The sequence below is a fragment of the Microplitis mediator genome, chromosome 9 (assembly GCF_029852145.1).
Source record: "Microplitis mediator isolate UGA2020A chromosome 9, iyMicMedi2.1, whole genome shotgun sequence".
NCBI classification, from domain to species: Eukaryota; Metazoa; Arthropoda; class Insecta; order Hymenoptera; family Braconidae; genus Microplitis; species Microplitis mediator.
The window spans coordinates 18517882-18589970 of record NC_079977.1 but is presented as its reverse complement, the minus strand read 5'-3'; the positions used below and the strand labels follow the sequence as shown (position 1 = coordinate 18589970).

General features: G+C 33.6%; 5 protein-coding genes across 6 annotated transcripts; all 5 read left to right on the top strand.

Annotated features, from left to right (window-relative positions):
• The first annotated feature begins 28511 nt into the window (after positions 1-28511).
• LOC130674226 (uncharacterized) lies at positions 28512-30652 on the top strand. Its single transcript, XM_057479495.1, has 5 exons — positions 28512-28537; positions 28597-28658; positions 29359-29634; positions 30126-30283; positions 30356-30652. Exons 1-5 carry the CDS (start codon positions 28512-28514, stop codon positions 30563-30565), a joined length of 732 nt encoding a protein of 243 aa, XP_057335478.1. The 3' UTR covers positions 30566-30652.
• A 2760-nt stretch (positions 30653-33412) lies between these two features.
• Positions 33413-40233, top strand: LOC130674528 (uncharacterized). The gene is made up of 5 exons (XM_057479880.1): positions 33413-33674; positions 35554-35617; positions 35691-35983; positions 36081-36232; positions 39884-40233. Exons 1-5 carry the CDS (start codon positions 33515-33517, stop codon positions 40097-40099), a joined length of 885 nt encoding a protein of 294 aa, XP_057335863.1. The 5' UTR covers positions 33413-33514; the 3' UTR covers positions 40100-40233.
• Positions 40234-41748: 1515 nt separating this feature from the next.
• On the top strand, positions 41749-46466 carry LOC130674526 (uncharacterized). Its single transcript, XM_057479878.1, has 5 exons — positions 41749-41986; positions 43828-43891; positions 43965-44257; positions 44355-44506; positions 46156-46466. Exons 1-5 carry the CDS (start codon positions 41827-41829, stop codon positions 46318-46320), a joined length of 834 nt encoding a protein of 277 aa, XP_057335861.1. The 5' UTR covers positions 41749-41826; the 3' UTR covers positions 46321-46466.
• Positions 46467-49307: 2841 nt separating this feature from the next.
• LOC130674376 (uncharacterized) lies at positions 49308-61365 on the top strand. The gene is made up of 5 exons (XM_057479691.1): positions 49308-49556; positions 52656-52719; positions 52789-53087; positions 54917-55068; positions 61038-61365. Exons 1-5 carry the CDS (start codon positions 49394-49396, stop codon positions 61251-61253), a joined length of 894 nt encoding a protein of 297 aa, XP_057335674.1. The 5' UTR covers positions 49308-49393; the 3' UTR covers positions 61254-61365.
• A 2797-nt stretch (positions 61366-64162) lies between these two features.
• On the top strand, positions 64163-68939 carry LOC130674782 (uncharacterized). Of its 2 annotated transcripts, XM_057480197.1 has the most exons (3): positions 64163-64817; positions 65958-66109; positions 68615-68939. In XM_057480197.1, the coding sequence occupies exons 1-3, from the start codon at positions 64544-64546 to the stop codon at positions 68924-68926; spliced, it is 738 nt and encodes a 245-aa protein (XP_057336180.1). In that variant the 5' UTR covers positions 64163-64543; the 3' UTR covers positions 68927-68939. The 2 variants fall into 2 exon arrangements, 1 of the variants encoding a protein (XP_057336180.1); XR_008991126.1 differs by lacking the exon at positions 65958-66109.
• The last annotated feature ends 3150 nt before the right edge of the window (positions 68940-72089 follow it).

Below are 72089 nucleotides of genomic sequence, written 5' to 3'. Positions count from 1 at the left end.
AATGAATAACAATAAATTATTGATTCAAATGATATCCAAGAACGCCACAGATGTTACCAGACGTTTAATTGTTTTTGTTCATAATAAAAAAAAAGTGACATTCAAGTTCTTATTGTAAATATTAAATTTTTTTTTTTTTGTGTATAAAAGGTATGGGAATAAGTATCACAGCATTTATTAGTCGTTAATAACTACAGTGATAACGGAGAGTCTGTGAACGTTACAAACTAAGAATGAGAGTATTATTTATTTTCTTGGCTGTACTTGCCATAGGTAAGTTAACTTATAATTACACGGACAAAATTTTATGGTAAAAGTTACCATCAAGTTATAGTACAATACGGGGTCACACACTTACACGCACACCTGCTCATATGCGCACACTCACCCGCACACCTGCACACATGCAGACACTTACCCGCACACATGCAGACACTTACCCGCACACATGCGCATCCATGTGCACACTTACCCCTACACACGCGCATCCATGCGCACACTTACCCGCACACAAGCGCACACCTACCCACACACACACGCACTCATGCGCATACTTACCCGCACACATGCGCACACCTGCACACATGCGCACACTTACCCGCACCCATGCACACACGCACGCACAAATGCGCATACTTACCCGCATACATGCGCACACCTGCACACACACACATGCACACATGCGCACACTTACCCGCACCCATGAGCACTCTTACCCGCACACATGCACACACGCACGCACAAATGCGCACACTCGCCCGTGAACATGCACACACACACATGCACACAGGTGCACACACACCCGCATGACCACATGTACACACACGCGCACACATACCCACGCACGTACACATGCACACATACGCGCGAGCACACACATATTTTTAGTTAAGAATTTTTACAACTTTGAATGGTAAGTGTTACCATCTTCTATTGTAACAACTATAATTTTTAATAATTACAATCAGCATCTTCGATAGTAACCGTTACCATCATCAATTGTAACTTTTATCATTTTCAATTGTAATACTGATCATTATAGCCACTGAAAAATGTAACTACCATTTTAGATGGTTAAAATTACAATTTTTGTATAGTAGATACAATAATCAATTTCTCTCCGTGTAGTTAACGTTAATTTATAATTCAAAAATAAAAAAAAAAATAATCAAATTTATTTACTTATTATTTGTTCCTTATTTTTGTAGCCGTTTCAATGGTTAATGCCCAAGGCGCTGCTGCAGGAAGTGCTGGGGGTCAAGCGTATGCGGGTGAGATTGCAGCAGGCGAAGATGCCCTTCCACCGGATTATTAATTATTTTTATAAAAATCATATACAATAATTGGTCGATTATTGACAATTTAAAAAACTCTCGTATTGACTTGTAGCGATTTGAAAAAAAATCATAATAATATTAATTCATTTTTCGGAATATAAAACAATAATGAAAATTCTACACAGTATTTATTGATCTCTGATTTAAAATTTTCGTTTTAAAAATTATACGGGAAGTATTGTTCACGATGACGAAAAAAAATAATTTGTAAACCGCCTGACCTTTCAGACCAGCCCTGGAACTTCTCGCTGTTTTCGAGCTCAAGGATCTCGAAAACATTATTGTCAATACACTTTTGTGCTCTTCAAGCTCAGCGATGGTAATGTCACACGCGCGCTAATCATAATTTATATCACGTTACTTATTTCAAAATGACAGATTTTTATACTTCCTTTTGGTTTTAGGAAGCTTCTCAAAGTTAAAAAAGTTTACATAGAAAAAAAAAAAGGATTCATTGACACAAAAAAATCTTTACTCGCCTAAAGAAAATTTTTACTTACCCCAAGAAATTTTTTGCATTGTAAATTGAAAACATAAATTTAGTTAGAACTAGAAAAATTTCTTGGTGCAAGGAATTATTTCTCGATCACAAAAATATTTTCTCGCCCCAAGACAATTTATGTATTAAATTGATAATGCATAAAATTTCTTGGTGTTTATTAAATTATTGTTGCGGCGAGAAATCCTTTTTTTATGCGTATTTTATAAATTTAGTAGTGATATTTAGGCAGTCACGTATAGTGACTGCAGGTTGCTCGTAATGAAAAATTTTAATTTTTTAAGTAGTGAACCTGATTAATAATTTGGCGGTAACAGAACCGACACATGGATACATGTAGTTTTTACAATGGTGCTTCATATTGTATTTATTACTTTTTACTTATTAACTTCCCGCTATGAAAATTTCAAATTTAAAAAAAAAGATAGATCGATAGATCAATTTATTTATGCCAAAGCCAATTGGCAAGTAAAATATACATGTTATTTGACAACTTGAGTATGTACTAAACTTACAGTAATAATTATAATATATCACTATGCTAGCCAACAGCAACACGGAAAAAAATTAATCGTGAATGCAACATGATGCAGTCTTGGTAAATAAACATGATGAAATCATGTTGCATTCACATGATTTGTCATGTTTTGGCTACATGATAATCATGTTGCGGTAACATGAGAAAATAATGTGGCATTCACATGATAATCATGTTTCGTCTACATGATAATCATGTTGCGGTAACATGAGAAAATCATGTGAATGCAACATGATTTGTCATGTTTCGGCTACATGACAATATGTGGCAGCAACATGATTATCATGTAGCCGAAACATGACAGATCATGTGAATGCAACATGATTTTCTCATGTTACCGCAACATGATTATCATGTAGACGAAACATGATTATCATGTGAATGCCACATTATTTTCTCATGTTACCGCAACATGATTATCATGTAGCCGAAACATGACAAATCATGTGAATGCAACATGATTTTCTCATGTTACCGCAACATGATTATCATGTAGCCGAAACATGACAAATCATGTGAATGCAACATGATTTCATCATGTTTATTTACCAAGACTGCATCATGTTGCAGTCACGATTAATTTTTTTCCGTGAACGGGTTGAATACAATTTTTCGTCGTAAAATTTCCTCATATTCGACAATATCATGAATGTAACTTTTAATGATATGATGGCATCAATATAGTGAATGACTTCACTCTGCAATATAGTTGTTCGTTATACTCACTGATCGTGATCGTTTAATATTCACGGAGAACAACAATTTTTAAAATTCTATCCTAAATCTTATAATATTCTCATTTTCAAAGTTTTTAACCTGCTTGTAGTGTCCCTGGTAAAAGAAACATATTTCAGAGTTATTATATTCCCAACTTTGAAGCATTTATAAGTGCTGTTACCATTCTGTTATTCAACAGAAATTATTTTCTGCGAAAACTATGGTGCTGTTTTTCGGTTTCGATTTATGGGTTTTCTTTCTATTTTTTTGGGCGCCCTCGCTTAAGCGGCTGCCCTTTGCATCTTGGCGTATGGTGGCTGTGGAGATAGCTAACGTTACGGTAAGTTAGGTTGCATTTATTACATACAACCCTACCTGCCTTTTCTTTAAACCACACGTGTTCTTTAATTTTCCACCTATCGAAAGTTTTCTGGCAGAGACAGCACTGATAACGGGCTCTACAACCAACTTGCTCATTGGTTTTATTCCATTGAATGTTTTTATATTCTTCTTGCTTGTCGACAGCATACCAGGCACCGGCATATAGGAACTCGGGTCTCAATAAATTGGGTACACTGAGCGAAGTATCGTCTTCATCCTCCGATTCCTCTTGTATTTACTCACTGTAAAAAATCACGGGGGTAAGTCCAAGTGGTGTAGGTGTTAAAATTATCGGTGTTAAATTTACCCCCGACAGCGGTGTGAAAATAACGCTGCTACTGGTGTAAATATTCTATACTGTATATTGGATAAATATATGGCCCGCATGGAAAAGCTATATATTGTTAAAAGTATATAAAAAAATATATGGTGAATATGGGATAAATATATAGCGGCAAAAATATCTATATTGTAAAATATATGTTTTTGACATATATTCGATTATATATTTATCATAATATATTTACTTGTATATAATGTTTTGTATTTTTCTATATATATCATCTCATATAATGCTCAATATATTCTTATCATATATGGATAGTATATATATAATTTATAAGTATAATATAATAAACTTGATATATATATCCATATATTTTGACTCATATAATTAGTGGTATATGGACGCTATATAATTGATTATATATAAAAGAATTTATATGATTAAATATATGGTTCGCGGTGTATTGGAATTATATTTTTCCAGTATATTAAAACTTATATCTTTCGCAATATATTGAAATTTTATTTTTTCAATATACTTTTTCAAATTCTACACAATTCCACAAAAAAGAGTCAAATTTATTATTTTTTCTCCTTCTTTTCATTGACCTTATTATTACTGGCAATAACCTAAGAAAAGTAAAAAAAGTGCCATATATTTTACAATATATTGAAAACCATTTATTTGCAATATATTGGAAAACATATATAAAAAATATAAAAAATACTATATATTAATTAATATACTACTTTCAATATAATATATCAATATAAAAAAAATGTATTAAAATATATATGTAAAACATACATAAAAAGTCATAGATTGATAAATACATTGATAATATATTCTAGCAATATATTTTTTTTCAATATATTATCATATATTAATACGGCAAAAATATAAATATTATTTTATGTATTGTACAATATATCACATTATAATATTCATATATTCTATCATATATATTTTCACATATAAAGTTTTTGCATGCGGGGGACCTTCAAAATAATCACAACTATTGAGTCCGTGGTCTTGGCAGAGTGGAACCAGGTTTCAACTGATATCCAGAAGGATGCGGGTTCGAGCCCCGGTAATGGCAAATAATTTTTCATCGATAAAAAAATTCATAAACGTCAATTAATCAAACTGAGGAATAAGTGCATTACACTTATGACACTAAAAATACCGAGAACACTAAACGAACTAAAGACACCAAAGCATGAGTGCGCGAAAATACTAGACCATTAGTTTTTTAATAGCGTTTTCTTATAGCGTTCATTAGAATTTGTTCGTAAGGGAAACGAATAAACTTAAGGATTCTGTCCCCCCCCCTTTCATCAACCGAATATATGAATCTAAATCAAGAAGCCCAAGCTCTCGACATGTTTACTTGAAATTACTCACCCTATTTGAAATTCCTTTGAATGAGCTCTAATTAAATATCAACTTATTTACACAAGCAAGCAAAGATTAGAGTCAGTAAAGTAAAACAATTCCTTGAAATCGCGGTGGTAAATGCCATCAGTTGAACTTATCCTCACTAATTCACCCTAACCCTTAACTTATAAGAGAGCACACAATCAAAAGCACCAACAGATGACCTGTTAAATAAAGTGGCTAGACATTTATCGTAGGTGTTAGTGCCGAATATCTGACAAAGCCAGTAAGATTAAGTCCCAAGGGTCTTTTATCGGCAGTCGCCTCTAACTTTATACTAAACTTACTGAGGTCAGACCTCCTAAAATGATCACGCGATATATTTTCTCGGCACGCAATACCTCCGCTACACTATCATACTTACCAACTCAATCACTTATAATTAACTGCCGGCTAGCTACTGACTACTGGTTAATTTTTTTTTATTTTTCATACTCTTAATGATTAAACATTCATATCTTTATTAAAAAAAATTAACCCTCCTTGAATGCTGATAAAATGAGAGATTGTCTTAATTACGATATTTATAAACTCATTAGCAAGTTTTAAATTTATCAGAAGTAAATATATATATATATATTATACTCGAATATATATATATATATATATATATATATTCGAGTGATTCAAAAGTAAACAAATTTTTTTTTTTTCTTCCAAACAGGTTCAAAAGTTTCGTTAAGATAAAAAAAGACGCCCGTTAAAATTAGGGCTCTTAATATTAATATTAACATGGTCCGCATTGCACTTTTCTATTTCCCATAAGAATAACATGGGAAAAATTTTTTTTATGTCTTCTGATTTTTATACGTAGCTAACGATGCGTCATAAGAATAATTGGCAGGCATTTTTTTGTAGGGAATTGAATGCTCTACAAAAAAAGATTCTTCTCATTTTTGGCGGGATCTATTTGTTCGAAAGTTATTTGAGGTTGAAGTCGAATTCATATTAAATTTTGAGTTTTTCTTACTTTTCCGGCGAAACTATCAGACCTATTACAAAATATTATGGGACCTTTTTTATAGACAATTTTATTCCCTAGAAGTTATTTTCAATAAAGTTTTTTCGAATTCCGCATTGTTTTCTAGTTATTTTTATTTTAATGGCATGCTCATAAAAAAAATAGTCTTCTGATCGATTTTAAGAGCTTGACATTAAAATGAAAATAACTAGAAAACAATGCGGAATCCGAAAAAACTTTATTCGGTATAACTTCTAGGGAGTAAAATTGTTTATAAAAAAGGTCTCATAATATTTTGTAATAGGTCTGATAGTTTCGCTGGAAAAGTAAGAAAAACTCAAAATTTAATATGAATTCGACTTCAACCTCAAATAACTTTTGAACAAATAGATTCCTCAAAAAATGATAAGAATCTTTTTTTGTAGAGCATTCAATTTCTTACAAAAATATGCCTGCCAATTATTCCTATGACGCATCGTTAGCTACTTATAAAAATCATAAGACATAAAAAAAATTTTTCCCATGTTATTCTTATGGGAAATAGAAAAGTGCAATGCGGACAATGTTAATATTAATATTAAGAGCTCTAATTTTCACAGGCGTCTTTTTTTATCTTAACAAAACTTTTGAACCTGTTTGGAAGAAAAAAAAAATTTGTTTGTTTTTTGAATCACCCTAATATATATGTATATTACGGGTGTGCAAATAATTCAAACATACGAAATGTTCGGGATTCATCGGAAAATTCACATTTTCGAGTGATTGAAAAGTATTTGAATTATTCGGAAATTGCCTAAATATTTAGATCACAGTGAGTTTTAAATTTATTTAAAAATTCGAATGATTAGTGACTCTTAGACTTATTCGTGACCTCTAATTATTTATGACTCAGAATATCTAACAATTCGAAGTACTTATAATTTTTCGACTAAATCGTGATTATTCGGATCTTTCGTGAACTTTCGAAATAATCGTGATTACTCCCGTTATTTGAAAGTTCAGAGTATTCGAAATTCCATTCGTGATTTTGTGGAATAATTTGTGACTTTCCGGAATTCCAAAAATTCCAAGCATCCGTGACTTTTCGAATGAGTCGTGATTCTTCGCGTTGTTTGAATGTTCAGAGGATTCGTGATTTTCCGGAGTATTCGAAATTCGACTCGTGATTTTTTGGGAAAAATTCGTAATTTATCAGTCTTCGAAAAAATTAAAGTATTCGTAACTTTTTCAATGAGTTGTGACTACTTCCGTTGTTTTATAATTCTGGGTATCCTTAACGTTCCGAAGTATTTGAAATTCGATTCATGATTTTTTAAATGATTCGTGACTATTCGAAGTTTACAGATTTCCAAGCATTCGTGACTTTTTATATGATTAATTGATCCTCGTCTTGTTTGAAATTTTTTAGCGTTAATGACTTTACGAAGTAATCGAAATTCTATTCGTGACGTCTCGAATAATTCGTGACTCTTCGAAGTTTTTGAGTTTCCAAGCATTCGTGACTTTTTAAATGATCAATTGATCGTCGTCTTGTTGGAAAATTTTGAGAATTTATGACTTAACGGAGTATTCGAAATTTAATTCGTGACGTTTCGAATAATTCGTGATTATTCGAAGTTTTTGAGTTTCCAAGCATTCGTGACTTTTTAAATGATTAATTGATCCTCGCCTTTTCTGAAAATTTTGAGCATTGATGATTTTACGGAGTATTCGAAATTCGATTCGTGACTTTTCGAATAATTCGTGACTCTTCGAAGTTTTTGAGTTTCCAAGAATTCGTGACTTTTTAAATGATCAATTGATCGTCGTCTTGTTGGAAAATTTTGAGAATTTATGATTTAACGGAGTATTCGAAATTTAATTCGTGACGTTTCGAATAATTCGTGACTATTCGAAGTTTTTGAGATTCCAAGCATTCGTGACTTTTTAAATGATTAATTGCTCCTCGCCTTATTTAAAAATTTTGAGCATTGATAATTGTACGAAGTATTCGAAATCCGATCCGTGACATTTTGAATAATTCGTGACTCTTCGAAGTTTTCGAATTTCCAAGCATTCGTGACTTTTTAAATGATCAATTGATCGTCGTCTTGTTGGAAAATTTTGAGAATTTATGATTTAACGGAGTATTCGAAATTTAATTCGTGACGTTTCGAATAATTCGTGACTATTCGAAGTTTTTGAGATTCCAAGCATTCGTGACTTTTTAAATGATTAATTGCTCCTCGCCTTATTTAAAAATTTTGAGCATTGATAATTGTACGAAGTATTCGAAATTCGATTCGTGACATTTCGAATAATTAGTGACTCTTCGAAGTTTTCGAATTTCCAAGCATTCGCGACTTTTTAAATGATAAATGGGTCTTCTATATTTTGACTTCGTCTCGTTTGAAAATCTTGAGCATTGATGATTTTACGAAGTACTCGAAATTCGATTCGTGATGTTTCGAATAATTCGTGATTTTTCAGAGTTTTTTGAAAGAATCATTTATACCTCATTCCCCAATATGTAACTCACTATAACTATTACATTTATGTAAAAATTGATTATCACTTTTTTTGTAAGTTTTGAAATTTCCCACAAAAAGTATTCATATATATTTTGACCTCAATCAATAGGTAACCTGCTAGAATAAATAGAAAAAAAATCTGTAGATCCTTCAAATACACATCTTTTACTGGAAAATTTGATCAATTATGAAATAATTAATAATGTACATCAAAGCTGCCTCATATTTGTAATTTATTTAAAACTTGCCCTTGTAATTAATAAAAACAAAAAATCCAGGTCACTGTTCTGTTCATGTGATAAAAAAATAAATTACAAATAGAAAACAATTTCTCAACTAAAAGAAAAAAAAAATATTCACACTATTGTATACATTGTATTGAATATATTTGTCACAGTACGGTCATTAAAATGACAAATAAAATAAAATTAATAAAAGAAAAAAATATATTCCAAAGAAATGACGGTCAACTGTTGTATGAATAAGAAAGATGTGCGTTCATGAATCATAGTCTCAACTTTTTTAAAAACTTAACGCTTTCAATAGACGCGGAATGTATATATGTATATGTATATAAATGTGAATGAATATACATGTATAAAATGACAAGTCGTGAGGTCTTTTAACTCTAGAGCTATTACTCTGCCCCAGATATTGTGTCCCATGCGGTCTTTTTATTCTTGACACTAAATTTAATGAGCACCAATATAAAAGCTTAATTTTTATTTTTTTTTTATCGTTTGAGTCTTTTAAAAAATATTTATTTTACTTTTCAATGCATTCAAATATTCGTTTATTTATTTTAGACATAAATATTCTAAATAATTAAAATTTTTTTTTTTACTGAGTTGTCAATTTTTCTAAACTGATCAAATTTTATTATTATTATATTATGGGGAGGGTCAGGCAAGTAGGCCCCCTCCAAAAATTTGATCAAAAAAATTGTTTTTTTTTCTAATTACCATAAATTCAATAAATTTGCTCATCTTTACCTCGACCCATAATACCGGGGGCAAAACGGACCAGCCGAAAATTCTGAAAAAATGATTTTTTTTTCATATATTTATCGTCAAATTATAAAAAATTCAATATACTTATTCATTTTTCGGCTAGTGCTGTATGCCTGGGGGAAATTTGGCCACCAAAAATATTTGAAAATAATAATTTTTTTTTTAATTGATAAATTTTTCAATTCGATCAATTTCTACAGTATTTAGAAATATACTCATCGGTATAATATTCTTCTACACCTGCACAGGAATCATGAGACCTTTTCTTACAATTTTTCTATTAAATCCCTGATTCTTTAGACTCCGAATAAAGTTAATTGCAATAAACGCAGTTACAATCATCAGTTTTAACTTTTGAACAATGCGAAAGCGCAGGTGTGCTTTATGGACGGTTTTTTTTATTCGACTATGTTACTCACATAAAAATCTTTCTACACTATTTTTATTTCACCATGATAGGTAAAATTGTATACTAGCATATAGAGAATTTATTCAGGAACAATTTGAACCCAAAATTAATTCGATTTATTATTTTATTCGTTTAAAATAAATTAGTTTAACTCAAGAAACCAGTGCTGTCAATTGTTACGTATGAAACTTTGTAAACACGATTACTCTCGATGGACACCGTTAATCGGCCTAACTTTTTTAACTTTCCGCTAAGAAAATCGATGATTTTCGAAAAATTGGGAAGTTATTGTTTTCACCCCGATTTTCGAAAGTCGAGTTTTCATCAGATGTCGACGTTTTGAGGTCCTAGGAAGCTATTCTGACTATTTTCAGAATGATGTCCAAGTGTATGTATGTATGTATGCATGTGTGTGTGTGTGTGTGTGTGTGTGTGTGTGTGTGTGTGTGTGTGTGTGTGTGTGTGTGTGTGTAAACTCTTTGTAACTTTTCAACTAATCAATCGATTTGGATGGTTGAGGTGGCAATCGAAAGAGCTTGTTGGCCCTCAACTTTCCTGAAAATTTCAGATCGTTTGATCAAGCAGACTTGAAAATATTGGAGAATTACGAAAAAAAAAATTTTATTTTTTAGTTTTTTAGTGATTTCTCAGAAACGACATATCCGATCAATTTCAAAATTTTAACAGCTCTAGAATTCAAGAAAACGCGCCGATTGCCACCTCAAACGTCAAAATCGGTTGATTAGTTCAAAAGATATCGGCGCTGAAAAGTTAAAAAATAACATTTTATGTTATTTTTTCCAGATAAATCAAAATATAATGTGCTAAAATGTGTCTGAAATCATACCAACTCTTTCTCTTTATAGTCTCTTCCGATCATCAGATAATGTCATATAACTTGTTTCTTAGTTTTAAACATATTGTCAGAAAAAAAATTGAAAAACCCAGTCTTTAATGTTTTTCTCGGATATTCCATATATTATTGCTCTGCCCTAAGTCAAAACTCATTCGAATCTTGATTTTGATCACTGACATTGATTCCTGCCTCAATACATTCATTTCATAGAACATATAATCGAGAATAAAAATTTAAAAGCCGCTTCTTCATTAATGATTTCGATTCTTAACTTGTCAAACTTTAGCAAAATACGTAATTGGTAGAGCTTGAAAAGCTTATAAAAAATAATTCCAGATAACTGCATTTTCGAGCTCGAAGAGCTCGATAATATATTCACACTAATATTTTCAAGCTCCTTGAGCTCGAAAACAGCGGGAAGTTTTGGGGCTGGCCCGCAAAGTCAACCAACGCCCAGATTTTTTTTTATGTTTTAAACTTTATTTTATTTTTGGTAAATACAGATGTTTTCTCCTTTATTTTGGCGGCAATTTTGAATTCAAATTCAACTGTATTGCAATAGTTATGAAAAAATCATTACAATCAATTGTTTTTTAGTAAGAATGAGGGAATGATTTACTACACCTTGAAAATTTTTTTTTAATAATTTGAAAGTAAATATAGTTGTCAAGAAAAAAAAATACATTCTTAGCGTTGAAAAAATTTTATAAAAGCAAAAAAAAAATTTTTTGAAGGGGGGTCATTATGACCCAGAAAATTTTTTATTTTTCAAGTTTTGGCAAAATTTCTATGAATTTGTTCGCAATAGGTCAAAAGTAAACTGATTTGAAGGTTGAAAGCCAAAAAAAGTAATAACCGACTTAGGAGGGCTTTCCTGCCCCACCCTTCCCTAATATTATTATAATTATTGTTTTTTTTTTTTTTTTTTTTTGGAATTTCTGAAATCGATAAAGAATCTTCAGTCTGTCATGATTAATTTTCGAATTAATTGTAAAAAGCCATACAAATTAACAACTCTGCCAGAATTTGAGTACGTAGCCAGCTTATGTGTTGTCAGTCATGTGGTTTATTATATAGAATTTATTTTTAGTTTGTAATTGAAGCTCAAATTCTATCATCATTATTAGGAAAACTCTGTGGTAGCAAAGAGGATTTTGTCAAAGGTCGAATTACTGTTTGATATAATACTTGATGTAATACTCCGAGGAGTAGAAAAACAAATTTACTATGATATGATTTCAAAGCCGATTATATATATATATAAAAGGTTTTTGTATTCATTTATTTTGTACAAAAGACAACTCGTGATATCTTGAGTGAAAACAGTCATACACAAATAAAAAAAATCGGTCTGTCAGTTGACCCTGCGGGCCAGCCCCAAAACTTCCCGCTGTTTTCGAGCTCGCTGAGCTCGAAAACATTATTGTGAATATATTTTCGAGCTCTTCGAGCTCGCAAATACTTTTGTATGCCATTGTTTTGTAAAAAACCATTTTTTAGCATTTCTTTCTTCCACGATATCTCGCGAACGAATCAACCGATTTTGATGGTTGAGGTGGCAATCGACGCGTTTTATCAAGTTCTAAAGCTGGTCGAATTTTGAAATTGATTTACTCAGCCGTTTTTGAGAAATTTCAAAAAAACCAAGGAAAAAATTTTTTTTGAATTCTTTCGTCAACGGTTTCTCTTGAACGAATGAACCGATTTTGATGGTTGAGGTGGCATTCGACGCGGCTTATAGAGTTTTAGAGCTGATTAGATTTTGGAATCAATCCATCGAGCAAATTGGAAGTTATCCAAATAAAACATTTTTGAAAAAATTTTATTTTTGAAATATCTCTGAACGCACCCTACCGATTAAGTTCAAATTTCTACGGCCTCAAGACATTAACAAGCCGCGTCGAATGACACCTCAACGATCAAAATCGGTTCATCCGTTCAAGAGTTATGAATATTTACATACATACATACGTACGTACGTACGTACGTACATACGTACGTACGTACGTACGTACGTACACACATACATACACTCGGACATCATCGTGAAATTAGTCAGGATAGCTTCCTAGGACCTCGAAACGTCGACATCTGATGGAAATTCGATTTTCGTAAATCGGACCGAAACCAATAACTTCCCGAATTTTTGAAAATTTACAATTTTCTTAGCGGGAAGTTAAAAAAATCAAATCAAAGCTTAGAGCGCAACTTTTTTTACTGAAAATACAAGTACAGTGGATTTGACTTATAATGACGATAAAGGGGCCGAAGTCGCTATATCCACAGGTAGGAATGGGGAGGACAAAAAACTTGACTTTAAGAGAGCATGAAAATAATATTTATTCTTAAATAATACTGTTAAAAGTCATCCAATACGTATAATCACTCAATGTCTATCTACAAATATTATTTAAAAAAAGCAGTATTATTGCTTTGTTTCAGATTCGATACTTGTGCTAATGTACAATTTAAAGTGTGTTCCCGGGTCAAAAATAAAACTTGATTTAAAGTTGGTTTACTAAGTCGAAATTGGAAGCCGTTTTTCACAAGACAAACTCGACTTTTTTTTACGAAGATATGAAATACATTGAGTTTTCGCCTTGGTTTAGACTTAACTGGCTTACTTAGTCACGATTTAAGACGAAAAAGTTGAAATCAAGTCGAAATTGACTTGGTTTAGACTTATTCGACTTAAATCTTAAGACGAAAAAGTCAAGATCAAGTCGAAATTGACTTGGTTTAGACTTATTCGACTTAAAGTATAAGGCGATAAAGTCTAAATCAAGTCGAAAATGACTTGATTTAGACTTATTCGACTTAAATTATAAGACGAAAAAGTCAAAACTAAGGTGAAATAATTTGTATATATATAAAGGCGGAAGTAAGGCGAATAAATAACTTTTTTTCGACTTGGTTCAGCAAGTCAAAAGTCAGGTGAATGACTATCGTGCTCGAAGCAAAGGCAAATAAGTTCAAACTAAGATAAAAAAATATGAATAAGTTGAAATAAGTTGAATCTAAGATGAATAAAGTTCAAAAAGTTGAAAAAAATTAAATTTAAGTTGAAAAAGTCGAGATCTTATCGAAAAATCGTCGGCAAATCGATCACTTCAAAAGAAAATAAGGTGAAGCGAGCCTGAATCAAGTTTTATTTTTGACCCGGGTTCCATTTTCATAATTCCTTCGATGTCTAGACTGCCTTATTTTTCACCGAATAAGCAATGTCTTTTCAATATTGTAATAGCACATACTGTGTCCTTAGTTGTAGGAATCTTATCGACGTGACTAAGAAGAAGAAGATTATTATTTATATTTAGTAATTTTTATCATGTGAGTATGCAATAAAAGTTTAAGCTGCATACGTAAACTTGGCTGTCTATTTAATAAATTTTATTATGTTGTATAGTAAATTTAACTATTCAATATAGGGAATTTATCTACATTAATATGGGATGAAATGAAATTACATTTTTATTGGTTTTTGAACTTATTTTTATCATTATTATTATTATTATTATTATTTGGGCTGGCAATAGCGTATCGAACAAGGTACTTGCTTACCAAAGCGTTGGACCAGGTTCGATTCCAGCATGCACCAATGAATTTTATTTTCACAATACTATTTATGTGCATTACATTGGCAGCTCCCTGGTGGTGGAATACCGACAATTTTTCGAGTGAATTAAAGTGGCGCCGACTCCATTACAAAATGATAGCGGACACACAAAAACACGATCGAATCTGCAGGACTTTCCTTGGACTCTGGGCGGGGAATTACCGAAATAAAAACTATGTCTCCTCCACCTATAAACTCACAAAAAATAGTATCTACAGTAGTCAAACTATGAATAGTTGTCGGAAGGACTGTGGGCTTGCTAAGTTCGTTGTTATGTGGACTGGCAGAAAAAATAAAAAAAGCAAGGCCTAATATCAATGATCACCAGGACCGCGATCCTCTCCGATAACTATAAACTTGTCCTCAATGGGCCCGGGTACAATTGCTAACATAAGCCGACTGCCCAGTTAAAACCAACTAAAATTCAATTCAATTCAATTATTATTATTATTATTAATATGATTATTATTCATGGCATGAGTATTGGTGTTGGTGACAATTTAAATAATTTAAAAATAATTTGGCTCGGTTGGGATTCGAACCCTGATCTCTCGCGTGCGAGTTCTGTCCTCAGCCTCTCAGTCCGATGTCTCTTTTGAGTGAAGGCCTCTAAACTTGTAATATATATTTTCATACGCAATCTCCTCCAATTGTTAATTTATCTGCTCTAGAAAAATTACAAACTGTATAGTAATTTTTTAGTTGCTCTAAAATACTTAATACTATTCTATTGATCTGATTTTCAGAAATTACTATACAGATAGTAACTGTCGTATATTGTTCATGCCCCGAGTCAAAATTAAAACAGTAGTTGGAGCCTCCAAAGCCTCAGTCCTTTTGATGTTGGACTTGCCACTGAATGTAACATGTTATTTAAGTTCTCGATGTCCTAAAAGTAGCGTATGGAGGAGTAAATCATCATTTTAAAATGGTATTTTAACCCTCCATAGCCTACCATACTTTTAATCTGCAACTTCGAATGAGCTCAATTCTTTAGCATGACATTATTGTTATAATAATATCTGCGTTCTAAATACATAAAGATATTTCCAACTGATCGTGAGCGTCCGAGTAGCAGTGCGGCAGTGGTTGTGTTTCATATTCGTAAGGTCGTGGTTTCGAATCCCGGCGGCAGCAGATTAGTTTTGAGCAGTTTTTTTCAAATTCTTCGGCAGTTTCCGTTTTCCAATACATCGTTTGTATTTATTGTTCACATAAAATAATTAAATAATCATATACTAATAAGTCAGAGGCTCTAATTATTTAATTCGAATTTCGAATGACATAGTACTATTCTATTCGAACGCCTACTCGTATAACTTTCACTATTATTATTAATATTTTAAATTTTATTATTTTTTAACTCACAACAAAACATTTATTACTAAGAAATTATTTTTGGAATTTTTAAATTTCAAATTTTTTTTTGATCATGGTGGCCAATTCTAATGAGTGGCCCCTTTTTCCCTTCCGTTTCTTTACCCCTTGTACGCGTTCCGATGAGATTCTTTCTCGATCTATAAATTTAGGCTCTGGAGGCTTATATTACCTTTTTAAAACTATAATTTGAACCTAAACTTGGTAAAAGCGGACAAAGTTACCACGTTTAGGTTCAAATCACCTTTTTAATGCATGGATTTTCATATTCTAAAAAGTTGATTTGAACTTCCTTACCCTCGTGTAAGATTTGGAGGCTCAAATCACCTTTTCAATTTTGACTCGGGGCAGTATTCAATGCATACTTTTAGTTAATTTTAATATTTTGACAGAATGAAAATCGTTACATCGTATAATGAAATGTATGACTCAGCGTTTAGTAATAATTGAATATACACTCAATAAAAATCGATATTCTATCATTAGAAAATACCAAGGAAATATTATTAAAAATAATAATATATAAATTTCCCCAATAAACACGTATAACATTTATTACCATTTTTCGATTTTCACCATATATTTGACAATAAGTAATTAGAATAATGTATTTACTAATTTGTATCAATATTAAGTAATAAATATAATAATATAATCGAGGCTCATTTTGTCCGAGTAAAATCATAAAATTACTAAAGTATATATAATATTTCTCGTATCGCGTTAAAGTTAAGCAAACCAAGTTTATTAAAGAAACAAAAAAACATTCCACAATACTGCACACATAAAGCGACCCCAAGTCCACACAAATTTCAATTGTACTACACACATGTTTCCATTACATTAGTGCACAGTATAACGTCCATAGACGTATAGAGTTGGTCTAGTCTAGCCCTTTAAAGACTCGGTACCCTCAGTATTCAGTAGTCAAAGGCTAGTTGTTGTTATATTGTGTGCACAGTGTGTATACAAAACTAAAGGGGTTATAGCTGTTCTAAGTACCGCCGCAGGCAACTCATACACTCATAGACTTATAACTGTAGAGTATCCAGCTTAGTAATGTTACATTACGAATTTACACTGAAAATGGCCTTTAACCACGCCGACAGTATAATAGCACGAGCATTCACTGTTTATTGTCTGCTTAAGCTCATTCCTAACCAAAGAGACCACCTTTTGTCGGTCACTTTTAATTAAAATTAATATTCTTTTATTTTCAATAAAAATATCTATTAATATCAGGATGTTGATTATTACGCGGAGGAAATAAGTCTTGCGATTATTCTAGTATTTAATATATTTTAGCAAAAAATACCAACCCGAGTCAAAATTAAAAAAATGATTTGAGCCTCCAAATCCTAGGAAGGGTAAGAAGGTTCAAATCATCTTTTTAAAAAGGTAAAATAAGCCTTCAGAGCCTAAATTTATAGATCGAGAAAGACTCTCATCGGATCGCGTACCATTGGTAAAGAAACAAAAGAGAAAAGGGGGTCACTGATTAGAAATGGCCACCATGATCGAAAAAAATTTGAAATTTAAAAATTCCAAAAGTAATTTCTTAGTAATAAATGTTTTGTTGTGAGTTAAAAAATAATAAAATTTAAAATATTAATAATAATAGCTAAAGTTATACGAGTAGGCGTTCGAATAGAATAGTACTGTCATTCGAAATTCGAATTGAATAATTAGAGCCTCTGACTTATTAGTATATGATTATTTAATTATTTTATGTGAACAATAAATACAAACGATGTATTGGAAAACGGAAACTGCCGAAGAATTTGAAAAAAACTGCTGAAAACTAATCTGCTGCCGCCGGGATTCGAAACCACGACCTTACGACTATGAAGCACAACCAATGCCGCACTGCTACTCGGACGCTCACGATCAGTTCGAAATATCTTTTCGTATTTAGAACGCTGATATTATTATAATAATAATGTCATGCTAAAGAATTGAGTTCATTCGAAGTTACAGATTAAAAGTATGGTAGGCCTTGGAGGGTTAAAACATCTTTTTAAAAAGGTGATTTACTCCTTCATACGCTACTTTTAGGACATCGAGGACTTAAATAACAGATTACATTCAGCGGCAAGTCCAACATCAAAAGAACTGAGGCTGTTTTAATTTTGACTCGGGTTAGTACCAATTGTATGGTAAGCATCATTAAATGGTAAGATATACAATATGTTTATTTGGGAAGTTGTTATACTATAGCTTTTGTTATTATTTCATTAATATTCTCTATTGAACGAATATCGATTTTTATTCAGAGAAAATTCCATCATTTCTAAACGCTGAGTACACTGTAAAAAATTTCGGTGTAAAAATGGACCTGGAGAACTTTACACGGCCGTGTAGTGTGAAATAACGGTGTAAAATTCTCTCGGTGTAAATTTTCCATCCGTGTAATTTTAACACGGTGTAATCTACTTTTTTTTACACCATTCTGTGTTACGCATAATTTTGATTAATGAGCAACAAACGATCATTGAATATTTTTAACTACTTAATCAAAAACTAAATTAATTTTACTTTGATATTAAATAGTATTTTAAACATTTAAATATTTTTATGATTAATTTTCTTAACGCAAAATTATCATGAATTATATATATACTTAAAAATATATAATATAAATATTTTTTTAATCGGCAAAATGAACATTCAATTTATCAGTTTAACTCAGGAAAGATGAAGAAGATCTACATATTAAGTAGATCTGACCATAGATGTTTATATGTAAGTGTGCGTTTCAATCAGGGGATGTCAACCTACGACCCTGACTATAAAAAACTAAATGAAACTTTTTCAGGTTTAAAACATGATATAGGCTTGAAATAAATCTTTTAGACTTAAAATTTTATAAGTCGATAATATATATTAGCTTATATACCAACATTATAAAATTACTTATGTAAGTATATAATTTTCGATATATGGAGTTCATGTAGCTTGAATATATGGCAACATATAATATTATAGGGGAAGGGGGGGGGGCAAATGGGGGTAGGGTAGGCAAAACGGGGTACCCCCAAAATTTTATAAAAAAAAATTTTATATTTTAAATAGTTTTTAAACATTCCAAAATCACTTCTGTAAATATAATTAAGCGTTACTTTGAGTTTTTTTTGGTACACTTTTTCAAAAATCAATTGTCAGTTGAAAAATATTAATGACGTTTGTTTTAAGATAAAAACTATTAAAAATTTTTTTTCTTCTTTTGTATCCAATAAACATATAAAATATAATTTTTCTTTATGTAAATTACTAAAAAAAAAATTTAACTTAATCAAATTCGTTTAAAATCCAGAATTTTTTTTTTTTACCTTTTTTAGGGGGTACCCCACTTTGCCCGCAGATATGAAAAATTTTTTTTTTCAACGGTAACTGAAAATTTCTTCTATTTACTTTGAATATCATTAAAAAAAAAAAGATTTAGCGTATTTAAGTCCTCGAAAACTTGGTATTTCCTTAAGTACCCCCTTTTGCCCCTCCCTCCCCTATATCATATTTGTATATTTTGAAAATATATAATTGTATAATTAAAACGGCAAAAAAATAGTTATTTTAATATATATAACTTCTTATATAAATAATTATATTGTAATATAAACTGTGTTATATTATTCAGTATAATTTTAAGATATAAATTTTTTTCATGCGGGTCAATAACTCTTGCGCCAAGCCTCGGCCAAGCTTGGGCCTATTGTTTTTTCCTATGAGGGTAGAAAAATAATATTGACAACGGGGCTGGTCTTGGCACAATACTGGGCTATCCAGCCTCGGCCTCCATAGGTTGGTCCGAGATCTGACCAACGTTCAAGTGATGAGCGTTGGCTTGCCAGTCTTGGGCCAAGATTCAACAGACATTTGATACTTTTGTTGCATACTCACACGGTAAAAATTACTAAATATGAATAATAATTAAATTCTTAAGTGAATAATAATTATAAGATTTCAATAGCCTTTTTACTTCACACTAAAATAATGATTTATTAGTGCGAATTTATCAATCGTGGACTGTTGGACATAGAATTTTATTCGTATTCATCGCCTAAACTTTTTCGTTTTTCCAGGATATTCATCATAGAGACAATCAATAATCCTCTTTTCTTTATCTCGTGGTATTCTGATTTGAGACCAAAGTTTGCTGATAAAAGTAGAATACCGTTGTAACGAGGGATTAACTTTCCAATTATCACAAAGCTTGCACTTTTTTCATATTCTATTTTTTTTATAAAATTCTCAGTATTAAAAATATTGACTTTTAATTGACAATGAAAGCTGGAGACTAGAATAATCTCATAAGTACTCTAATTCGGATATGCTGAAATATTGAGTCATTAATAGAGAAAAAAAAAAAAAAAACGAACACCCGAAATATTTATCTGATATGATTGAAAAAAATTATTAATAAGAGAATATTTGATCGCATTATGAGACTTCTTGAAATATATCATATATATATACACTAGATATAAACCTAAAATTTTTGATTTAATACTGAAATAGATACAAGCATGGGATATAAAAATATCCGATGAGAATGAAAAAAAAAGTAATAAAGTAAAAACAGATAGAAAACGGATGTTTTGAATTTCAATGAAATTCAAATGCTATCTTTTACATTTCAATCTGACAATGATTAAATTTAGGTCATTCCTATAGATCAATAAATAAAAAAATTTAGAGACTTTTTTTTTTTTTTTTTTTTTTTAAGACTATTCCAATTTGTATTCAGTGAATACGCTAAAAACTAAATAGTGTATTATCACTGAGTCACAGTGCATATTCATTATTAGTTCTGGCTCTATGTGTACTGATAGGAATTACTTGACACTCAATAATTAAATAGGTTAAATTTTATTACTAGGTTGATCAGTGAAAATCGCTCTTTGTTTCCATAGAATGGCAGCTAAGAAATCTACTGTTTGTTTCAGTGAAAATTGATTGAAGCAATGAAATTAATTGCTCGGTTAAGTGAAACAAAATCCCTGATCAAATCAGTGAAACTTATTAGTGGCTATAGTCAAACAAAGTTGCGAATCCAATTAATGACGTTCAATCCTTATGGCAATAATATGAAATCACGGGTTCGATCAGTGAAATTTACTGGTTGCTTCAGTGGAACAAAATTACTGATCAATCCAGTGAAATCCACTGTTTGTTTCAGTGAATCATGATTGAAGCAATGAAATTACGTGGCTCAGTGAAACAGAATAACTGATCAAATCGATAACATTTACTGTTTACTTCAGTGAAACAAAATCACGGATTGGATCAGTAATATTTACTGGTTTCTTCTGTGAAACAAATATACTGATGGAGTCAATAATATTTACTGTTTTTTTTTCGTGAAACAGAATTACGCATCAGATCAGTAAAATTCGCTTATTGCTTCAGTGAAAAAATCACTGATTGGATCAATGAAATGTCCTAACGGTAATACTGATATCCAATTTACTGTTGATTTCACTTTTATCAATAAATTATTATTAAATGTTTTAATTATATATTAAAAATAGTTAATAAATAAATTTAGCATAATCGAATTATTTAACAACAGAGATTATGAGAGCGCTCAGTAAATTTATTTTTATTGAGATAAAAATTTAAATAATTTTCACTGATTCATTAGTAGAAAATTAAGTCAGAGTCAATCAGGTATCCATTAATTTGCATAATTTACTAACAAGTTTCTCAAGAAAGTAATTATCTCGATTGTTGGATACTCTCTCCGAAATTAAAGAATTTATCTCACTCATTTCGGGAGATAGGTCAATTAATGTTCCATTAGAAGTAAATCCGGATGTGTCTCCATATTTATAATGACGAGAATTGTTGACAAGCCAACAAGTACTTGTTGGTCGATGCCGTCTTATTCCCGGGTCAAAAAATTAGATCTGTTTTAGTCTAACTGGACTGTATTTGGACTACTTGGTCTGTTATTGAACTTCGATAAAAATTTAAATCTGTTTTTGATCTACCCGGACTGAAAAATTTGACCTGATTTTAGTCTAATTGGACTATTTGATCTGATTTTGATCTTTTATGAAAATTTTAAGCTGTTTTCGACCTGCTACTTTAAAAAACAAACGCGTTACGAGCAGACTAAATTAGATTAATTCGTGAACTTTAAAAAACTTTAGTTCTGAAAATTTACAAGGAGAAAACTAGATTAAATTATGGACTTATAAAATTTGTATTTATGGGCAATATTTATGAAAAAATATTAAGTTGCAGAATTGATTATGTTTTATTTACTATTTATTTACTATCTTTTGTTTAAAAATGTCGGCAGTTAATGAAAATTTGACAGCTTAATTTTTTAGTTGTCTTCATTGAATATTTATATCATTAAATAAAAGTGATAAAACAACTCTTAAAATGTCAAGAATTTTCTCTTATTTACTGGATAAAATTGAAAATATTTTGGCATAAGAAAACATCGAAATTCTTGTGCTACGGAGAAAAATGTTGGCTCGAAATCTATCAATTTTTATTATGCTGTCGACCAAACTTGAAACAGAAAGTAAAGTATCCAAAAAATTACTATGCTCTTATAAAAAATTATTATGCTGCATCAAAATTATTATAATGAATGAAAGTAATTGATATTGAAGCTTATCGATAAGTTTCTCGCGCGTAATAAGTAATGTGATACAGTATAATCATTTTTTGTAAGAGCACGATAATTTTTCGGATGCTTCACTTCCTGTTTCAAGTTTAGTCGACAGCATTGTAAAAATTGGTAGGTTTCGAGCCAACATTTTTCTCTGTGTGACATCTTATTATGGAAGCGCATTAGCATGTCTTAAATAATAAGAAAATTAAAATAAATTTATAAATCTAGATTATTATTATTATTATTATTTGTATTAATAAAAAGTCCTGTATTTGTCCTTAAAAACAATTGAACACAGACCAATAATTATAATAAAAAAGTCTGTTTTTAGTCTAAACCCGATTTAAAACAGACTAAATATCATACGAAATTAAGTCTGATATTGGCCTGGATAATGACTAGTACGGACAAAAACAGATTAAATTCCTATATAAAATAAATACGATTTATTAACTTGAATTAAAGAAAAAATATGTAAATTTATCATTTATTTTAAAACAGATCTAATTTTTTGACCCGGGTGTATTTTCCAAAGTTTTGATTTAACAGATCTTTTCTATAAGACTAAAGTTGTGGGAAATTCAATTCCCTTTCGAATAGTCTCCTGTGATGTCTCTCTATCTTTGATAATAACCGAGGCATTCGAGACTTAATAAACTACGACTTCTTATTATATTTTTTTTTACATGTGTTATAAATAACTTTTAAATAACATTTACTGACATGTCATCTGCTAATGCTGTTGTTATAACAATATTTGGATGTAATAGTGCTCCATAACTGATGCCTGAAATTAAAAAAATTCAAAAACATATTTATTGTAATTTTATACTATTTTGCAATGTGGGCTGTGTGGTGTCCATAAGAATTCTCGACACCTTCCAGAAAAAAACGAAAGAAGTATGGTAATTATTACCATGATAGTGTTACGTCAATACTTACGAGAATAGTATAATCATAATTACCATGGCAGTATATTAATAATTACTAAGATATTTTGGCATTTATTATCACAGTACCAGGGTAATTTCGACCATACTAACATGAAAATTATTACTATGTTACCGTAGAAATTATGACTTTACGATCAAAATAATTATCATCATACTGCCATAATAATTGACATGCATACTTCTGTTAATGATTTCCATATTATCTCGGTAATTATTTCGAAAGTTGATGATGATAATGGGGGTGACTCTTTTCAAGCTGTCAGGAGGAATGATGATGCCATCGATGGCGTCATTATTTTTCTGGAAGATGAAGAAGTCTACCATCTCATGTTATCATCAGGGATTCCCACATTTATCCCACAATTATTCCCATACTCTTATGTTAATTATCAGTATGAATCCCCGGGTCAAAAAAAAATCTTAAATTTGACTTGATTTAACTTAATTTTCTTTGAAGTCGTCGATATGCTGACAACTGTATTCCACATTTTAACTTTTTTTAACTTTTTTTGACTTAATATTGACTTAATCTTGACTTTTTTTAACTTTTTTGACTTGGATTAGACTTTTTTTGACTTAAATTGTTTAGTTTCCTTTAATTTAACTTTTTTTGGCTTAAATTATTTCATTGACATAAATTTGACTTATTTTGTCTTAAAAAAACAACTTGTTATCGATATGAAATCTAGTTCTATATTTGACTTAATTTTAACTTAAAAATTAAGTCAAATCGAATGTGGTTTTTATACTTATTTATTAATTAAACTAATCTAAAATTAAAACTCAATTTTAATTATAGCAAATTTTTTTAAAATTATTTCTGATTAAATTAAAATTACTATAAAAAAAATTTTTATTGCAATGATTTTTTTTTATTCTGTTCCTGAAGAATTTGTATAAGCTCTTGTTTACAATATCATTCATTTTCATATTGATTAACCAATTCTGCAATAAACGTTTTATTACCTGTATTAATATAAAAACATACCGATAATAAATTTTCGACAGGAATCGTAAATACATTTTCAGTTACAATGAATTCATAAAAGTGTGATAGTTGGAGAAGTCTGACAGGCTCTTTGAAAGGTTTTGTTTCCAGAAGAGTTATTATTGCAAAATGATGGCCAAGGCACTAACAATTACTAATTTTTTGACAATCGCATATTTTATCAATAATTTTTATAAAAGAATGAAGAAGATCAAAACATTTTTCATTCAAGTATCTAAATGCTACAGATGAAGAATTATTTTTTAATGTTTCTTTATAATTTTTTGATATAAACAATATACCATTTAATAATAATCGAAAATATTCTAAACCATAAACACCTCGAATAATTATTACTATCATTAATTATATGTTACTAATTGTAAGTATTTTTTAAAATTCCGTTGTAACTGTCTAATTTTGTTTTATTCTGACTTTAATGTAACTTTTATTAACTTAAATCTAAGTAAAATGTATTAAAATCGACGCAATTCTGACTTGAATGTGACTTTTTTTGTCTTAAATCGAAAAGAAAAAGAGTCAAACTGAACCAGTTTTGACTTAAACGTGACTTATTTTGTCTTAAATCGATCCTAACTAAGCCAGAAAAAGTCAAATCTAAGTCAAGTGTTATGGAAATTTTACACTGACTAAAAAAATTAACGTAGGTGAAATTTGAAGGATTTTGACTTAAATTTGAAGTAATAATCAAGATTTTTTTTCGACCCGGGTCACTATAATTCATTTATCCCACGGCATAGTTAATTTTCCCTCAATCATTTATTAGTTTTCCCGGTAAAGAGCATAACAATAAAGATATTGGCTTCGTAATAATCTAATAATGTACTATAACTGAGTATTTGACTGCAATTACATACTTTATCTATAGATAAGTTATAATTCATACGGCAGTTTATCGTCAACATACGACTTTTACACACAACTGTTAAAACCTTCAAATAAAACTTAACACGTGAAATTATTTTTTTTTCTTACATTATAAACATCAATGATTACTAAAATATTATTACTATCGTTATTAAATTTCAATTTAATATTATTATCTCGTGGCTGTGGTATTTTGACAGATCGACCGATAAGTGAGGAATTTAAAAAAAATTTGAAAGCTCCATGGCTTGTTCTTATTCTCGATACAAGTTTAGACCGCAAAATTAACGGTATTTTATGATTAATTTTGAACATATTGTATTTATTGTTACGACTTGTCTAAAAAAGTTCTTATTATTTTCTAATAATTTTATATAATTATATTCAATTATAAATAATTTCATAACAATAAAATAGAACAGCAAAATAATATAACCAAAATTGTGTTAAAGTTGTGTATTAACTTTTTTTTATAATTATTAATTATTACCTAAATTTCAACAAATTTATATATAAACGAATTTTATAAATGTTATAGACTTATAATATTTTGTAGTTATATTAAATTATACATAAATTTCTTTTAAGGCTACACGGAAAGAAAATTATGGAAACGTCTCCCATAATTTTGTGAAATTTTTTTCTATACCAACATAGGAATTACGACCATAAATAATGGAAGCAGTTTCTATAATTATAGAAATGTTTCCCATAATTATAGGATTAGTTCCTATAATTATGGGAATGATACTCATAACGTTATGGGAATGGTTCCCATAATAGTATAGGAATAGTTCCTATACCATTATGGGAATCATTCCCATAATATTATGGGAATAGTTTTCATACTATTATAGGAACCATTCCTATAATATTATGGGAATGGTTCCCATACTATCATGAAAAAATTAATTTAAAGAAAAGTGTGGAAATCACTTCTACAATACACAGAAATATTATTAAATATAAAAACAAAAGTTCAAACATTGAAAAAAAATTTGCATTTGTCAAAAACATTAAAATTTTTAACAAATTTTTTTTTTTTTAATAAATGTAGCGTCGAAGACACTTTATTTGAATCTTTTCATATCATGATGGAAATTTCTACACTATTTTGCAAAAAAAAATTTTTATGATATTATGGGAATGGTCCCCATAACATTATAGGAATAGTTCCCATAATATTATAGAAATAGTTTTCATATCATTATGGGAATAGTTCCCATAATAGTATGGGAATGATTCCCACACCATTATGGGAATGGTTCCAATAATGATATGGGAATAGTTCCCATAATATTATTAGAATGGTTCCCATAATGTTATAGGAATTTTACCCATACTATTATAGGGATGGAACCCATAATATATGGGAAGCACCCTCATAATAGTATGGGTACACTTCCTATACCATTATGGGAACTATTCCCCTAATGCATAGCAAAACTTCCCATAATTTTCTTTCCGTGTATGAATAATTATGTATTTTTTTATATTCATATATACGACTCATCATTTTACAATTATATATAATTAAATAATGATTCATTTGCACTGACATCGATTTATACATAATATTCATAATTCTATATAATAATATCTAAAATATAGACAATTTTGAATAATTACATAAAATTTTTTTTCCGGGTGTAAGTATTTATACCCATGAAAAATAAATCATATATGGTCATAGATAAAAATTTTCCATATATGCTACATATATGAACCATATATAATTTATGTCTTACGCGTGTAGGGCCAATTTTTATATAGGCGTCATATAAGTACATAAATAATTTGCGTATGGAACACATATGAATTATATAATTCATATATGCACACATAATCTATACATGGAGCATAAGTAATACATACGTTGAGCTGTATGATCCATGTATGCTTCATATATGGCCAATTTTCATTTATACTTCATATTAAGCTATATATGATTCACGTATTGAACCTATATAAATTACATATGCATATCCGGATCATATATGCATTATAAAGGGGTGGAATGCTCCCGCATTTCAATTTAAATGTAATTTCGACTCGCGTCAAAAGATCTGCCCTCCTTCTTCAACAACTGTCAACAATTGAAGAAAATGCAGTCATTGATGCGCCGGGGTCGCTACGGTCGAGTCCCGACATTTGGTTTTAGGGGTTGGCCAGCCTGAGTGGGGAGGTACGAGGGCCAGAGACGACGAGCTATCGGTCTCTTGGCTCGCAGCAACCGCCGTGGACGGACGTGCCTTATTGCGACTACCACTAACACCTTGGTTTCCACATATTTCTATCTACTACTACACGTGCTGCTAGTCATCATAAAATGGGCCAAGATCATATAAGCCCGCGGCTCGTAAAAGCTTATTCAAATTTAAGTTGATTAAGTTTATTTAAACCGGTATTTATATAATATTTGTTGTGGATTGGACCTGGTTGATTGGAAAGGATTGGAATGGTTTGGTGTACTTGGAAGGAAGGACTGGTTATGGTTTTGGGTCTTGGAGGAAAAGGATCGGTGAAAAGAAAGACTGGTTAAGATTGGAGATTGTTGGAGTGAGTGAACTCGTTTTGTTTATTGTCGGGTTAACTATTTTATTGTTAAATAATATTCTACTAATTTAGGAGTCGTTATTTATAAAAGTAGTCGAGTCAGTTTTGTTAAATTAGTCGAGTCAGTGTCATCAGTCATATTGTTCATCTCATCAATTATCTGTAAAGCGGCTTCGTTTCAATAAATGCCACTGTTCTTATATTTGAATTTGATATATTAAACTAATTTATCGCAACCTTCCTGACAAGTTTAGGTATAAGACTTCTCTCCTAATTTTAATACTGTGTGGTCCAGTACGGGGCTTACCCTCGTCCTGAAGCACTGAGTTCAGCTAGACAGGTTTGCAAAACTCCTTAAGTTTTGCACATGTGTGTCACACTTATTGTATTGAGACCACAATCAAAATTAATATAATAAGTGCACCCATTACAGCATATATGATCCATGTATAGCTTGAATATGATTCATATATGCTTCAAATATGGCCATTTTTATAAATGTTCCATGTATAGGCGTATATGATTAATTTTTCACAGTATATTGTTCTTTTACAGGTATTGGTTATGGTACACTCATTGCTGAGGATAAAGTATTTACGTCAATACAAACTCTAACTGAGTAAATATTAACATTATTCATTTCTATTAGATTACACGGAAAGAAAATGATGAGAACTTTTGCTATGCAGTATGGGAATAGTCCCCATAGTGGTATAGGAATTGTACCCATACTGTAATAGGGATGGTTCCCATAATATATGGAAATAGATACTATACAAATATAAAAATAGTTCCCATAATATTATGGGAACTATTCCCATATCATTATAAGAATCGTTCCCATACTATTATGGGAACTATTCCCATAATGTTATAAGAATGGTTCCTACAATGGTACAGGAACCATTCCCATAATATTATAGGAATGGTTGCTTACTAGTATGGGAACCATTCCCATAATATTATATGAATGGTTCCTATAATAGTATGAGAACTATTCCTATAATATTATGGGAATGGTTCCCATAATGGTATAGGAACTATTCCAATAGCATTATGGGAACCATTCCTATAATATTGTGAGATTGGTTCCTATAATTTATGGGAATGATTCCTATAAAATATAAAGTTCATTCTTATATATTATGGGCATTATTTCCATAACATTATAGGAACGATTCCTATAAATTATAGGAAACATTCCTATAATGTTATGGGTAGCATTCCTATAATTATAGGAACTGCTTCCATAATTTATGGTGATAATTCCTATGTTGGTATAGGAAAAAATATTACAGGATTATGGGAACCGTTTCCATAATTTTCTTCCCGTGTAGTGCATAGCTATAAGTATATTTATTTATTTAATTAACTAATTAATTATTCAGACTTTACTTACCTAATTTATGAGTTGATGCTGACTGTAAGAAGTTCAGCAAAATACTTGAAATTAACCAAACGCGTGTTTCAAAAACAGTTGACGTTGTAACTTTTACCAAAGACGGTATCAATGATATAGATGAAGATAAGGATTCAGTGGTATTAGGATTATCTGAGCCATTTGAATTAAATGAACGAGTTAATACTATTAAATTGTTGAGTGATAATAATATTGATGATTATGATCCGAGTAATTGTTTTACTTATCATTGGAGAATTGTTTATAATAAAAAGGAAAGTCAAGGGGGTAAATAAGTTTTGCTTTTAATGCTTCTGAAGCTTTAATTATTTGCTTTAAAAAAAATTCGGATAAGAGCTTTGTTGCCACGAATCCAAATAGGTGAGAAGGTAATTGATATCTCCTTTAGGAAATTTTTATATTTAATGCGATGTTTAAATTTTTATCGTTTCAAAATTTATTTAAAAAATAATAATTAGGTCTGATCATATATCCTTATATTCAGTTGGATCCTGACAATAATTGGATAAATATATAATCAGACCGAACTATTTTTTCTCCGGTGGGATTTGAACCCGGGTCATTCTGCGTATCAGTCGAAGCTCGTATCGCTCTGCCAATTCACAATCTCAATATTTAGAGTTTTTAGAATGCTTACGTGTTTATCACAAAAATCTTATTAATGTTAACGATGCATGTAATTTTAAGAAACAGTATTATTAAAATATTTAGGATCAAACGAAAATTATTAATAACCTTGCACTGGTTTTATATATAAGGGCTGATAGTGGAAGAATACCGAGCATCACTTGCCGATGATGGAACATTTAAAATAAATAAAGAGGATGAAGTTAATGAAATTCCTTACGACTTAGATTGTGTTGCTTCACCTTGTGCATATTTTCAAAACTCTGTAGCAAACGAACCGAGTGATCTGGTAAATATGTATATCATATAATTGCAGTTCATCAAAGCTTTCTAATACATCAATTTGTTGTCCACATTCTAGAATTTTTTGGGAAGTCCAGTAGTTTGTCCGTTGAAAAGTAATCCTGATCAATTTATACAGGCTGGTTTTGCAACAAACCTCTATCGCTTGTATCTTAATGAAACTACAGGTGACAAAAAAAAATATGAGCACGTTAAAGGAAATTTGGTTGATTTTTTTCCATTACAAAAAGAGTTTCATTATGCTACTGATCATGCGTTCGATAACTAACAATGAGAACGATTACGATACTAGTGTTGGAACAATTATTATAATAACATAGGAATTATTATATTAACTTTATAGAAATTGTTTTGATATCGTGTAAGAATGACATTTATATGATTATATAAAATTTTATATAAATGGTTTTATAAAATATGACTTTTTGGTTTGATCCAATTTTATATGGTTATATATAATTCTATATAAGTATATATAACTTTATAGTTATGTATGCACACTGAGAGAATAATTTATCTGAGTCAAATAAGATTTATTTCAGGCAAATAAATCCCACATTCAAATGGACCCAATCAATACTTATTTGAGATAAAATTAATTAATGTAACGGGACTGAAGTCCACCTCCGTTTGACGGGAGGCCGATTCCTCGCCCTTCCAGTCATACTCGCGCTGCGTAACACCCTATTTTCTACCATAATGTTATAAAAGCGAAATATGAGCATAAGCCTACATTAGCTTACCCGTTAGGCATGCAATACATGTGGGTGCCTCACCTTCAGTCACCACGAGTCCTACCTCACTTGGGCTCATTACTCCTCTCATCTCAGGAAATAAAGAGACTCTGGTCGAAGTGGGGCTTGGAATGGGTCCTCCCTGGTACCAATTCCCTGTATTGGTCTTCAAGTTGCAGATTAGTGGTGAGATGCAATTCCTTCTCAATACCCTAAAAAGGGTTTCTTCCACTTATAATCACTAAGACTTTAGACACGCCATTATACACACTTGCCCTCTTCTATTACTTATTGATCTTATGTACGAGTTTTGCGGGCACCATGATCTTTTAAGACAGATCATTTCAGATAAATTAATTAATTAATGTAACGGGACCTTAGTACACCTCCGCCGATCGGAAGCCGATACCTCATTCTTTTGGGCAAACTCGTGCTGCGAAATCCTATCTCTTCTTTCCACACGCCACACTTAGTCGAAACTAAGGTCGACATTAACCGGAGGTATAATCAAAATCCTCATTACGTGTGGTATTTATAGTCGACTCTGTCTAAAGGTTCCACGTCAGGACAGGACCATTGCCTAAAGGTTCTCTCCCCACCATCAGCACTTCGCCTACAATATATTCCCCTCAAGCGCCGAGGCGCACGCTAAAACGAACACATTGCGCAGTAAACATAACCTCAAACAAACGTGCATTTAAAGTTAGCGCTCGAAAACTGAATTGTGATTCGTCACTCGAGAAAGTGGGTGGGGGAATATCCGGGAACCTTTAAGCAATGTATCCTGGAACCTATAGACAGCGGGAACCTTTAGGCAGAGAACCTTTAGATAGAGTCGACTGTAACCACATCCACTACGAGTCCATACCTCTCGTGGGCTAAGCACTACGATTATCCCAGGATATAAAAAGACTCTGGTCGAAGTGGGCTTGGAAAGACCCCCCGTGGTATCAGTCTCCCTGCGCTGGTGATAAGATTGCATAGAGATCAGAAGTGAGACACAACACCTCCTCAATACCCTAAAAAGGGTTTCTTCCATTTGTTACCATTTAGTTTCGAACAAGCTATTATCCACTTGTTCAGTCCCTAATGGATTGACTACTTTCCAAGCCTATAGGCGCTCTAATTATTCAAGCCAAATCAATGTTTAGGGCAGCTCGGGAAATTCTCTAAATGATTATATATGTTTCAATCCATTTGAATATACGTTAAAAAGAGTGGCGATGATTGAACGTGAATGAGATACTCGAAAAAAATTCAGCGCCAAAAATGCGCTCTCAGCGCTTTTGCGCTTGAGATGTGCAAAATTCTTAAAAAAGCGATGTGTGTTTCCATTACATGAATTTACGTTTACGAAACGAGTGGTTAGTGAAATTATGTAATTAGTAAATAAGTAACAGTATTACACATGTTTGAGTATGAAAAATGTGAGCTTGTCTATAAAAATTATGATGCTGGTGTCGAAACAATCAGCAATGAAATTCGTTAATTTTTACTAAGTGATTATTTAAAATAAGAATTCAGTAATCCACGAAATTTTTGAGAAAAGCAATTTAATTATGAATTCCTATGGGAAACCATAGAATAATTTATGGTGGATTTCTATCAAAAGCTATATGGGAATCTATCCGTAAACGCTATGCAGAAATCCTTATAGGAATCTAAACTCGTTGTCCATAACTAGTTTTGCATAATGTGGATACCCATAGGAAATTAATGAAAAAATAAACATAAGAATCGAAGTTAGAATCCCATATGAAGGTAAGATGACATGAATTTTCAAAGGAAACGACGTAGAAATGTATATTTGATCCTGTGCTAGATTCTTATAAAAGAACTAAATGGGAATCCATCCGTTAACGCTATGTAGGAATCCACATAAGATTCTAAACTGGTTATCCATATGGAGTGCAACATGCTGTAGATCCCCATGGGGAATCAATAGAAAAATCCTAATGGGAATCTGCATTAAATTCCCCAACAGATTTAGCATGGTCTGGATTCCTATAGAAAATCTATACTGGATTCCGATAGAAAACTTTACGGGAATTTATCAAACAACGCCATGTAGCTTCTCACATAGAAATCGAGGCTGATGTTCCGTATGGATTTTTCCATAGAGTAGTCTTGTTAGTAATAATCTAAACATAAGTAAAACCGTCGAATAGAAGCAAGCTGATTGAAACGACCCTGTAAAAAAACATAAGAAAATTATCTTATAAAGCGATTCAATAAAGTTACCAGGTTACTGTGACCTCGTTTGAAATGTACGTATACTAATTGTACGATATCTTCTACAAAACAATAACGGCTATAATTATATTCAGTACTTATCGTACTGTTAATAACAAAATTATCTGCAATGAATTACCTATGTATAAGTGAAGTAGACATAAACAGTCAATTGTAAGCATAACATTTTAACAAAGAAAACACCTTCGTAGAAATTTATTTAACGTATTGAGTAAATAAATAAACTAGACATGATGAGAAAATTGTTAATATTTATGACATTTTATTTAATGGAATGCATTGATTGCTGTGCCATACAGACTGATCGACCGTTAACTGAAGAAGTGAAGAAGAATTTGAAGTCACCATGGCTGGTGCTTATTACTGACGAAACTATAACTTCACCAATTGGTAAAAGATAGTTTATTAATATTATTGTAGAAGTTGCGCAGTGTCCTTACGGAACAAAATTAATGAAAACTTTCGAACATTCATTAGTGATGAGTAGTGTTTTAGTAGTAATCACTAGTAATCAAACTAATAAATCTTGCAATACTATTGGAAGTAGTGAGCGTTGATCGAGCTGCAATAATGCTGATTAGTAGTCCGATTAGTAAGCCTATATCACAATTGAAAGTCATTTCGGTATCAAATGTATTTCAAATGAAAGAGTCTGTAACCTCAAAAGTTAATATTTAATCTCTATAAAAATACAGTGAAAATTTATAAATTGCTTAATCATCGCGATTAATATCATTTGCATTGTCGAGATCATTTAGATTTTTTATGATAAATATATAGACCTTCAAAATAATCCTAACTATCAAGTCTGTAGGATTGGCAGAGTAGAACCAGGCTTCAACTGATAATGCAGGAAGATCCGGGTTCTAGCTCCAGTAAAAACGAACAATTTTTCATCGATACAAACTTTAAAAAACATCGATTAACCAGTACAAATAGTAATCCAAGCATGAATGATTGATTTCAAATATTTTTATCGAGTTACACCGCGCAAAAATACTCGTCCATTAGTTTTTTTTAGTATTTTCCAAAAGCTTTCATTAATATTTTTCTGCAAGGGCGCTAAGGATGTAAAATTCTTAATCAAGTGAACTATAATTTTTAACTTCCCGCTGAGATAATCGAGGATTTTCAAACAATTCGGGAAGGTATTGGTTTCACCCCGATTTTCAAAAACCGGGTTTTCATCATATGTCGACATTTGAAGGTGCTAGGATGCTATTCTGACATTTTCAGAGCGATGTCTGTATGTGTGTGTATGTGTGTGTGTGTGTGTGTGTGTGTGTGTGTGTGTGTGTGTGTGTGGATGTAAACCTGTCATATCTTTTTGATAAATGAACCGATTTAGATGTGTCTTGCGGTATTCGAAGGACATTTTCTGACCTTAGATTTTCAAAAAAATTTTAGACCATTTAGTCAAATAAACTCTGAGATATTTAAGAAATACGAAAAAAAAAAAAAATTTTTTTTCGTTTTTTTTGGATATTGTGAAAACTGTTGGATCGATCAATTCCAAAATCTAATCAGCTCTAGAACTCGATAAAAGCTTTCGATTGCCACCAAGAACGTCTCAATCAGTTAATCCGTTCAAAAGATATCGTCGACGAAAGAAACAGTAGAAAACGGTTTTTTGCAAATATCGTCGAAATACCGTTAAACCAATCATTCCCAAAATTTTATCAGCTCTAGACCTCAATAAAATGCGCCGATTGCCACCTCAACCGTCTTAATCGGATAATCCGTTCCAGAGATATCGTCGACGAAAGAATGAATAAAAATCGTTTTTTTTTCGTTTTTCGTGAATATTTCGGAAACTATAGAATCGATTAATTCACAAATCTAATCAGCTCTAGAACTCGATAAAAGATTGCGATTGCCACCTTAACCGTCTTAATCGGTTAATTTGTTCGCGGGATATCGTGGGGAAAGAATTGGTTGGAAAACGGTTTATTCGAAAACAATGGAATACAAACGTATTTTCGAGCTCGAAACTGTCTTCACAACGAGATTTTTGAGCTCGAAAACAGCAGGAAGTTTTGAGGCTGGCCCGCAGGGTCAACTGACAGACCGATTTTTTTTATTGTAACTGTTTAAAATATATTTTGACGATATAATTACAAATTAGCCGTTGAAGTGATCGTAAAAGCTTCGAAATAGTTTTTTTTTATTCATATCTGATAATTATAACCCAAGTAACAGCCTTTTTATTTTTATAAATTCGGTGCTAATAACTATTTCTTAACTTCTAACCTTAAAAATTATGTTCAAGGCATCAGTTATGGCGCTATTATAAAAGAAAACATTGTCTTAACCTCAGCAAAAGCAGTATTAGAGTCAGTATATTCAAAATTGTGATAAATATCGTTATTTATAAAACTCATACTAATACAATTTAACTTTTTTCAGTCACGAAGTTGATAATTTATTGGCTCTGACTGATTGCGAGATAGTTGATTGGAACGAAAACTTAAGTCCAAAATCTTGCCTGTCCAAAAGAGCAGCGTCAATTTATCCGAATTATGTCTCTAAAGAAAACATAATAGATAGTGATTGGGTCATGTTAATTTTGGAAGAGCCTTTTGAACTGACCAATAGAATAAATACAATTCCAATAATAAATGATGATAATTTTGATGATATTGATAAAAATAATTGTTTTGTGTACCAGTGGATGCTTGAACATAATACCATTGATGTCGGTAACGTGCAATTCTAACTTTGTTTTGTATTTTTCCATTATTTTTTCTAACGCAGATTTGAAAATGAATTTATTATTTATTAAAATCTATAAATTAGTACCTATCACATTTCAATACCGGTTGGGCCCTGATGAAGCAGGATTCAAAATAGTTGAAGATGAAGTAGAAAAATTAATCACTGGTGGAGATTGTTTTCTCGATTCTTGTCCAAATCTTTTGACCACTGGGGGCTATACGACGTTCACTGTTGTAAGTTTTTTGTTCAATTACTGAATTTATCCCCTCACTAATTCTTGTAACGTTTCTACTTAAGATCTCATAGGAAGTCTGATGAGATCTTGTACGTTCTCATGAGAATCATTAATTATGTAAGAGTCGGTTCAGTGCGTTTTGGTCCCGAAGACAAAACATTCCCAGACAAAACATCCCTTAACCCCCTAAATCCCGCTTGGAGTCAAAATTTCGAACAAGACTGATGGTGTACGCATGTGAAAAGACGATGCCATTATTTGATGTAAAACTGACTCATGTACACTTAAATATTTACCTAATAACTGGTCGATAATTAGTAGACTAAGTTTATAATCTTTGTCAAACTTAAAGTTTAATAAACACCGAACAATATTAGGTTTCATCCCAGATGTGGTGATGGAATCGTCAGTGAGGCACCTCCAACACATCCTGTCTCATACTTAATACTGAAGTTACCAAAAATCATAAATGGGTTCGACCTATAACGCCACCGTCCATCGTACGGTTTCAAATAAAACTAATTGTTAAATATTTGAATTTTTTATTTAATCTACTACAATATGGTAAGTTACCGGCTACACGTAGGTAAATAAACGCCATCTGTATGTACATGGCTGGCCTTTTCACTATCCACATGCCACGTCACCCACAATGCATCTTTTTAAACCGTTTAGGATAATAAGTCAGAAACCAATTGTCAAGGGGATCAATTGTCCGGGGACCAAAATGCAGTGAACCGTAAGAGTCTTGTAAATTTGATACATTAGATACAGTAGTGCGTCTCTTCAATGATTGGGAACTGCTCAGGCTCGCTTGTTCTTTTTTTGTGTATGAAAGCGACGTAGCTGGAAGAACTATAGGCAATTGCCGTCCTGTTAGTTACGACCCAGTTCATGTGAGTAGCGAGTGACTTAGTGGCTGGCTTTGAAGGTGACTTTATAATTACCGTCTTACATGGAAAAATTGGACTCCTCACCTTAGCACCAATCTCTGAACTTTCCTAAGCACGTACTTTTGCCTTCAGCATATCGTGGAGTTGTTTATAAATTGAAAATTCGTTAGATAATCCAAGCGAAGACATCCACTCAACTCGGAGCTCTGATGGAAGGCACCGAACAGTGATCCTAATAATGATAGGGTCTAACCCACTAGTAGTTATACCCAAAGCAGTGATGGTGTCTAACGATTTCTTGTTAGCGAGTAACAGTGCATCGAGTTCAGCAGCGGAGCAAGTAGTCAGTGGTTTCCTGTCCAAAAATTCATCGATATGCACAACGAGCAATCGACGTGGGTTCGTGGAGCGAGTGTTCAATCTGGTGTTATTCTGAAAAGTTAGCAGCTTGATTTGTGGCACATTGGTTTTGTGCTTGCCTGCAAAGTGCACAGCTTGATCTGAGTTGACCGCATGTGTTTCATGACCTGGTTTCGGTTCGGGTCTGGCAGTGCTGAGTCTTACTCATAGATCACTGTAAGCAATCAAAGCAGTACTGAAAGCGTTACCTGTGTGTATTCGTTGGTGATGATCTCAGGTACATCATCGTACAAGCGTTCATGAGTTGTGTTGAAGCGAGACCATAAATCGTTCAAAATAGCGAGATTGGCATCAATGACGGCAGCACTTTGGGTAGCAAGTACGGCGTCAGTTAAGGGAGTGGACATATTTCGAATCGTGTCGATGCGTTGCATTTGTAAAGCAACTTGAGCTTCGGCGGACATCGTGAATCTTGTTTTACACAAAATGGACACTAAGTAGCGAGTAGAACCGACGCTAAGTATTAGATCGAATTTGGTATAAAGTCTTTTACACCAGTGTGTAAACTGACCACCTCAGGCAGCACTATAAAGTGCTCAGCAATGCCGACGGCATTTAGCGATTTTCACTGTACTAAGACTGACTCGACACACTTTTTTTTTTAATTATTTTGCAAATTCTACTTATAATAAACTTGAGTTGTTAAATTCACACCAGAATTCGGCTCGAAGGACCACAATATGAAATGAAAAATTCAATTAATGGAATCTGGTGCAGGTGTACTGTCTTAATAAGTAAAAATTATTACACGGAAAGTATAGATAATAATAAATTATGATTTATTTACACTTTTTACACTTTGTGTCGATAAGAAAAATATTTAGGCGAATGCAAACTCTTAAATTAATTATAAACATGGTAGCGAATGGTCTAGGAAAAATGCACGTATAACAATTGTGACACGTGGTCTCAAAGAATGCACACACGAACTCGCGGTAAGTTTATGTATTTAACTGACCCCGAACACCAAATAAGCTCAATAAGTAGTCACTTTAAATGTACGATCTAATTATTGAGAATATTTTAATTGTAGTTAGTAAATTCAGAACACAGCTATAATCAGAAATTAAGTAGCGATAACGTATTGTAATGTAGAGCATGAGGCGATACGTTAGACTGTTCAATAGAGATTGATACAAGATGGCGGCTGGCGGTTAAACCTGGCTTCACTTGCCACGTTGTTGAGGAGAAAGCAGTAAACCATGGTGTGCATGCTAGTAACACCAAAGTATAGCGGGACTAGCCGAAGTGATTCAAACAACCCGAAGTCTTCAAAGAGCTATACTCTTACTACTTTGAGTGTACTCTTCGGTTGTAACGACGCATTGACCCGAAGCGAGTGACTATTTTGTGAATCACACTCTTCCACAACGAATCCCTTACGGAATTTTCTAAATAGGGTTATTAGTTAACTCAAGAAGTATTACATCTTATAATAATTACAAATCATTTTAATAAATCACTAAATTAGAAATCGTACGAAGGTATTGTACCCTAGGAAAGTTAATGAAAGCATGTACGCTTTTAATGTTATTAGTCTCAATAACGTGACGCTTTTGTTTATTTTCCTGATTCCTAATCCACATAAGATTTCCATATGGATTCCGACATGGTCTGGATTCCGATAGGAATCCATGTGAGATTTATATCGGGATCTAAGATGGATTTTTTTGATAGAGAAGAGTCTTACATCTCCACATACATATGTCTCTTACAAGATCTTACAGGACCGATATTTCATTCTCGCATTCAATTTTCGAACCTAACTTAAGCATACAAATTCATGTTTGATACTTAAAAATATATCATTTTATCCTTGTAAGACTCCTACATGAAATTTTAAGATCCTGGCCCAAGTATGCAAGGTTGATGTAAAAAACTTACGAGACTCTTACATCATTACGTACATTTCTGATAACAATGTACAAGATCTTATTAAATTTCCTGTCAGAATCGTGTAAGATTCCTGTCAACACCTGAGGACTTTACAAAAACTGCTCGGTGTAGATTGACGGTGTGAAATTTTTTTGGTGTCACATATCAAGCGGTGTAGTTTTAACACAGACGGTATGAGTTTTGAATAAATAACCTACCCATTTACACCATTAATAGTATGAAAATTCTAATTCACACGGTTGAAAATTTAACACCGTGCGTCCCGTAACTTTCACTACAACAGGGTTGAAAATTTTGACACCAAATCGTTCACACCACACCGAGGGCTTGACATTTTTTACAGTGTATGTAAGAATTTTTCTTACAAGAATAAGCGCGTGGGAATACTTCTTATGTAAAAATTCGTTGGTTGTCTATATCGAGTTGTATTTTGTTGACAGAGTTTTTTGGGAAGTCCAATCGCATGTTCACTGAAAAATGATCCAAGTCAATATATACAAACTGGCTTAGCGACAGTTGTCTACGAACTATATCGCTCAGTAAATGAAAACACAGCAAACAAATATGAAATATCAGAAGGAAGTTTATATGATCTATCTTTTCAACGAAAAGAAATTAATGAGACACTAATGTCTGTTATTGATGCGATACAGTGAATGTAAACATTGTTATAAAAAAGGTAAATTCTAACCATAAATGTATGAAAATTTTTGTCTCATGCACAATATTTTCTTTGTAATATAAGAAAAATATTAATAAATTGTTGGAAAATCTAAAAGCGCACATCTCAATCACTCATTTTATTTGTAGCTTTTTATTTGTTAACAGTATTAAATAACCTGCACAGTAAAAAACGTATCATCGAAGTTTAAAAAAAAAGCGTGTGTTAAAATTTTGGGTGTTAAATTTTCAACACTTTTGTGAGTCATTTGGGTAGCAATCGGCGTGTTTTATTGAATCCTAGAGCTGATTAAATTTAGGAAATGTTTGATTTAGTCATTTCAATAATATTCGTAAAAAACCGATTTTTAACATTTCTGTCTCCGACGATATCTCTCGAACGAATAAGCCGATTGAAATGGATGAGGCAGTAATCGCGTTTCATCGAGATCTAGAGCTGATTAGATTTTGAAGTTAATCGTTTGAATGGCTTCTGAGAAATAAAAATAAACTAGAAAAAGTTGACGGCCAACAAACTTTTTCTTAATGGGAAGTTAAGAAATTAGGGCCGTTAGCCGTTTTATCCGCGAGTTATCCTGATTACAAGAAATCATTCAATTAATTGACATCCCCGTGTAGGAACCGCCAGGCATGCACCAATGCCGATGACTGGCCTATTAATGGCTTGCAATCATTGGCCGATGATCAAAATACCAGTATTGGGCCATTAATGGTTGATGAGAGGCCCATGGATCTTGTATCGATATCGCCAGTGATACAATTGGCAAGTCATTCAGCCAATGATTGGCCGATCAATAGGTAACCTTGGTTGGCCGATAATTGAATTACATTAATGGGCCAGTAATATTCGATAACTGGCCCATGGATTTCGTATCAAAGGCACTGGTTAGACAATCGGCCAGTCATCTAGCCGATGGTAGACCGATCAATGATTATCGATGGATTGCCGATGATTAAAAAACATTCTTAACCCAGTCGTAAGCTACAGAAGCTACAGTAAGCTACATTCATAAAACCCTACATAGGTCAGAGCTCCCCTCAACTCAAATATTTACTATAAAATTGTCTAATTAAGGAATCAACTTACGTTGCATGATAATTATTTATTAATGAATTCTCTTTATGAGGATATAAGTTTAAACTTATGTTCATATACTTTAAAACGTGTAGAGATGACTGAAAGTGAGTTAAGTTCCTGAAAAAAGTTAGAGCCCCAACAAAGCGCCCTCAGTGCTTCCACGCTGGAAATTTTGATATTTCTTAAAAAAGTAATGTATGTTTCCGTAACATGAATTTAAGTATGGAAACCCACACAGAAATATAGTCTGGATCCCTATATAAATTTTTCCACAGGGTAGTCGTGTTAGTTATAATTTAAATATAATCATCACCGACGAACGGTTACAAACTGATTGAATAAATCACCCTGTAAAAAATATAAGAAAATTTTGTTAAAAAGCGCTTAAGTAAAATTACTAGGTTATTGTCACCTTGTTCGAAACGTACGTAAGCTACTTATACGATATCTTCTACAAAACAATAATTGCTATAATTATATTCTTATCGTACTGTTAATAACAAAATTATCGGCAATGAATTACCGATGTATAAGTAAAGTAGAGATAAACAGTCGATTATTGGCATTAAAGTTTACCAACGAATACAACTTTGTAAAAGTATTTAGAACATAAATAAACAAAATATGATGAAGAAATTACTAATATTTATAACATTTTATTTAATGGAATGCATTGATTGCTGTGCCATATTGACTGATCGGCCGTTAACTGAAGAATTGAAGAAGAACTTGAAGTCACCATGGCTGGTGCTTATTATTGACGAAACTATAACTTCACCAATTGGTAAAAGATAGTTTATTAATATTATTGTAGAAGTTGCGCAGTGTCCTTACGGAACAAAATTAATGAAAACTTTCGAACATTCACTAGTGATGAGTAGTGTTAAAGTAGTGATCACTAGTAATCCAACTAATAAATCTTGCAATACTATTGGAAGTAGTGAGCGTTGATCGAGCTGCAATAGTGCTGATTAGTAGTCCGATTAGTAAGCCTATATCACAATTGAAAGTCATTTCGGTATCAAGCGTATTTCAAATGAAAGAGACTCTAACCTCAAAAGTTAATATTAAATCTCTATAAAAATACAGTGAAAATTTATAAATTACTTAATCATCGCGATTAATATCATTTGCATTGTCGAGATCATTTAGATTTTTTATAATAAATATATAGACCTTCAAAATAATCCTAACTATCAAGTCTGTAGGGTTGGCAGAATGGAACCAGGCTTCGACTGATAATGCAGAAAGATCTGGGTTCTAGCTCCAGTAAAGACAAATAATTTTTCATCGATAAAAATATTAAAAAACATCAATTGATCAGTATGAATATTTATCCAAGCATGAATGAATAAATTCAAATATTTTCATCGGGTTATACCACGAAAAATACTAGCCCATTAGTTTTTCATTAGTGCTCTCAAGCAGTGTTTATTAGTGCTTTTCCGAAAAGATGATAAGGTAACTAGGATGAATAGTTCTAAATCGAGTGATCTATCATTTTTGTTATTTCTTGAACAGTAACTTTCTAAAATCAATTTTTGCGATATAATTACATGTCAGCTATCGAAGTAGATCTCAAAATTTTAAAGAAAATTTTTTATTTATTCGAATTAGAAAAGCAAAGCCCAAGTTACAGTCTTTTTATTTTTAAGACTTCGGTGCTGAAATAGTATATTAAACAACTAAAGAGGAAAGTAGGACATTCCAAACTAAGCGTGTAGTGGGCAAAAACATGAATTGGAACGTTCTTCCTTCCTCCGTGGTGTGTATCCGATTTTTCACTAAACATACTCCTGAAAGTTAAAAATTTTACTTCTATTGGGAAGAATGGCACATACGCTGATTTTTATCATTTTTTATCTCCTGAAAGGAAAGAACGACTATCTTCCCTCCACCCTTACGGAAAAAAACTAAGCAGCACTGATGAGAAACACTAATGCTTTGGTTTTTTCGCGCACTAATGGTTTAGTGTCATTAGTGCGTTAAGTGTCATTAATTTAAATTCCACAGTAGAGCAATACTGACTATAAGGATCACCAATGGACACTATAGAAACCTGGACAGCACTTATCTCTTATAGTCACATTGTAAGATTCACTAATCAGACTACTTATGATCACTGATAAAACAATATTCGAAACTAACCAACTCCAATAGTGTTAAAAGATACATTAGTACACCGACTAAAAAACACTAATACAACACTGTTAACAGTAATTACTTCCAAAAGTGTTGCAAGATTCATTAGTCGAAGTCCTAATGAATACTATGACAACACTATCCAACTAAGCTCATCCAATGGTGTTGTAAGATTCACTGGTCAGATTACTAATGATCACTTATAAAACACTTATGAACACTAATAAATTTTCAATAGTGTTCATGAGTGTTCATTTGTTTCTTCCTGTAAGGGATAAGCAAGGCAGAAATTTTAACATTGAGGCGGGTATGATGAAAACTTGAACACACCACGGAGGAAGGTAGGACATCCCAATCCACGTGTTTTCTACCCTCACTTTTGGCTTAGGTAGGGAATTACACACGTGGGTCGGAATGTCCTACTTTCCATCCTTGGTATGGAATATAATATTTTAACTTTTAAACTGGAAAATTTTATTCAAGGCATCAGTTATGGCGCTATTATAAAAGAAAACATTGTCTTAACCTCAGCAAAAGCAGTATTTGAGTCAGTATATTCAAAAATGTAATAAATTTCGTTATTTATAAGACTCATACTAAGACAATTTAACTTTTTTCAGTCACGATGTTGAAAATTTATTGGCTGTGACTGATTGCATGATAACTGAGTTGCATAAAAAAGTAAATTCTGATTTATGTGTGTCGAGAAAATCCGTGGGAATTTATCCGAATCATCTTTATAAAGAAGACATCAGAGATCTTGATTCAGTCTTATTATATTTGAATGAACCTTTTGAACTGACCTATAGAATAAATACAATTCCAATGATAAATGATGATAATATTGATGATATTGATAAAAATAATTGTTTCGTTTATCACTGGATAGTTGAATATGATGGCGTTAATAGGGGTAACATGCAATACTAACTTCGTTTTATATTTTTCCATTAACTTTTCTACCACAAATTTGAAAATTAATTTATGATTTATATACATCCATAAATTAGTACCTATCACAGTTCAATATCAATTGGTGCCTGATGAAGGAGGATTCAAAATAGACGAAAATGAAGAAAGAAAATTAATCGGTGATGGAGATTGTTTTCTCGATCCATGTCCAAATTTTTTGACCATTGGGAACTATTCAGCGTACGATGTCGTAAGTTTTTTTGTTTAATCACTAAATTCACACACCTACTAATTCTTGTAAAGTATCTATGTAAGATCTTATCGGAAATCTAATAAGATCTTGAAGGTTCTCCTAAGAATTATTTGGGGTCCGAAAATTGGATCTGTTTCAAAACGAATGATAAAACAATAGTTTATTACCAAATTGAGTAGAAAGTGCTTTCGACAACGAGTGTGATTGGTTAACGAACCGTTAGGTCAGTGTTGCCAACACACGAGTGTCGAAGCCCTTCCTACTCATTACGTTACATTAATTATTTTCGATACGTATGCGGAACGGTAGGGATTCTGACGGCTTGAAGTGAAGTCACAAGTTTGAGGCAATGGGCGCATTCTTTTCGAGACTAGATATAGTACGAGGTCTTGATGAGAATGTATCCATAGCCTCAAACGCGTGCCTGCACTTCAAGTCTGTCAGGTTTCCTACCTTTGAGCATAAAGTATCGAATAAAATTTTTTGTCATATCAACGGTGGAAGTTGAATTTGAGAGAGAAACTGTCAAAAATGTTTAATTACTGTTTACTACACTAATTCCTATGTATTCTCACATAAATTCATACTTCCCTACATGAATTACTATGGGTTCTTATGCAATTCCACATGGATTTTTTCGATTGGGTCATGTTGAATATTTGTAAAAATCTTATAGGATTCCCGTAAGGAACTTATTAGACTCCTGTCAGCACCCCGAAAGATCTTTTATAAGATCCGTTTCATTTTTGTATAAGGTCTATTGTAAGAATTTTCATCGCCCCGGGAAAAAAAATTAAGATCTATTCAGATCAAATTAGATCTGATGTTTCAGATTTGAACAGATCTGCATTTTGGCCAGATCAGTTTAGATCAAACTTGATCGAATTCGCTAGATCTAAATAGATCTGTTTTATTATCTCTATCCTAATAAAAATTGATATGTCTGATTAAAAATATATTAAATATATCACAATAATATAAAATATATAGGATTGAAACCATTAAAATTAAAAGTAAACGTTTTATGTTCCATATGAGATCAGCTGTACCTTCTCCTTTGAATGATATACATTTGAAATTTTTATTTTAATTACGATAGACTTTATAGAATTATCAAAAATTAAGTGAATGTGTCAAAATTCAGCTAGTTAATCTTATAATTATAATATCATGTTTAGAAATATTTCTGTATAATCTGTACAGATCTAATCTGATCAGAGCAGATCTGAACTTTTTTTCCCCAGAAAAAGTTATATCAGCTTGGATCTGGTTTGATCCGCACAGATCGAATAAGATCTATTTATATTCACTTTATAAATTGATCGTTCAATCAATGTTGATTTATTTTGATCTCACTAGATCCAGGTTGATCTACTTTGATCTAGGTTGATCCGACTTGATTAGATTTGATCAGGATAGATCTGGACTATATTTCCCCAAAGAAAAATGTCATATCTGATCAGATCTAGTTTAATCTGAACAGATTAAATCAGATCTACTCTGATCTAGGTTCAGTATGAATGATGATCAAATTTGATCAGAACAGATCTAAATTTTTGTATCCCGGGGCAAGAGTTAGCAGGTAGGAATACCTTTTATGTAAAGATTTATTGGTTGTATATATCGAAGTGTATGTTGTTTTCCAGAGTTTTTTGGGAAGTCCAATTGCATGTCCACTGAAAAATGATCCAAGTCAACATATACAATCTGGCATCGCGACAATTGTCTACCGAGTATATCACTCACTAAATGAAAACGAATCAAACAAATATAAAGTATTAGAAGGAAGTTTATATGATTTATCTCCTTAACGAAAATCAATTGATATTTATTAATTGTTATTAAATCGATACGGTGTATAAATACTGTCAAAAAATGTTATGTTTCTCCCGAAATGTATAAAATTTTTTTTCTATGTACAGGAATTTATTCGTAATATAAAAAATATACTAGTTAAACTAAAAAAAAATAATGGGTAGCACGACTATTATGGGAACTATTCCCATAATGCATAGCAAAAGTTCCCATAATTTGCTGTCCGTGTACGTCAATTTTCTTCACAACCTAGCAGATCTAAATTACGGTAAATTACCGTAATTTACTGTAGATCACCGTAATTTACTGCGGTATTTTTACGGCAAATTTGCGGTAAAATACCTTAATGTACGGTATTCGGCAGAATTGCCGAAAAATACTCCATTTTTACCGTAAATCACGGTAAAATAGCCATATTACGGTAATCTACCGTAAATTGCGGTAAATTTGCAGTAAATTACGGTATCTTACGGTAAATTTCTGCAAAGTCCGGTAATTCACCGTATTTCGGATCCACTATGGCAATCAACGATTTGAAATTTGGTTGTTATTAAAAAAATATGGGCACGGCCTGAATTAAACGGATCTTTGAAATTTCTCACTAATACAAAGTAGTATTTTCCTTATGCATGACTAAGCTGAGGAGCAACAATCGGTAGCGTAGTGATATAACTAAAGCGTTAATCTTTCGTGCGTACAGTTCCGGGTTCGAATCCTTGTAACGGGGTAAATTGGGTTATTCTATCTACCAAAATCGTGATTTGTACCGATGGTCACTTACCCTACCTGGAACCCCAAACAAGCGTTCAATTAAGTTATTCGACTTGTCACCGGGCGCGCTAATTGAAAATACTCGCACGCTAAGCCCAATCATAATCATCTAAGGGAGAAGTTTTCCGATCATAGCCAAAAATAATCGAGAGAAATTAATAGAACTACAAGACAGTAGCGCCGACGAGACAGAGTCGGTAGGACCGGGTAGCCACCGAGACACGGACAGAGCCAGTAAGACTGGGCATCCACCTAGAGGCACAGACACACGGAGCCGGGAGGACCAAGTAACTGGTTAGACTTAGGACTGCTAACTTCCCGAACACCAGGTAATTAATCAAGTCGTACTTGGCTTTTTATTGTGGAACCAAGCGATATTTCCGTATTACCATACGATACCACCATTTAAATATAGTGGAAACCTAAACAAACTTACCTTCTCAATAAGACAATTTATAAATAAATTGAGAAAAATATAGATAGCTCGAACTGGGAATCGAACCTGTGGCTGCAACAGCATTATTCCGATGGCTGCAACAGGAATAACCTGTAGCTGCAACAGGACTGATCTTTGAGCTGTAGCAGGACTGATCTTTTAGCTGTAACAGGATGGTTCTTGTTGCAGCCACAAGCTACTCCTGTTGCAGCCGAAAACTCATGCTACAGGAACATACCCATCCCAGCAACATTTTTTTTTTTTTCGTTTGCACTTTTCAAGTTCAAATTCATAAATTTTTTATCTAATATAATCAAATTATGTTGACAGAGTTTCGTAGGAAGTCCAATAGCATGTCCGCTTAAAAGTGACCCAACTAAATATATACAAGCTGGTTATGCGACAATTGTTTACGAAATAAATTCCCAAGAACCACTTAAATATAAACGTCTGACAGGAACTTTATATGATCTATCTCCTCGACAAGAATCTCTTAATGGATTGGTAACAAGCCTTACAAACTTGATGGAGAAAAGAAAGAAAACATGAACTACTACAGTATAAACTGTAGAAATGAGCTCTTTGAATTTAAAATTACAAAATTTTACAGCCCACATTGTAAATTGAAAATGTTTTTTTTTTTTTCAAATAAAGTTATTGCCATGTGAGCAGCTCATGATATATTTTAGAATAATAAATTTCAAGGGAGGTTTATACCAGGCCATATCAGGAATTTTTTTCATGGGTTAATGATTCAAAGTCGGTTTTTTCATCAATTTCACTCTCATTAGATGCTTTGCTCGTCTTATCACTCTTGTTGAAGTTGAAATAGATGCTGCTGTTTCAACTTTTGCTGCTATTTTCCTAACAGTCTAGATAGAATTTGATACTAAGCAAATTATCATTCGACGTTTCCTTGACGTTGTTGCGAATTCTGTTCAACCTTTATAATTTTTTCCATAATTTTCATTGTATCTCACAAAATTATGAATATCTTTAGCACTTTCGCTATTCAATCATCTAGCTATATTATAACGAGATAAATTTTAAGTAAGTAAAAAATTAATTCGATTTATTTCTTCAATACTCAACATTTCATTGCGCCCCATCTTACATAGCAGCTAATGGTAATGTTATGAATCGATTTTAATTTATTCACTACGCTATGAAATTAAAACGTAAGAATACGAAAATGGAATGAATTAGTTTCATTGAGCAACAAATTTCACTGAAGCCATCTATGTGACGAACAGCCGACCAGCGACATGCCCCCCTCACAATATTCTCGAATTGCTTCTCAAACACTAACAACACATATTGTTCTGTCTTAAATAAGTAATATAATATACGGATATAATTATATATTCCAGCTAGTAACGAATCAGTTATTGAAAAAAATAGGTAAGGCTACTCAAGTGACGTGGACTGTAAATCCATACTTTCCTATATTGATACCCATAGAGATTTATGTAAATCTGTAATTTCCTAAACAAATTCCTTTGAGTTTCCATACAATTCTACGTGAATTGTTTTCACAGTCAATGATTCCGATATCGGACAGAAATGGTTACCATGATTTGTATTCGTGCCATTTCAATTTTTGACATTTACCAAAAATTTACCACCCGGCTATTGAAGCTTTGTTTCAAGTTGACGTAAACTTATTATATGTTATCTAAAGAAAAAAAATGCAGTTATTATGATATTTAATAATTGACGTATTCATAAAAGCGAAATTATCTACAATAATTACTGATAAGTTAGTCGAGTAACTATTAACAATCTTTTGTGAGCATTCAAGTTTAACGAAAACGAGTACATTTAAATTCGTTTAAATATTTGAATAAAGGAATATATCAAATATGATAAAAAAATTATTAATATTCACATTATTCACCTTAATGGAATATATCAATTGCTGTGCTATAATGACTGATCGCCCGATAAGTGAAGTAATGGAACAAAATCTGAACTCACCATGGCTGGTGCTTATTATGGATAATAAAAAGAAATCGTTTCCACCAGGTAGTATAATTGATTAATTCTGAGTTTAAAAATAAATCATTACACAGTATAACAAAATGATATTGTCTAAGCATAAAAAACAAAGTATCACGTGTTCTTAATTCATTTGATGTAAAAAGAATGAATTAAATGTCGCGCTAGAAGGAAAACGTCTTAAAATCAACGATTTTTACTTTTTTTTTGTTTTTCGTCGAGCAGCATTTTACATAAATTTTGACGATGAAATAACAGAAGAGCCATTGAAATAGAGCTTGAAAAATTTAAAATAATTTTTTTTCATTGCAATCCGTCGATTCTCGATTCAAAATTTAGGTTCTGAAATTCTATTGGGTGGTGATTAGAATCTCCAGTTCTCAAGTACTATTAAGGATCTAACGACTTTCGCTTTTTAAGAATTAAGATCCAGGCAGACTCTTCATGTCTTAAAATATTCCGATTAGATACTTTTCTGTATCTTTGCATATATACTGAAACGTTTCATACTTCTCTGAGGTACAACCAATTTTATAATAAAAATCTTTTATAGTAGATTTTATTTTTTATTTTTTTATCAATTCAATCATAAGATGGTGGTAACTTCAGATGCCTCCAGAACAGGATGGGGTGCGGAGTCTAGCGGTGTAGTTACACAGGGTTTCTGGAGTCTAGAGGACCAGAAATTTCGTATTTACTATCTAGAGCTGTTAGCGGCCTTTTTTGCGCTAGAATGTGTCACATCAAAGCTTTATGACTGTGAAATTCTTCTGCGTATAGACAATACAACGGCTATTGGCTACATTAATAAAGCTGGTGGGATTAGGTATCCAGTAATCTCAGAGCATGCAAGGAAGATTTGGCAATGGTGTGAAGTTAGAAAGATTTGGCCGGTTGCAACGTATATTCCTTCAGCGTGGAACGTGGACGCGGACGCTGCTTCGAGAGTTATAAACTTAGATACTGAGTGGGAACTATCCCCAGTAGCTTTCCAAAGAATTTTAAAAGTTTTGGGCTCACCGTCTATTGATTTTTTTTCCTCACGCATTAATAAAAAATGTGTAAGATTCTGCTCTTGCTATCCAGATGCAGATGCAGAGTCATTTGACGCATTTACAGTGTCTTGGAGTAAGGAATATTTTTATGCCTTCCCTCATTTTTCTCGGTCTTACCAACCCTGATGGAAATAATCAATGATAAAGCAGTGGGTATTGTGGTAGCTCCACTGTGGAAAACTCAACCATGGTATCCGATATTTACTTTCTTGCTCAGTTTACCTCCGTTAATGTTTAAACCGTCCTTATCACTACTTTTGTCTCCTTCTAGGCAATAACTTCATCCACTGGCACCAAAGCTGTCACCTGTGGTCGGGCAATTATCAGGCAAGCCTTCGTCATCAAAGGCATCGAGGAAGAGTCAATAAATATAATGCTAAGTTCGTTGACGGAGTCAACGGTAAAACGATACGAAGGTCCTTTAAAAAGATGGCTCGCATTTGCTCAAGAGAATAATATCGATACTTTTGAACTAGCAAGCACCGAAGTCATTAGTTTCTTGACACCACGGTTCAACGAAGGTGCAAAATACGGGACGCTCAACTCATCGAGAGCAGCCATCTCTCTTATATCAAAGAACAGTCTCTCAAATGACCCTTTAATATCGAGATTTATTCGAGAAACTTATAAGATAAGGCCAGCGTATCCCAAGTACTCAGAAACCTGGGACGAGGGATAGTGCTTCTATATATTAAAAAGATGACAGATCTGGATAAGTTGAAACTGAAAGAGGTATCAGAGATTACAGAAACACTGTTACTCCTCATTACAGCCCATAGATTGCAAACTTTAGCCTTAATTGAAACAGAAAATATAATAGTACCAACTGTTAGGTTGAAGATTAAAATGCCTGATCTGATCAAAACGTCTAGACCAGAGGGAAGCAACCAATACTTTCAATCCCTTTCTTCAAGGATAGAAAAAATATTCGCGTAACATCTATCATCCTGTACTACCTTAAGCACACAGAGAAGTTGAGGTCCAAATCAGATAGGCTTTATAGCGACAATCAAGCCTCATAAACCAACTAGTGCCGAAACGATTGGACACTGGATTAAAGACCGACTGAAGAAAGCAGGAGTGGACACTAATATCTTCACTGCATATAGTGCTAAGCATGTGACTGTATCGAAAGCTTACAGTAAGGGTGTAGATGTTGATACCATTCAAAGAACTGCAGGTTGGTCCAAGGGGTCCAAAGTATTTGCTCGTTTTTATAACCGACCAATTATAGAATCTAATGAGACTTTTGCGTATTCCTTAGCAACTAAGAAGTAATACAGCATGTAAACTTGACGATATGAATGTGATTACTAACTCTAAACCTCTACATGTATTCAATCAATTAATCATCGAAGAACGAGATGCGTAGTATAATTGAACGTACAAGCTTCGCTCGCCGAAGGCCGGAGGCAGGCGAAGCTTGATCGAGATTGTATGTAGCGTCTCGTTCGAAGGTGATTACTACCCTCACAATATTTTACGTGAACAATTTTTATCTGTAGCGCAGTAATCATTTTGGTACTAAGTGATAACGTAAGAATAACAGAGAACCTAACACTCTAAAATTATGAGTCCGCAAGGGCGCGCGCTTAGCAGTGAAGGAGCAGGAAAGGATTTCAAATTTTAACTTTAAAAGTTGTGTAGTCGACACGTACTTGACAGTACTACATGCATTCAATCAATTAATCATCTTCGAATGAGACGCAACGTATAATCTCGATTGAGTTTCGCCCGCCTTCGGCGGGCTCGCTTTGATAGTTAAATTTTAAAGGTATAGTCCACCACTAAAATAATCAATAGGAAAAATTACGAAGTTAGCATTGTTAATTTAGCTGGAATTTTTTTCCGTGTGATGAGCGAAGCTCATTAGATCCTAAGTAGAAAATCGTCAAAGTATTGTTGGGGTTCGGCATAAGTATTTTTAAGTTCTACAGTAGTCAAGTCTTGACAGTACCTCAGATGGACCTAAATTTCGACTCGGGTTGAAATCCAAGTTGCAATCGTATTTTTATGAATTTGGTGCCAAAAATACGTTTTAGGGTTTTTAACATATGAAATTTTGTTAAAGGTATCGGCTATGGGTCAATTATAAACGAAAATCTCGTTTTAACGGCAGCAAAGGCAGTTTCTGAGTTAATATAATCACTCGTAGATATTCAAATTTGTAGCCAACATATTAATACAACTTAACTATTTTTCAGTCATAACATGGGTCATTTAGTATTAATGACTGATTGTGACATGAATAGTTATACTGGAGGAACTCCTAGATCTGAATCTTGCGTATATAGAAGAGTATTTCTAATCTATTATGAGAACAAAGCTTTTTCTACAACTGTTAAAGAAAATTATTGGGCCATGTTAAATGTGGATAAACCGTTTGAACTGACCAAGCGAGTGAATACCATCCCATTGATAAACGATAATAGTATTGATGATATCGATAAAAATAATTGTTTGGTTTACCACTGGGCACTTGCAGTTAATGACCTCGATTCAGGTAATATGCAATAATATCTTTATTTCGTTCATTTATCTGATATTTCAATGCAGACTTACAATCGATGATACTATACGATAATACTATACGAAGAGAATTTAACAATACTAATAACAATAAAAATCTGGGCGTCGGTTGACCCTGCGGGCCAGCCCCAAAACTTCCCGCTGTTTTCGAGCTGAAGGAGCTTGAGAACATCACTGTAAATATATTTTCGAGCTTTTCGAGCTCGAGAATGCTATTACGTGGAATCATTTTTTTATCTTTTCAAGCTCTAACAAGTTACGTTTTATGCTAGAGTTTGAAAAGTTAAGAATCGAAAATCATTAATAAAGAAGCGTCTTTTAAATTTTTATTATCGTTTACGTTCTCTGAAATAAATGTGTTGATGCAGAAATCAATGTCAGTGATCAAAATCAAGATTTGAATGAGTTTTGACTTAGGTCAAAGCAATAATATATGGAATATCCGAGAAAAACATTAAAGACTGGGTTTTTCAATTTTTCGCTGACAATATGTTTTAAACTAAGGAACAAGTTAGATGACATTATCTAATGATTGGATGAGACTATAAAGAGAAAGAGTTGGTATGATTTCAGACACATTTTAGAACATCATAATTTGATTTATCTGGAAAAAATAACATTCTATGTTATTTTTTTAACTTTTCAGCGCCGATATCTTTTGAACTAATCAACCTATTTTGACGCTTGAGGTAGCAATCGGCGCGTTTTCTTGAATCCTAGAGCTGTTAAAATTTTGAAATTGATCGGATATGTCGTTTCTGAGAAATCACTAAAAAACTAAAAAAAAAAATTTTTTTTTTTTCAAAATTCACCAATATTTTCGAATCTGCTTGATCAAATGATCTGAAATTTTCAGGAAAGTTGAGGGCCAACAAGCTCTTTTAATTGCCACTCGACCATCCAAATCGATTTATTAGTTAAAAAGTTACAAAGAGTTTACACACACTCACACTCACACACACACACACACACACACACACACACACACACACACACACACACACACACACACACACACACACACACACACACACACACACACACACACACACACACACACACACACACACACACACACACACACACACACACACACACACACACATACATACACTCGGACATCATGCTGAAAATAGTCAGAATAGCTCCCTAGGACCTCAAAACGTCGATATCTGATGAAATTTCGATTTTTGCAAATCGGGGTGAAAACAATGACTTCCCAATTTTTCGAAAATCGTCGATTTTCTCAGCGGGAAGTTAAATAATTTTTATTAAAACTATTTAAAATGGTGGTTATATTTTTGAGTGGCTCTAATAATTAGTTTTACTATAAATAGTGATAAGAGTAACAAATAATGGTGGTGAGAGTTACAATCGAGATGCTAATTCTAACTAGTAATGATTACATTTGTTACAACCGAAGATACGTGTGCATGCGCGTGCGCTCTTGTGTGGGGGGGTCTGTGTGTGTGTGAAATAGCTCAGATGGTACTCATTATTTAGGCTGATAGTAACTGTTACCATCAGGTTATTAATAATTACGATGTTGATAATAGTAGTAATTATTTAAGATAATATAAGTTATAATTTTTGATTATCATAAATAATTGTAAATTTTACTATATAGTTGGTAGATACTACAATGCAAATCATTCATTTCATAATTTGAATGATATTTTCTATCATAAAATTCAGTTCAAAAATTGAACTATGGCTCGATGATTACTTTTACCTCAAAGTTCTCTTCGTATCGTCATTCAAAATACAAATGTTCTTTACTATTTTGTTTAAATCCCGAAATAGCATTCATTACAATGGAGTATTCAGTTGTGTCTGATGAAGAAGGATTCAAAATAACCAGGGATGAAGAACAAAAATTTAATGACGATACAGACTGTATTCTCGATTCTTGTCCGTTTGAAAGAGATCACGAAGAAACAAAATCGTTCAATATGGTAATTATTTTGTTTTATCACTCTAAATTTATACACAAAGAAGAAAATCCTGACACAAGATGCCTGATTATAAACCCCACTGCGGCATTCTAAAAAATCAATTGAGGCATTTTAGATCACAGTAAGCTTTCTCCAAACCTTATGAGGAATACCGAATCACGACATGCCGAAAAAATCTGAAAACTGCCTGTCCCTGTAGGCCAGCCTGAAAACTTCCTGCTATTTTCGAGTGTTTGAGCTCGGAACTACTATTGCCACTATATTTTTGAGCTCTTCAATCTTAGAAATAGTAATGTCGCACCTTCCATTATTAAAATTCAAGTGATAATCAATAACAAAACAAAATCATAAGTAAATCGTTGTTTTTTAACTTCCTGCTGAGAAAATCGACGATTTTTAAAAAATTCAGGAAGTTATTGGTTTCACCCCGATTTTCAAAAATCGGATTTTCATCATATGTCAACATTTGAAGGTGCGAGGATGCTTTTCAGACATTTTCAGAGCGATGTCTGTATGTATGTATGTATGTATGTATGTATGTATGTATGAGTGTGTGTGTGTGTTTTTTTTTTTTTTTAAAGGGGGGAATCCTTTTTACGGATTTCAGGCATAGATGTTTTTGCCTGGATATGTGAGACTCGACGCAGCGTCTTACTAAAACTTGACGCTAGCGCCTATACTCACTAAGCCCTAAACCCCTTATCTTCCATCCTCTCATCCCCCTCGGACCCGCCATTTAGGCATTACATCGTAGGGGGTGGAATTAGCTGCTGCTCTTCTTCCTAGTAGCTGAGATGTTATTTCTTCTTTCATCCAATAGGCATCATTTGTTCTTCTTCTTTCTATAGAACGCAGGTCTGTGAGGACTCCTGTGACAAACGTGTTGATGGCGTTCCAGGCAGCTTCGGACGCCAGCATTGCTTCTGCTATTGTCTCTGGTTGGATTCTCTTCTTCAGGATCGTCTTCAGCTCATCTCGCTGTGGAAAAAATCGTGGGCACTCGAAGAAAACGTGCTCTGTATCTTCATTGACTCCTGGGCAGGACGACCCCTTCGATGAATCATCATGCTTGAAACGGTGCAAATAAGTCCGAAAGCAGCCATGTCCTGATAGCATCTGCGTCAAATAATAGTTGATTTCACCATGACTCCGGTTTAACCAAACATCAATCCGAGGTATGAGACGGTACGTCCACCGACCTTTCTCTACAGCGTTTCACTGCAGTTGCCAACGTGCGATACTGCGATGCCGTTCTTCTGACCTGAGTTCCTCAGAGCTCAGTGTGGTTGACCTCTTTCGTTGGTAAAGGTTCCATTTTTCCTCCGCTAGGACTCTGAGAGGCAGAGTACCGAAAATGACACACACTGCTTCTTCTGATACTGTGCGGAAGGCGCTGGCTACTCTTACAGCACTCAGACGGTATATTGATCCAGCCTTTCTCCACGATTCTTGTAACTTCAGTGCGTGCACCCAAATGGATATTCCGTAAGTAAGCACCGATGTGACTACTGATGACAGTAATAGCCTTCTGCCCTGCTTTGGGCCTCCGACGTTAGGCATCACTCGTGCGAGACTAGCTCTCACTACTGATGCTTTAGCACTGACGTGTTCTGCCTGCTTCTTGAAGTTTAGTCCGGCATCAAGCATCACTCCCAAATATCGGATATACGGTTGTGTTGTGATTTCTTGTTCACCGACTTTCAGCTTGATGGTCTCTACCGCTTTTCTGCTGGTAATAAGCACTGCCTCAGTCTCATGCTTCGCTAGTTGGAGATTCATTGTGTCCATCCACTGGTTGACTTGTTCGAAAACAATGCTGAACATATGATTGATTTCGTCGAGATGTTTCGCGACGATCACTGCGGCTACATCATCTGCATACGCTACCAGTTTGACGTTTCTTGGCAGTTTCAGTCTTAACAGTCCGTCGTACGTAATATTCCACAGAAGTGGACCAAGAACAGAACCCTGTGGAACACCTCCGGTAATGTCGTATTCTTTTGGACCATCGTTCGTGTCATACTTTAGGACTCTATTTGTAAAAAAGCTAGCCACTTTCCTACACAGGTATACTGGTACGTTTTTTCCTTGGAGAGCTTGCATAATGAAGTCCCAATTTGCGGAATTAAAGGCGTTTTTGATGTCTAAAGTTATCACTAGGCAGTACTTTTTCGTACCACCCTTCCATCTTGTCCTGCATTCGCCTCCTTGGCCGTGGTAACAACCAGGTTGATCGCATCCAGGGTTGATGGCCCTTTTCGGAAATCATATTGATTATCCGCCAAGACCGGTTCCACAAACACTTCTATCCTTTGATGGATTATACGCTCTAAGATCTTACCTGCTGTATCTTACACGCAGAGTGGACGGTTCGATGACGGCTCTTCTGGTGGTTTTTTTCCTTTCGGAAGTAGAACTAGGCGTTGTTTCCACTTACGAGGAAAAGTCCCTTCTTTGAGGCATGCGTTGTAAGCGTCTAAGAATAATGTTGGTGCTGCCTTTATGATGGTCTTCAAGGCTACATTAGGATTCCGTCAAGTCCCGGCGCTTTATTATTTCCTACACGATTACAATCCTCCAGCATTTCCTCTTCAGTGACAGGTGAAATGTCATCCAGTTCGCCTGGCGCCAACTAATAGTCAAAACTGTATTGCTGTGGAAACAGTGCGGTGACGATTTTCTGAAGGAGTTGAGGACACGTAGGTGATGGCATTTGTTGTTTTTTTAGGTGAGTCATGACTATCTTATAAGGCTTACCCCACACGTCTTTGTCTAACTCGTATATAAGCTCATTCCAGTATCTTCTTTTGCTCTCTTTGATGGCTTTAGTCAGTTCATGACGGGCCTTTTCGTATTCTGCGGACAGCTCCGCTGATTTGGGCCGTAGATAGCTGTGCTGTGAGATTTTTCTCTTCCTGTGACACTTTACGAAGGGCAATGATGTGGTCGTTCTACCAATGCACCGAAGATCTTGAATTTATGCCACGTTTACAAGGCATACTGGCATCACAAGCATGTGTTACTTTCCTCATCAGATCCTTAGTCTGTTCTTCTGCACATCCAGTGTTTATCGGATCACTATCGAGGGCTATTAGCGATACTTCTGGGTCAAAGGATTTTACTTTCCAACCAACGCTGTTTGGTTTCTTGATTGGTCTCCTGTGGTTCTGGTTGCTTGATATTTCCCAGAATATCGCATGATGGTCGCTGGCAGTGTAGATATCCAACACTTTCCAATTGTAGTTACCTTTAGCAAGGCTATTACTGACAAAAGTGAGGTCTACAATCGAGCTTGCGTCACCTTTGGTGTAAGTCGGCATGTCACCACTGTTGAGCAAAACTACATCCAGTGTTGTAGAGGCCTCTAGTAGTGCTTTTCCTCGTGCGTTAGTATGTTTGCTACCCCAGTCGACTGCCCAGGAGTTGAAGTCTCCGGCTATCGCTACTGGATGGTATTGCTTCGCATCTTCGGTTAGTCGATCCAGGAAATCAGTAAAGTCAACAATGGAGAGGCTAGGTGGTGCATAGCAGTTATAGAAGCGGACACCCTCTACTGGTGCTGCTACGAAGCCGGCATTGCTGTTGTCGACTGCGCTCTGGAAAAAGAGCTTACCACAGGACCAGATGACAGCTTTGGTGGTGCTGTCAGGTTCCCAGATTTGGGTACTTAGGTGTTTGTATGGCTCTGCTAACAGTACTAAATAAAGCTCTAATTCGCGCACCGCCTGCATGAGCAGGTCATTCGCAGCCTCACAGTAATTGAGGTTGAGCTGTAGTATCTTCATGTTTTTTTGTTAGTCATCTTCTGGCAGGCCTCTTGAAATAACGGCCACTTATAAGTGCCGGCATGGTGGGCAACATTCTCTACACTTTCAATCTCAGCACATAGTGCACATTTGGCTGGATTATTACAAACGGCAATCTTGTGCCTTTCTTGTCCACACCTGATGCAAAGCTTCGACCGGTCCACCTTGCTTCTGCACTGGGATCCATGATGTCCGAAATGCCAGCATTTAAAGCATTGAGTAGGTCTCTTTGTTGTCCTTATTCGGCAATTAATCCAACCAATCCGGATTTTGCTACTTCCATCCAGTAGTTTCTGTGCTGTTGCTGCTGGTAGAAGTACTGTAGCAATTTGGGTACCTCTATAGGCCTTACGGATCTTGATTTCCTCTAGTGGTATCTCACAGCCATCTCCAGCTTCCTTTTGTAAGGCACCCTTTATGTCGTCCTTCGTTGTGTCATCATCGACGTCTCGGATCTCAATTACCTCCTGTGGTCCTTTGCACATTACTCTTGCGTCTTCTTTCAGAATGTCTGCAATATTCTTTCTCAATGTTTGGCCTTTGTCGGTTTTCTTCCTCGAAAGAGTTATCAGCATATCTCCAGCATTGGTCTTATGGATCTTCTCTACTGTACTGCGGACCTGGTCATCAGGGACGTCCTGTTTTATTCGACGCAGAATCTCGGCGTACTTTGCTTTCTCTGTCGGCCGGATGATAAGGGCATTCGATCTGATCCATTTCCGCGGTTTCTTTCGCTTAAGTTCAGGTCGGGGCTCCTTTGTTATCTGTTTTAAGAGCTCCTCATTCTTCTTTTTCTTTAGCTCTTCCTTGGACTAAACTTTTTGCCAAACCATCGCTTTCTCCTGTTCGTCGCTTCGCACTGCCGCTCCTTGTGAAGGGCTTTTCTTCAAATCCTTTTTCTTCACGACTTGGCTGATCGTTGGGTCAAGAGAAGGTCGGTCTTTTCCCTTACCTGACTTGCTGCTGGTTTTACTTCCGTCTTCCGTGACTGATTCACCGTCACCTTCGGCTCCACTATCCATTGCTTCTTCAGTCACGACAGCCGCTTGAATGTTTTTCTCCGGTGTAGTAGGGAGAGTGCGTCGTACTGTTAAACGCCATTCTTCATCAAGTTCTTTGAATCTCTGGAGGGCGTTGGCTACGCTTGTCGCCTTGGTCTTGATCTCCTTGTGGATATTGACTTTTGCTTGGACGGAGTCATTTAACTCTTTGATCAGCTTTTTAAGGCGTTCCAACGCTTGCGACCGCTTCATTTCAGCGCTTGCTGAAATCCCAGCAAGGTGGGACTCGTCCTTTATAGCTTTGTCACGCAGCGCTTGTGCTGGGCAGCTCTTCGTGCTCGGCTTGTGCACCAGTTTCCACATACCTACTCTGTGTTGAGTTACCATATCAGTAAGTGCATCGGTCTCCATGGTATCGGATGTGACACTGCTCGTCTCTTGCGTTCCAATAGTGTGGATGGCTTGGTTCCTTACCATCGTTCCAGTAGCGTTATAGGCCTGGTTCCCTACCGTTGAAATAAGTGGTAATTTGCTTCCCCCACAGTCCGTGAAGCTTGCGACGGCTACCGGGGCTTGCAACCGATCGGAACCATCGGCGGAGGTAGCCATTGTTGGCGTGTCCACGTGGGGTATATTGTTTTCCTTATCACTCATACCGTCATGATTGTGTTGTGGTTGTTTTATAGAGGTGTCCTTTCTCCTCGCACCTCTTTTGGTCCACGAAGGCTATTTTATTTCACCCCTACCCGCCGGAAATCCGGTGAGGGCATTCCCCTATCCGCCACCTGGGGACGCGCTCTCTAGGAGTTAGGTTTCTCCCGAGTGTGTGTGTGTGTGTGTGTGTGTGTGTGTGTGTGAGTAGTAAAAAAATATATTTTATCGCTGTTAATTTTTTACTTTACTTATTCACATTATCATAATCATTAAGAATTCAAGATTATTCCTGTGACTGCAACAGGAATGGACCTGTGGTTGCAACAGGACTGATCTTTTAGCTGTAACAGGGTGGTTTTTGTTGCAGCCACAGGTTATTCTTGTTGCAGCCGCAAACTCATGCTACAGTAACATTCCCGTTCCAGCAACATTTCTTTTTTTTTCGTGTGCAATTTTTAAGTTTAAATTCATAAATTTTTTATCTAATATAATCAAATTATGTTGACAGAGTTTCTTAGGAAGTCCAATAGCATGTCCACTTAAAAGCGACCCAACCAAATATATACAAGCTGGTTTTGCAACAATTGTTTACGAAATATATTCGCAAAAACCACTATACTATGAATATATGAATGGAACTTTATATGATCTATCTTATGGACAAGAGTCTCTTAATAAATTAGTAACAGAACTTACAAACTCAAGAGGGAAAAAAAGAACATAAACAATTAGAGTATAAACTGTAAAAATGAGCTCTTTGAATCCAAAATTACAAAAGTTTACAACCCATACTGTAATTTAAAAATCTTTTTTTAAAATAAAGTTATTGCAATTAAAGCAGCTCATGTTATATTTTAAAATAATAAACTTCAAAAAAGTTTGAATTACCCGCTTTCTATCCATAGAAATCGCCCTTGTAAAATATATAGTTATAATTGATATTTATCAGTCCAAGTTCTTTAAGAATATAAGTCGTGCTAATATGTGTTATTGATTCAGAGCCGGTTTTTCTTCAATTTCATGCTCTTTAGATGCTTTGCCCGTCTCATCACTCTTGTTGCAGTTGAAATAGATGCTGCTTTTCCAACTTTTGCTGCTAATTCCCTAACAGTCTAGATAGAATTTGATGCTGCGCGAATTGTCATTCGACGTTTCCTTGACGTTGTTTTGAATTTCGTTCAACCTTCATAATTTTTTCCATAGTTTTCATTGTTTTCCATAAAATTATTAATAACTTTAGCACTTCTATTCAATCTTCTAGCAATATCATGACGACATTAATTTGGAGTAAGTAAAAAATTAATTTGATTTATTTCTTCAATCCTTAACATTTTATTGCGCCCCATTTTATATAGCAACCAATAGAAATGTTTCGAATGAATTTTAATTTATTCACCACGCTATGAAATGAAAACGTAAGAATTCGAAAACGAAACGAATTAGTTTCATTAAGCAATCAATTTTATTGAGGCTATCTATGTGACGAACTGCCGACCAGCGACATGACCCCCTCCCAATATCCTCGCATTGTTTCTCAAACACTAACAACACATATTGTTCTGTCTTAAATAAGTAATATAATATACACATATAATTTAATATTTTAGCGAGTAAAAAATCAGTTATTGAACAAGATACGTAGGGCTATTCAAGTGACGTGAACTGTAAATCCATACATTCCTATGTTAGTTCCCATAGAGTTATATGTAAATTTATAATGTCCTAAATAAATTTCTTTGAGTTTCCATATTATCCTACGTGAATTGTTCTCACAGTTAATGATTCCGATATCGGACAGAAATGGTTACAATGCTTTGTATTCGTGCCATTTTAATTTTCGACATTTATCAAAAAATCTACCACCCGGCTATTAAAGCTTTGTTTCAAGTTGACGATAACTTATTATATGTTATCTTAAAAAATGATAAAAAAAGCGATTATGTTGATATTCAATAATTGATGTATTTATAAATGCGAAATTATCTACAATAATTACCGATAAGTTAGTCAAGTAACTATTAACAATCTTTTGTACGCATTCAAGTTTAACGAAAACGAGTACGTTTTAATTCGTTTAAGTATTCGGATAAAGGAATATATCAAATATGACAAAAAAATTATTAATATTCACATTATTCACCTTAATGGAACATATCGATTGCTGTGCCATAATGACTGATCACCCGATAAGTGAAGTAATGGAACAAAATCTGAACTCACCATGGCTGGTGCTTATTATGGATAATAGAAAGAAAACGTTAATGCCAGGTCGTATAGTTTATTAATCTTAAGTTTGAGTATAAATCATTACACAGTATAAACAAATTATATTGTCTAAGAAGGGGGCAGAAGCAGCCGATCGCTTCTCGAGTGGCTCCGGCGATCACTTAAGTTGAGCAGCATCGAGCATAATCGCTACTTGGCTGGGTGACCGCTGAGCTACGCGTTGAGCTCGACTGGAGGTCTATGACCGTTACGCGCGGGATGAAGAGTTAGTGATCGGTAAAATGAAAATTTTATCTATCAATAGAGCATCACCCAAACCGAACTGTACTGGCAATGGTTTTCTCTGTGATTTCCCTTGCCCCTATACTCCAACAGCCAAGGTGTCGGGGGGGGGAGGGGGGGGGGGGCAGGGTATCACCTTTAATGGTACAGTACAGTATGAGCACAAGTCGGGCCACAGCCGCAAATGATATCAGTGTCTACGTTATTATGAATACGTTGGTCATTTCTTATTAATTAAAATTATTTAATCAGAAATGAGTGGTGAGAGAAGTCAAGAACTAGTATCGTACAGAAATCCACGTGATTTAGGGTTTACTTTCCTGATATAATAATTTGCCAAAATCAGACAATTGTTGAATAAAGTATAGTGCATAGCACGTAGGTTAAGTCTTTATCCGTCTAATACAATGTTCTTAGCACTCGTCTTCGGTACACACTAAGAACTCGCTAGAGCTCTTGCGTATGCACCTACGACTCGTGTCAAAAACATTGTTCTTCTCGTATAAAGACTCTCATAACCCACTCGCTATGCAATATGCTATAATATTGATCTCAAAAACAACCTAGACTTGTGAGCTGTTTTGTGACCGACTGGTCCGAGGCGCCGGTCAGTTCGCACTCATTAGATCTCGAGCGATTATTATTTTCTACTTTTATTTAACCTTTCAAAACATGGGCTATGAGATTTTTTCTGATGGTCAACTTCAATCTCAAATAATTTTTTAATTTTAAATCTGATTAGCTGATAGTATCTTTTATGTGACTGACTTAGTTAATTTTTAAATAGTCAATGGTAACTTATTTAAAAATCAATTTATTTAACTAAAGTCAGGAGCCAAGATGGCGGCGCGTGTAGGCTGCAGGTGTAACACAGTGCAGGGGCAGTTGTAACATGGAACGAAATAGATATTTTTCACCAAATTGCTTTTATTATTAAGTCTTAATACATACTATTATACTTTATTAACTCTTAAAGTCAAGTATTTAAACTTATAGTATCAAATATATTAGGATCTTTAACATAAATTATTAAATATTTATAAATATTGAAACAATTAAAAAATAACACTATCCCAGAGTAGATTTGTGGTGCATCCAGTTTTCGCAGATCCCATACACGACTCTGATAATGAATGTGAGCACAAGCGAAGCTTATTAGATCCTAAGTAGAAAGTCATTGTTTAGGTTCTGGCTAGTATTTTTAAGTTCTACAGTACTTAAGTCTACGCAATAGCTAACGTAGACCTAAATTTCGACTCAGGTTGAAACCCAAGTTGCACTCTTATTTTTTAGAGTTTAATGCTGACAATACGTTTTAGGGTTCTGAACTTATGGAATTTTGTTAAAGGTATCGGCTATGGAATGATTATCAGCGAAAATCTCGTTTTAACGGCAGCAAAGGCAGTTTCTGAGTTAATATAATTACTCGTAGATATCCAAATTTGTAGCTGGCATATAAATGAAACTTAACTATTTTTCAGTCATAAAATCAGACATTTAGTATTAATGACTGCTTGCGACATGAATAGTCGCGATGGAGGAACCCCTCAATCTGAAGCTTGCGTATACAGAAGAGTATATCTAATCTATTATGAGAACAAAGCATTTTCTACAGCTGTTAAAGAAAATTATTGGGCCATGTTAATTGTGGATAAACCGTTTGAACTGACCAAGCGAGTGAATACCATTCCATTGATAAACGATAATAATATTGATGATATCGATAAAAATAATTGTTTGGTTTACCACTGGGTACTCGCAGTTGATGACCTCGATTCAGGTAGTATGCAATAATTTTTTTTATTTCCTTCATTCTTCTGACATTTCAATGCAGACTTAAAACCCGGGTCAAAAATAGAACTTGACTTAAATTGGATTACCAAGTCGAAATTTGAAGCTGTTTTTCACAAGACAAACTCGACTTTTTTCTACGGAGATATAAAATACATTGAGTTTTCGCCTTAATTTAGACTTAACTGGCTTACTTAGTCACGATTTGAAACGAAATAGTTGAAATCGAGTCGAAATTGACTTGGTTTAGACTTATTCGACTTGAATTGTAAAGCGAAAAAGTTGAAGGAAGGTGAAATAATTATTATATATTAGGGTGGGAGTACGGCGAATAAATAACTTTTTTCGACTCGGGTCAGCAAGTTAAAAGTAAAGTGAATGACTATCGTGTTCAAAGTAAAGATGAATAAGTTCATACTAAAATCAAGAAATCCAAATACAGTCTAGTGACACTAAACTCAAATCAAATATGTCGACCCAGATGATAATCGTGCATTACCATATCGGCAAATCAAATCTTACTCTTGAACACTGAGGTCAAAGTTAGTGAATATTCACTAATTCAGAGCAACAGTTATACTACTTATTTCAAAAAGTTACTATTTACTACCTTATCAAAAAATCCAGCTGGGATTGCAAAAGAACACCTAAAATCCATTCGAGAAAGCATGAATTTATATAAGAATTCATACCCTATCATAAAATCCATATGGAAACTAGCCTAGATTTTTATGGGGATTCCTACAAAGCGATTTCAGATAGATTCCTATATGCTTTCCTATAAGAATCCAGCATAGACCCCAATGTAGATTCTCACATGGGTCCTATGAGAATCCACACCATGCCAAATTTATATGAGAATCGAGTATGGATTTCCATGTGGATTTTTAATTCGATTTTTCATGAGACTCTGCAGCATGTCAGAATCCATATGAGAATCATGTGTAGCTTAGGAATTATATAACGTGTTGTAAACATCTAGTGACATTGAGTATAATACTCTCGTTCGGTTGCTAACACTCGCTAGCACTCGTGTTTTCAAGAACCGTATTTGAGTATTACATTCGATAATACTAGTCATTCAAAATACAAATGTACTATACTATTTTGTTTAAATCCCGAAATATAGCATTCATTACAATGGAGTATTCAGTTGTGTCTGATGTAGAAGGATTCAAAATAACCAAAGATGATGAACAAAAATTTAATGACGATACAGACTGTATTCTCGATCCTTGTTCATTTGAAAAAGATTTCCAAGATACGAAACCGTTCAATATGGTAATTATTTTGTTTTATCACTATGAATTTGTACACAGAATAGAAAATCCTGACCCTCGATGCTTGATTATAAAACCCACTGCGGCATTCTGACAGACCAATTGAGGCATTCCAAAACACAGTAAGCTTTATTCAAACCTTATAAGGAATATCGAATCACGATATGCCGAAAAAATCTGAAAACTGCCTGCCCCTGTAGGCCAGCTCAAAAACTTTCTGCTGTTTTCGAGTTTTTGAACTCAGAACTACTATCACCAATATATTTTTGACCTCTTCAATCTCAACAATAGCAATGTAGCACCTTCCATTGTTAAAATTCAGGTGATAATCAATAACAAAACAAAGTAATGTAGTAAATCGTTGTTTTTTTTATCTTTATCGATTGCGACCTTCAAATTGACATTCGACGCATTTATTAACCACTAACGTTTAAAAAAACTCTCATTAATTAGATCACCAATTCGAATTTTATGAGAAAAAAATCACTTTTTCAAAAATTTTTCGATAACGATTTTCTTAACTTCCCGCTAAGAAAATCGACAATTTTCGAAAAATTGGGAAGTTATTGTTTCCACCCCGATTTGCAAAAATCGAAATTTCATCAGATGTCGACGTTTTGAGGTCCTAGGAAGCTATTCTGACTATTTTCAGAATGATGTCCAAGTGTATGTGTGTGTGTGTGTGTGTGTGTGTGTGTGTGTGTGTGTGTGTGTGTGTGTGTGTGTGTGTGTGTGTGTGTGTGTGTGTGTGTGTAAACTCTTTGTAACTTTTTAACTAATGAATCGATTTGGATGGTTGAAGTGACAATCGAAAGAACTTGTTGGCCCTTAACTTTCCTGAAAATTTTAGATCATTTAATCAAGCAGACTCGAAAATATTAGCGAATTACGAAAGAAAAAAATTTTTTTTTTAGTTTTTTAGTGATTTCTCAGAAATGACTTGAACGATCGACTTCAGTTTAAAGTTGACATAACTATAATTTATATTGTAGTAAGCAATTTATTCTTAGTCTAATAAACAATGAGATTATTGTAATGTTAATAATGTACACTTAGTTCTTCAGATCATTTATAATCCTCTTGATCAAACCCTTTTGATTTGTTTTTTAAAAATTGTTTGAGCCGTTTATATGAGTCAATGTTAATTCCCTTATAAAGATCTATCACAGACTTTAACATCCACCAACAGCTTCAAAGGGTAGTAGACTTCAATGTTTTCGCCAGCTCATTGGAATGAACCAATAAAACATCTTCTGAGAACGCTTTTAGTTTATTATTTTCCATCCATTTGAAAAATTCTTCTTAACAATTTGTGTATTTTAAACTAGCTATTTCTGGCAATAAATCTTTCACAATATTTTCGGTTTCATTTTATATATTTCTTGTTGATTGGTCTGTAATATCGCTATCTGACGAATCTTCAGACGAACTAATTTTGATAACTTTGATAATTTTTTATTTATTATTTTAGTTTTATGACTGTAAAATTACTAAGTCCTTCTTTAGAGAAATACAAGGTTGAAATCAAGCTGTTAATGCCCGCTGCTAGGTAATAGTTGCAATTATTTTAATTATATTTTGTCAGGAAAAAAAGTTAACTATAGGACAGAATAGAAGGTTTAAATCTAAACCAGTCAAAAAAGTCATACTTTCATCCCTCTTAACAGAGCAAAAATTATAACTTTCCACGTAGGTGTGTGAAAATAGTTATTGGGGTAACTAGTAGGGCAAGTGATTCACAATGTGTCAGCGCGATGCGTTTAGCACGAGTCGTAGGTGCGCAGGCACGAGCGCAGCGAGTGCATACTGTGCACCGGAGACGAGTGCTAAACACATCGCGGGTGACGGACTATGACTTACCTTACATGTTGCGCCCATAGTTTTATTCAACTCATATGCGCTATTCACGTTTTATTAATCGCCTAAAAAGCAAAGTCTCAATAGCTGTCTAGTGACATGGTGAAAAAAAAACATTCGACATCACAACCTTGGCTACTCAATGGGTAACAACAGGGAATTATAATTACCCCATATTCAGTAAGAGCTTGAAAGATAGTTACGTTTATTTTCATTACGTCACAATGACGGAAATAGTAGACATTTTTATTGCGTTTTGACAAATAATTTTTCACCAGTCGGTAAACGGCCATTTAGGGTTCGCGTTTTAGGCATGATAAAACGTGAATAGCGCGCATGAGTTGAATAAAATTATATATTTCATCGCTGTTGATTCTCAACCACTAATTCACATAATTATGCTATTACGAATCCAAGACTAATCCTGTGACTGCAACAGGAATGGACCTGTGGTTGCAAGAGCATTATTCCGATGGCTGCAACAGGAACAATCTGTGACTGCAACAGGACTGATCTTTTAGCTGTTACAGCCACAAACTCATGCTACAGAAATATTCCTGCTGCAACAAAATTTTTTTCTTTTCCGTGTGCATTTTTTGAGTTTAAATTCATAAATTTTTTATCTAACATAATCAAATTATGTTGACAGAGTTTCTTAGGAAGTCCAATAGCATGTCCGCTTAAAAGTGATCCAACTACATATGTACAAGCTGGTTTTGCGACAGTTGTTTACGAAATAAATTCCCAAGAACCACTTGAATATGAACGTCTGACAGGAACTTTATATGATCTATCTCCTCGACAAGAGTCTCTTAATGGATTGGTAACAAGACTTACAAACTTAATGGAGGAAAAAAAAAAAAACATGAACTACTACAGTATAAACCGTAAAAATGAGCTATTTGAATTCAAAATTACAAAAGTTTACAACCCATACTGTAATTTGAAAATGTTTATTTAAAATAAAGTTATTGCTAGCTAGCGCGATTTGTTTTACGGATCAATTCGCGATCTGAACCTCAGTACGCTATTATTTTTCGATGTGTGTACATGTCCAAAATATAAACGTTGTGTAACGTTCGTTAAAATCCTTGTATTGTGACAAAGGAAGATTTATTATTAAGGTAAGTTAATACTATCGACTTTGAGTTTTTTAGGAACCCATTCAGTGAGCGATTCGGATAATGGAGTCGCACCTGAAGCCGCTGCGGGTCGCACGTAGTTGAAACTTACTTTTTTCCTGAAATGGCTAATATTTTAGCCTTATTGCAGCCGTGGGGGCTCGATTAATTCAGCCACACGGTAAATGCATGTATATGAGTGTATTTGATACGCTTTATCATGACCCGCAGACATTTTCTCTCGAGCCTAATCTTTTTTCGGTGGATCCACCATTAAATTGACATGGTTTCTTCCAGATGAGCTGCTCCACAATGGAGGAGTTATTGGAGGAGTCTGTTCCTAGGTAGGAAGAAGATCGAATTCTGGATCGTTTGAAGCTGTTAGCTCAGGAGTCATTACCGGAAGGTTGGAAGAATTGGAAGACGTTAGACCTGTCATTGGAAAATTTATTTGGTCCAGAGTTGCAAGTTAATCCTCAAATTGCACTTTGCTTATCTATACATATATTGTCTGATATGGCCAATTTCCATATCAGGCCTGATATGAACCACCCATATCAGGCCATATCAGAAAATTTTTTCACGAGTTATTGATTCAAAGTCGGTTTTTTCTTCGATTTCATTCTCTTTAAATGCTGTGCCCATCTTATCACTCTTGTTGCTGCTATTTCCCTAACAGTCTAGATAGAATTTGATGCTGCGCGAATCATCATTCGACGCTTCCTAGACGTTGTTGTGAATTCCGTTCAAAATTTATAATTTTTTCCATAGTTTGCATTGTTTTCCACGAAATTATTAATAACTTAAGCACCTCTATTCAATCTTCTAGCTATATTATAAAGAGATATATTTTAAGTAAGTAAAAAGTAAATTTGATTTATTTCTTCAATACTTAACATTTCATTGCACCCTATTTTAAATAGCAACCAATTTTAATGTTTCGAAACGATTTTAATTTATTCACCACGCTATGAAATTAAAACGTCATAATACGCAAATAAAACGAATTAGTTTCATGGAGCAATAAATTTCACTAACGCTATCTATGTGACGAATTGCTGACCAGCGATATGCTCCCCTCCAAATATCCTTGCCTTGTTTCTCGAAAAGTAACAACACATCTTGTTCTGTCTTAAATGAGTAATATAATATACACATATAATTTTATATTTTAGCAAGTAAAGAATCAGTTATTGAAAAAAAATAGGTAAGGCTATTCAAGTGACGTGGACTGTAAATCCATACTTTTTTGAAATGAATTTCTCTGAGTTTCCATACAATCCTACGTGAATTTTTTTTACAGCCAACGATACCGATATCATACAGAAATGGTTACCATGCTTTGTATTCGTGCCATTTCAATTTTCGATATTTACCAAAAATCTACCATCCGGCTATTGATGCTTTGTTTCAAGTTGACGTAATATAGTACAGTGCCGGATAGCTCAACTGGTAGAGCACTCGGCGCGATACCGAATTGGTCTGGGTTCGATTCCCAGTTCGGGCTATCTATATTTTTCTCAATTGATCTATAAATTGTCTTATTGAGAAGGTTATTTGCGTGTTTGCATGTTTAGATTTCCACTATATAAAAATGATGTAAACTTATTATATGTTATCTAAAAAAAAAAAAAAAAATGCACTTATAATGATATTTAATAATTGACGTATTCATAAAAGCGAAATGATCTACAATAATTACTGATAAGTTAGTCAAGTCACTATTCACAATCTTTTGCAAAAATTTAAGTTTAACGACAGCGAATACGTTTAACATCGTTTGAATTTTTGAAGAAATGAATATATTAAATATGGAAAAAAAATTATTAATATTTGTATTATTTACTTTGATGGAATATATAAATTGCTGTCCAATAACTACTGATCGCCCACTAATTGAAGTTGTGAAACAAAATCTGAACTCACCATGGCTAGTGCTTATTATGGATAAAAAAAAAAAATCGTTTCCACCAGGTAGTATAATTTATTAATCCTAAGCTTAAATATAAACTATCACCCAGTATTAACAAATTATATTGTCCAAGAATAATCAACAAAATATCACATGACCTTATTTCATTTGATGTAAAAAAATTTATTAGATGCCGCCCTAGAAGAAAACGTTTTATAATCAACGATCCATTCTTTTTTTTTATTCTTCGTAGAGCAACTTTTTACTATAAATTTTGGCAATGAAATAACAAACGAGCCATTGAAGTAGAGCTGGAAAGCTTAGATATAATTTTTTTTTTTCACTGCAATCCGTCGTTTCGCAGTTCAAAATTCAAGTTCTGAAATTCTATAGGCCGCTGACTAGAATCTCATTGAGTACTTTTCAGTCCTCAATTACTATTTAGGATCTAACGACCTTCACTTTTTAAAATTTAAGAACCAGGCAGACTCTTCATGTCTTAAAATATTCCATTTAGATACTTTTCTGTATCTTCCCGGGTCAAAAATAAAACTTAATTTGGACTTGGTTTACCAAGTCGAAATTGGGAGCCGTTTTTTACAAGACAAACTCGACTTTTTTTTACGAAGATATGAAATACATTGAGTTTTTGCCTTGGTTTAGACTTAACTGGCTTATTTAGTCACGATTTAAGATGAAAAAGTTGAAATCAAGTCGAAATTGACTTGGTTTAGACTTATTCGACTTAAATCTTAAGATGAAAAAGTCAAGATCAAGTCGAAATTGACTTGATTTAGACTTATTCGACTTAAATTATAAGACGAAAAAGTCAAAACTAAGGTAAAATAATTTGTATATATAAAGGCGGAAGTAAGGCGAATAAATAACTAGTTTTCGACTTGGTTCAGCAAGTCAAAAGTAAGGTGAATGACTATCGTGCTCGAAGCAAAGGCGAATAAGTTCAAACTAAGTTAAAAAAATATGAATAAGTTGAAATAAGTTGAAACTAAGATGAAAAAAGTTCAAAAAGTTGAAAAAAATTTAAGTCGAAAAAGTCGAAATCTTATCGAAAAATCGTCCGCAAATCGATC

Coding starts and splice junctions, on each gene's coding strand:
- LOC130674226 (XM_057479495.1), top strand. CDS start 28,512: ATGGTACACTCATTGCTGAGGATAAA. Junction 28,659..29,358: donor TGGGAATAGTCCCCATAGTG/GTATAGGAATTG, acceptor CTAATTTATGAG/TTGATGCTGACTGTAAGAAG. Junction 30,284..30,355: donor CAAACGAACCGAGTGATCTG/GTAAATATGTAT, acceptor TCCACATTCTAG/AATTTTTTGGGAAGTCCAGT.
- LOC130674528 (XM_057479880.1), top strand. CDS start 33,515: ATGATGAGAAAATTGTTAATATTTATGACATTTTATTTAATGGAATGC. Junction 35,984..36,080: donor ACATAATACCATTGATGTCG/GTAACGTGCAAT, acceptor TCTATAAATTAG/TACCTATCACATTTCAATAC. Junction 36,233..39,883: donor GCTATACGACGTTCACTGTT/GTAAGTTTTTTG, acceptor TTTTGTTGACAG/AGTTTTTTGGGAAGTCCAAT.
- LOC130674526 (XM_057479878.1), top strand. CDS start 41,827: ATGATGAAGAAATTACTAATATTTATAACATTTTATTTAATGGAATGC. Junction 41,987..43,827: donor AACTATAACTTCACCAATTG/GTAAAAGATAGT, acceptor ATTTTATTCAAG/GCATCAGTTATGGCGCTATT. Junction 44,507..46,155: donor ACTATTCAGCGTACGATGTC/GTAAGTTTTTTT, acceptor GTTGTTTTCCAG/AGTTTTTTGGGAAGTCCAAT.
- LOC130674376 (XM_057479691.1), top strand. CDS start 49,394: ATGATAAAAAAATTATTAATATTCACATTATTCACCTTAATGGAATAT. Junction 49,557..52,655: donor AAAGAAATCGTTTCCACCAG/GTAGTATAATTG, acceptor ATTTTGTTAAAG/GTATCGGCTATGGGTCAATT. Junction 52,720..52,788: donor GCAGCAAAGGCAGTTTCTGA/GTTAATATAATC, acceptor ACTATTTTTCAG/TCATAACATGGGTCATTTAG.
- LOC130674782 (XM_057480197.1), top strand. CDS start 64,544: ATGACTGCTTGCGACATGAATAGTCGCGATGGAGGAACCCCTCAATCT. Junction 64,818..65,957: donor AGTTGATGACCTCGATTCAG/GTAGTATGCAAT, acceptor CCCGAAATATAG/CATTCATTACAATGGAGTAT. Junction 66,110..68,614: donor ATACGAAACCGTTCAATATG/GTAATTATTTTG, acceptor TTATGTTGACAG/AGTTTCTTAGGAAGTCCAAT.